This window comes from Pinus tabuliformis, chromosome Q (genome assembly GCF_031772625.1).
Source record: "Pinus tabuliformis cultivar Carrire ecotype Pingquan chromosome Q, CPIR1, whole genome shotgun sequence".
Classification (NCBI taxonomy): Eukaryota; Viridiplantae; Streptophyta; class Pinopsida; order Pinales; family Pinaceae; genus Pinus; species Pinus tabuliformis.
Window position 1 is genome coordinate 422653891 of NC_142296.1, and position 72089 is coordinate 422725979.

A 72089-nucleotide genomic window follows, 5' to 3' on the forward strand; every position below is an offset into this window, starting at 1 on the left:
GAGTTTTTCCTGTATAATCATTTATGTTTTTCATCATATGTTCAAGGTAACATAGAAGTTAGGGTAAGGCTAAGTTGAGGATTGACTTCCCTGAAAACCCATTGCAAAGTTATAATCATTACTGAGAATAACTAATTGAACAAGTTGTTTAAATTAGTACCTTTGCATCATTAAATTGTTGCCTTTTGTCATCTCTTGAATATATATGTGTTGGTTGTAGAAATTTCTCTACACACTTCTACTATATCTGATAAATTAAGTATTCAAGATGAATGTTTAATTATCAAATATCTTCTTCTTTCATATATCACAATCAATTGAAGAATTATATGTTGTTAAGATTGAATATCAACACTTTGAAAAATATTTGAAGCTTTTAGATTGTATAAGTGTGAATAGTTTGAATCATTGGTCATCCATTTAAAATAAATCCCTCACTTAAATTCTTTGGCACAGTTCCCAAGCCTAGAATTGTCTTCAAAGAGATAACAACATATTGGTGTCATTGTTAGGGAACAAAGTTTGAAGTTCATTTCCCTGGGACAATGATAAGACCTACCTCTTATTAGTGAGTAAGAGGCTAGTAGGCTAAAAAAATTCACCTAACGACTTTATAAATTGAATATGGATTCACGCAGGCATATCGGATCTCACTCTGATCCTCAACTTTTCACTCCATTATCAGATCCCGAGAGACTTGTGTAAATTCCTTCCTTTAGATGTAGACTTGAAACTTCTAGTTCTAATTCTCTCCCACCTAAAATAGTTTCATAGCCTAAGAAATTAGAATCAATTTCTATCCCCACTAAATTATCTTATTTACCACCTAAATTCTTTGAACTCCTTTCTAAGGGAGTACATTTGCAATATTCCTTGTTAGTTCATTAGTTTGAATCCTTTGAGCTTCCTCTCTCCCTTTCAAAATCATCTGATACAAAAGAAGGACTTTAACTATATTTGTGTGAGCTTAAACCGAAAGATGTTATTTCTTTTGTTATACACACTTATCCTTTTACTTTTAACAAACCTAAAGAGGAAATTAAAAACTACACAAATCTTTTAGCTTTTGAAAACCAAGGAAAAATTGTTCCTAAAGTTCAAAATTTAATTTCCCGTCCTTTGTTTCCAAAGAAGCCAATAGTTTCAGGCAAGTCATCTTCTAGTAAAACTTTATCTCCTAGACAACCAATTTTACCACAACAACAAATCGCTAGATTTAGATCAATTGTGACAACCCAATATGCAGCACTAGTACTACCACCAACAAATCAAATTCATGATTTTCATTAAGGATATTTGGAACATCTGCCTAGATTTAATGGAGAAACGAGACCAATAGTAGAAGACCATTTATCTTAATTTCTGGACTTTGCAGATAATATGAACATAAAACATGAAGATTTTTATATGATATTGTTTTTTCAATCATTAGAAGGAAATGTCAGGATTTGGTTAAGATAGTTACAAGAAAATTCTATTAATACATGGACATAATTAACTACTATCTTCATAAACCAGTGGGGAATAAAAAAGGATGTTGTTTATTATTTGACCAAAATTGAAGACCTAAAAACAAATCCTGGTGAACTTGTTGCAAAATTTATTAAAAGGTTTAATAAGATTTACAATAAGATGCCACCAGATTGTAAACCTCCAATTACCACAGCTAAAGTTAAATTTTCTAAAGCATTTGATGATGATTTTTCTTTAATGTTGAGAGAAATAAAATTGGAAAACTTAGTAGACATGCAAACCAATGAAATTGAAGAAGTAGAAGCTAACATAGCAGCATTAGGTAAATTGAAATCAAAGGCAGAAAAGTAGAAAGGAAATTGAAATCTAGAGAAGAAACTAGTTCATCATTAAAGAATAAAGAAGAACAACACAAAATTGGTGAAATTACTTCATTATTAAGAAATTTGTCTAATTAAATCTCAAGTATGGAAAATCAAACAAGATTAGCACAACAAAATGTAAATAGACCTTTAGGACAATATATAAGACCTTTCCAACCACAAATATTACAGAGAGAAAGACCAAATAGTGACCAACAAACTATCCAGCCTCCATTGATGATTGATGATCAAGGCCCTGAAGAAGTAATACTAGTTGTGACCAGTGACATCAATTATTTTGTTGATCATCCATATGAAAATGTTATTGTCCCTGTCAATCAAATTCATGCTCTTGTTTAAAATGAATAATCTTCCGAAGTTTCTAGATACCAAGCTTTTCCAAAATTTTGTATTGTTGAGTTAAATAAAAGATACGACTTAAGACCCAAAGAAGGCCTAGGTAGACCAGCTAAAAAGGTTACCTTTGATGTCCCATAAGATAAGGTTGCTTTAAATTCATCTGTTCAACCTCAAAGTCAACCATAAGACCAATCAACTATAGAAAAAATGGAGTCTCATGTTTTTAATGTAGAAATGGAATTAGAAATAGTCAAAATTCCAATAGCTTATTTGAACTTTCAAGAAATCCAGGTTACAAGTAGCGGGTTTCCAAATGGATGTAGTCTCCAAGAGTAAAAACTGAAGGAGATGTGATTAGCCTACAAGATGAGAAACCTTTTGTGGTTTTTGGTGCTAGTCTTGATATGATGGATGAAAGTGTTCCACCGTTATATGTCACTTTAAAAGTTCATGATTTTAGTTTGTAAAATTGTATGCTAGATTCTGGTTCCTCTCATATTTTAATGCCTAAAGTTATTATGGATCAGCTTCAGTTGCGAAACACTAGACCCTATAATGACATGTATACATCTGATTCAAAGAAAGTGCCATGTTTGGGGTTAATCAAATACCTAGTTGTTACCCTTGCCTATATTCTTGTAAAGAGTATAGTAATGGATATAGTAGTGACAATTATACCTCCTAAGTTTGGTATGTTACTATCAAGATCTTGTTGTGCTAAGATTGGAGGAAGCTTACAAATGGATATGTATTACACTACCATCCTTGTTAATGGAGGGAAACATCTAAGATTGTATAGAGAAGTGAGGTTTATAAATATTGTGTGTAATGCTAATAAAGCACTAAATCACCCTAGATATGCCATTGATCAATATTTATGGTGTTTTATCTTAGTTGTAAATGATGAGTGTAATTTACAAAATAGAATTGAAGACATTGTAAGTATTCCTCAGTATTCAAAGAATGATGTGTGGAAACTGTACCTTGATGGAGCCTTCTCCAAAGACAAGGATGAAGCCAAAAATGTTTTGATTTCACATGAAAATAAAAATATCACTTAATATTTCAAGTTATATTTTGAGGTCACTAACATGGAAAAATATGAAGCTTTAATATTGGGATTAGAGTTAGCCAAGAAAATGAAGGTGCAAAATTTGACAGTATTTGGTGATTCATAATTGATAGTGAACATGTTAGAAATTTGTGTCAAACAAAACATCCTAGATTAAAAGCTTACATAAATGAGGTATGGGACTATGTGGAGAATTACTTTCAATCTTTTAACATCTCAGCCATACCAAGAGAAGACAACATACATGCAGATTCCTTGGCAGTTTCTACAAGTACTTTCAAAATTCTAGATTCCCTACAACTATAGTATCAAATTGAAATTAAGTACAAACCTTCTATCCCTGATAACTTAAGACATTGGCAAGTTTTTTAGGATGATGAACAATTGAAATATTTTTTGAAACTATTGAGGAGTTTTCTTGCTCACATATTGAAGAAGAAAATAGTGCAGTGGTAAAAGAAAGTGTTGTTGATTTAGATGCAAATTTGAAACAAAAAATAGTTGATCATGATATAATACAATTTTCTAATAATTACATTCCTAAAGGACTAGTTCCTCTTGAGAAATTGTTTGATCATAATGATGTTTCAAGACTTTCAATGTCAAACTCACAGTAAGAAAATATACAGGACTACAATATTGGTACTACAGAAGAAGTAAGAAATATCAAAATCTCAGCAACTCTACCATAGGATATCAGAGATAAATATATCAAGTTGTTCAAAGAATACAAAGATGTATTTGCATGGTCATATGAAGATTTGAAAACTTATGATACAACTATTATTGAGCACAAAATTCCTTTGAAACCAAGAGCTAAACCATTTCAACAAAAATTGAGAAGAATCAATCCTATCTTGTTGCCAATTATTGAGAAAGAAGTAAAGAAATTTCTAGATGCAAAAATTATTGTTCCTTTAAGATATTCTGAATGGATAGCTAATCTGGTTCTTGTTAGGAAAAAGAATGGAGAAATCAGACTATGTGTTGACTTTAGAAATCTGAACAAGTTGTCGTTGAAGGATAACTATCCACTGCCAAAGATGGATCAATTTCTTCAGAGAGTAGCATGTTATAATAGAATTTCAATGTTAGATATTTTTGTGGATATAATCAGATACTAGTTAGTCAAGAAGACAAAGAAAAGAAACATTTCACTACACCATGGGGTACCTCCATGTATGCTAAAATGACTTTTGGTTTGGAAATGCAGGGGAAACATTTCAAAGAGCCATGGACTTGGAATTTGTGGGAGAAACAAATAAGTTCATGGTAATTTATCTTGATGATCTTACAATTTTTTCAGAATCAGATGCACAACACCTTAAACACTTAAGGAAATTTTTTGAAAGATGCAAGAAATTTGGAATTTCCCTTAATCCAAAAAAATCAGTATTTGCCATGAAGGAAGGGAAATTGTTAGGACATATCATTTCAAAGGAAGGAGTCACAATTGATCCTAAAAGAGTCTCAACAATCTAGTTAATCAACTTACCTAGAACAAAGAAATAAATTCAAGCATTTTTAGGGAAAATAATTTTTTTAAGAAGGTTCATACCTAATTATGCTGAGATTGTCAAAGATATTACTGATATGCTTAAGAAAAATCATGAAGTAAAATGGAATGCACAAGATAAATTTTCATTTTCTCAAATTAAGAAAGCAATTTCAAAAGCACCAGTGCTTTTGAATCCTAATTATTCAAAACTCTTTAGTATTTTCTCTTTTGCATCAGATACCAAAATAGCATCAGTTTTGTTGCAAAAAAATGAAGGCCATCATGAGTAGCGAATTGATTTCTTTAACAAAGTTATGAGAGATGAAGAATTGACGTATGCCATAATTGAAAAATGAGGCCATTATTTAGTTCAAGCTTTGAAATATTTTACAATTTATGTGTTGTATTATGCAATAATTGCTTATGTACCTAAAAATTCAGTAAGAATAGTGCTAACTCACACTGATATAGACGATAAAAAGTGGGAGATGGATTGCTAATATTTTGGAGTTTGATTTGGACATCAAACCAACAATGTTATTCAAGGGACAAGGTCTTGATAAGTTAATAACATAATCAAATTGTAAAGTTTTGGGCATCAATTCAATTATGCATGTTCCACGGGAGAAAAATCCACAAGAACTGATGCAGGAGCATGAGGTTTGAAGACAAAATACTTCGAATTTTATTCCAAAAATACAAAAAAAGTTTAGAAGCAAAGGAGTGAGTTCCTTTAGCTATCACTTTACAAAGATTTCTAGATAAGATTTGAGCTAGAATTCAAGGATTTGAATTACCTTGTAATTAATTCAAGTATTTAGGCTTAGTTGAGATTCTTGAGGAGAATATCACGCAGATTAGATATTATGTAGGAATAGGCAGATTTGATCCATTGGTTTAGGATATGATTTTTGCGTGTACATGTATTTGTGTAAGTTTTGAATTAGTAGAATGGGATTTTGGCTGAGGAGGATTAGAATGTAAAATTTGGAATTTCTCTGTATCTCTGTGAATCATATGCATGAATGGTCAAATCTCGGAGGTTTTAATTTCCTTCGAAATGTTTATGAGTTTTGTTGAGTTTTGTATAATCTTGTGTTGTCGCATCTAAATCTTCACTCACTGTGTATTTAAATAAACTTGGTGGAAGTGCTAAGTCTAGCGGAATGAGTAAACCTGACAAATTCATGAGAAACCCAGGAAAAGATCTGAATCATCTGATTGGACAAATCCAATAGATCTAATGGTCATTGTGTGCCAACAAGCGCATACGTTAATCAGAATAGTAGAGCTGTCTTCATAGGTGTAAGTAGTATCTCGCGCGGTTAAAAGGTGGTAAGTGGTATTCTACAATTTCACGCAATTACCCTTAGCGGGTGACACATAACACGAGAAACTAATTTTCTCGTGTGCCCTCGACCTAATATCAGTCGTGAAACAATCCACGCAAGATTACACGATAGCCGTTGGATCAATCAGGATTGATCGATGGTGGGGATCGGCCAAGCTAGTTTGTGAGCGGGTGACGCGGTAACCGTCAGATTGAGGAATGAGATTAAGGGTGGAGATTTAATTCACTAAAGGTTTGTGGAGTGACAGACACGATAAGGTTATGAACTGGGGTTTTAATTCCTTTTGGTTTTGTGGAAAAAATTAAAGTTTTGCCATATATCAGGTAAATCAAATAGTTATGCTATTTTAGCAGAATAGCTAAATTTGGAGGTTGATGACTATACCCCAAAAAAAGCTCGAGAAGAAGTTCAACTTAAGCTTGAAGAAATTGTTTCTAGTTTTTAACGATTATCCTTAACACCTGCAACCAGCTCACCATTAATGATATCAGAGCAGCCTACTGACACTGAGCAGGATCTCAAAGATCAGAAAAAGAAATCCATCATGGCTTTTAGAGCTGGAGGAAGATGCGATGGTGGTCAAAGAAGAGGAAGACCAGTTGCAAATGTTGAAGTGTTGGAAGCTATACAATAGATGTAAGCTAGATTAGAAGTAGTGGAAATGGTAAATCAAAGAGATGCAAGTGCTGGAGATGTCAGTGAGCCTGAAGAGGAACCTGCAGAAGAAGAGGAACCTACAGAAGAAGAGGAACCTGTAGAATTTACTCTTGAAATGAGATTCTTTAAAACAATGTTGGGATCCACATCTAAACCAAGACTTGAGGTTTTAATTTATACAAGAGGTTTCAACCCTGAGGAGTTGATAGACTGGATTAATTACATGGATGAATTCTTTGATTATGAAGAAATGGAAGAAGGAAAGAGAGTCAAATTTGCTGTCACAAAATTGAAAGGACATGCAACACTTTGGTGGGATGGATTGTAGCTAGAAAGAAGGAGACTCGGTAAGCAGCCAATTAAAAATTGGAACAGGATGGTGGCAAATTTGAGAGGTAAGTTTTTGCCAAGTGATTATCAACTTTCATTATTTAGACAGATGTAGAATCTTAGATAGAGTTCCTTGACAGTGAAAGAATACACAGAGGAATTTTACAAAGTGAGCATAAGAGCTGGACAAATTCAAGATATAGACGATAAGGTTGCAAGATATATAAATGGTCTCCGAATGGAGATCCAAAATGAGATAAGTGTGTTGTCTCCTAAAACAGTAGAAGAGGCTTATCAGATGGTATTGAAGGTTGAAGAAAAACTCATGAGGAAGAAATCTACTAGAAGTAGAGGTACTTTCTAAGGAAGAGGAATTCAAGGTGGTAGAGAAAGATTTATAACACCTAGAGATGGAGCTAGTAGCAACTGAAATCGACATACACCCACAGAAGGTGATGCAAGTGGCAAAAGGAGTTTTTCTAGAGGCAGAGGAGGTAGAGGCAGAGGAAGAGAAATAAGATGTTATAGATGTAACAAGCTACGACACAGAGCCTATGAGTGCCCAGAAAACACAGGGAAAAATCAGAGAAATATAATTGTTGCTCAGATTGAAGAGGAAGTAGCAAAGGTGGTAGAAGAACAAAATGTACTAGAGAAAGGGGAATCTTTGGTAGTTAACAAAGTTTTGTTAAAGCCAACAAAGGAAGTTGTTGAACCAGTGCAGAGAAAGACTTTGTTCAGGACTCTGTGCAAGGTTAAAGGAAAATGATGTCAAATGGTAATTGAGAGTGGCAGAACCGATAATTTGGTCTCTACAGAAGTGGTGGAAAAGTTGAAATTAAAGACAAAGAAACATCCAACACCTTACAAGGTGTTATGGCTTCAAAAAGGACATCAGTTGTTAGTGAAAGAACAATGTGAAGTGGAGTCGCATTTGGGCAGCTACAAAGACAAAATTTTGTGTGATGTGATGCCTCTGGATGTGTGTCACATATTGCTGGAAAGACCTTGGTAGTATGAAAGAGGAGCTATGCATGATGGGAAAAAGAACACATAAAAATTTGGTAGAGATGGTATTAATCATACATTGTTGCCTATGACAGAAGAATATGCATCAAGAAAATCTGATCCAAAGACTCTATTGCTGAGTGGAAAAGAATACTTGCAACAGATTAAAGAGAATGAGGTCAATTTTGCATTGATTTTGAAACCCAAGGTAATAATTACTTCCACTAAAATTTTTGATTTTCCAATTTAAATTCAAGAGATGTTGGAAAATTATTGTGATATCATTGTAGATGATTTGCCTAATGAGTTACTACCCATTATAAAATTCAATCATAATATGGATTTGATTCCAGGGGCGAATCTGCCAAATAAAGTATCTTAAAAGATGGCTCCCATAGAAAATGAAGAAATTAGAAAACAGGTTCAGGAATTGTTAGATAAAGGAATGATTAGAGAGAGTTTGAGTCCTTGTGTAGTGCCAATAGTGTCGAGTCCAAAGAAAGATGGAGGCTAGAAAATGTGCATTGATTCAAGAGAAATCAACAAAATAACAATTAGGTATAGATTTCCTTTACCTAGAATTGAAGATTTCATGGATTGTTTAAGTGGAGCAAGATATTTTACAAAGATGGATTAAAATGTGGGTATCATCAAATAAGGATTAGAGAAGGATATGAATGGAAAACTACTTTTAAAACAAATGAAGGACTGCATGAATGGATGGTAATTCCTTTTGGGTTGTCAAATGCTCCTAGTACATTTATGAGGCTTATGAATGAAGTGCTGAAAGAATTTATTGGTAAATTTGTAATAGTATATCTGGATGATATATTAGTTTGTAGCAGATCTAAAGAGGAACATATGAGACATATGAATTATGTCTTATACAAGCTACAACAAGAAAAATTTTAGCTAAATTTAAAGAAATGTTCATTGATGAAGGAAGAGTTGATATATTTGGGCTTTGTTGTTTTTGCTGAAGAAAAGAAAGATCACTGAAAAATCTATTTTAATTTTGCCTGATTTTAATAAACCTTTTCAAGTGAAATGTGATGCTAGTGGAGAAGCTATTGGCACTATTTTAGTTCAAGAGGATAGACCTGTAGCTTATTTCAGCGAAAAACTGAATGAATCAAAGAAGAAATATTCTTCTTATGATAAGGAATTTTATGCAGTTGCGCAGCCATTGGAAAAAGTGGAGACATTACTTGATGTCTAAGGAGTTTATACTTTATTAAGATAATCATGCATTGCAGTACATTATGCAACAAAAAAATCTTAGTTAGAAACATGAAAAATGGGTAGAATATCTTCAAAGTTTTAATTTTGTATTAAAAGATATAAATTGCCAATCAAACAAAGTAGCAAATGCTTTAAGCAGAAAAAGTATCCTAGTTCAGGAAGGTCAAATTCAAGTGTTGGGTTTTGATTTTCTTAAAGAATTATATGAGAAAGATTTAGATTTTAAAGAATCATTCGAAGGTTTTAAAAATCATGTTTTGTTCGACAGAAGTAACTGGTTGGATTTTTTCTTGCAAGAAGGATAGTTGTTTAAAAGAAATCAACTGTGCATACCAAATTGCTCCATGAGGGAAACTTTAATCAGGGAGAGACATAGTGGTGGACTTGGAGGACATTTTGGTGCAGAAAAGACTTATGAGAAATTGAATCAGTTTTATTTCTGGCCAAATATGAGATCTGAAATGGAGAAGTATGTAAAAAATTGTAAAATCTGTCAGTATTCAAAGGGAAGGAGCCAAAACATAGGTTTCTATGTTCCAGTAACTATTCCAGATAGACCTTGGGATATGGTAAGTATGGATTTTGTTTTGGTTTTACCACATAATCAAAGAGGAAATAATTCAATTTCTGTTGTGGTTGACAGATTTTCTAAAATGGCACATTTTATTCCATGTTACAAAACCAGTGATGCTACTCACGTTGCTAATCTGTTTTTTAAGGAGATTGTAAGGTTGCATGGGTTACCTAAGAGCATTGTTTCAGATAGAGATACCATATTTGTTGGTCATTTCTGGAGGACCTTATGGAAGAAACTTGGTACTAAACTGAGTTTCAGTTCAGCTTATCATCCTCAGACTAATGGATAGATTGAAGTTGTAAACAAAATCTTGGGTAATTTTCTGAGAATATTGCAGGTGAACATACAAAACAGTGGGATCAAATTTTGGCATAGGCTGAATATGCTTATAATGATTCTCCCAATAGGAGTATAGGGCAAAGTCCATTCCATATAGTTTATGGAATGCACCCAAGAGGAGTGTCTAAATTAAGAGACTTGGGAAGAGCTAAAATGAGAAGTGCTAAAGGAGAAGATTTTGCTTTAGAGATTCAAGAAATACATGAACATGTAAAACAAAAGTTACAGGATAAAAACATAAAGTACAAGAGCATAGCAGATTTGAAAAAGATAGAAGTTAATTTTGAGGTTGGAGATTTGGTTTTAGCACACCTAAGGAAGGAAAGATTTCCAAAAAGGGAGTATAACAAATTAAAATTTAAGAAAATTGGACCATGAAGAGTCTTGAGGAAATTTTCTGCAAATGCATATGAAATTGAATTACCCCCCGACATTGGAATATCTCCAATTTTCAATGTTGCTAATTTGTATTGGTACGAAAATAGAAATGCAGATGATATAATAGAAGATAAAGAAGAACAAGAGGTTGATTGGGTAAAAAAATTACCTACAATGAAGGCATTGCATCCAGAAAAGGTTTTAGATAAGAGATTGTTTAAAAAGACAAGAGGTTAGGAGTATTTTCAGTATTTTATCACGTGGAAGGATCAACCAGTTGCTGATGCTACCTAGATGACAGCTGCCATGCTACAAAAGTTGGGCAGCTCTATAGAAGAGCTCATGAACAGGAGCCCATGAAGATTTTTTTCCTCAGGAGTTTGATGTAGGATCATGAGGATTGAAGATAAAAGACTTCGAATTTATTCCAAAAATACAAAAAAAAATTACAAGCAAAGGAGTGGGATCCTCTAGTTGTGACTTTACAAAGCTTTCTAGATAGGTTTTGAGCTAGAATTCAAGGATTTGAATTATCTTGTAATTAATTCAAGTATTTAGGATTAGTTGAGATTCTTGAGGAGAATATCATGCATATTAGATATTATCTCGGAATAGGCAAATTCGATCCATTGGTTTAGGATCTAATTGTTGTACGTACGAATGGGATTTTGGCTAAGGACGATTGGAATGTAAAATTTGGAATTTCTCTGTATCTCTGTGAATCCTGTGCATGAATGGTCAAATCTCGGAGTTTTTAATTTCCTTTGAAATATTTTCGAGTTTTGTATAATCTTGTGTTGTCGCATCTAAATCTTCACTCACTGTGTATTTAAATAACCTTGGCGGAAGTACTAAGTCTAGTGGAACGAGGAAACCTAACAAATTCACGAGAAACCCAGGAAAAGATTTGAATCGTCCTATTAGATAGATCCAATAGATCTAATTGTCATCGCATGGCAACAGGCATAGACGTTAATCATAATAGTAGAGTGGTCTTCATAGGTGTAAGCAGTATCTCGCACAGTTAAAAGGTGGTAAGTGGTATTCTACAATTTCACGTGATAACACTTAGCAGGTGACATGTATCAGGAGAAAACTACTTTTCTTACGTGCCCTCGATTTGATATCAGTCGTGCAAGAATCCATGCGAGATTATGCGATAGCCATTGGATCAAGTGGGATTGATCAATGGTGGGGATTGACCAAGCTAGTTGGCGAGCGGGTGACATGGTAACTTTCAGATTGAGGAATGAGATCGACAACAGAGATTTAATGCGCTAAAGGTTTGTGGAATGTCGGACGCAATAAGGTTATGAACTGGGATTTTAATTCCTTTTGGTTATGTGGAAAAAATTAAAGTTTTGCCATATATCGAGTAAATTAAACAGTTCTGCTATTTTAGTAGAATATCTAAATTTGGAGGTTGATGACTATACCCCAAAGAAAACCCAAGAAGAAGTTCCACCTGAACTTGAAGAAATCATTTATAGTTTTGAACGATTATCCTCAACACCTGCAACCAGCCCACCAAGAACCTTCCTCAGTTTCAAAAGAGAAGAATACATAGGAACCTTCTTGCAACTCACCAGCTAGGGAAAATTTTAAGAACCCCCCCTAAATTTACATGTATAATAAATGGGCGAATCTCCATGGTATATAGGAAAAATGGAAGGCGATTTTATCAATAATATGATATATATATATATATATATATATATATATATATATATATATATATATATATATATATAATTTTTTGGCGAATCTCTCACAGGAATGGCAAATATTTTACTCAATTATAAAATCTTGTGTTTATTGAATACACAAATGAAACCATTGCATTTCTTTAAAATATATTTTGAAATCAAAATTACCGAAATTACATATCGATAACCTAGTGGGTGTAGGATAAAATTCACCCATGCCATTCATAGAAAGCATGAGAAAAAACCTAATACTATATATAAAACCAAGAAAAAATCAAATTCATCACTTCTAGGGACCTTGTAACCACCCTGCCAATGCACAAGTATGTTCCTGTTTGCAATTAGAAAAATTACCCAAATTACAATCTGTTTACTCCAGCATATGTTGGAAAGTTATAGAAGGATGACTAGTGCAATCAATCGATTCCTTTTAGCCCTGGATTTGTTTTAGTTTAAAACACAAGTATACAAATATACTTGTCCAATGTCTATGCTTTAACCATTCACCTTAAGATGTTTTTACAATATAATTTCCTATGTCTATTTAATATATTCATTATCATAAAAACGAACCTATATCCATCTTAACTCCACATCTACCACTCTTAGGGGGATGAAACCTATTTATCCCTCTGAGCACTTGGTAGACCCAAAATTAAGATGGATCTAAGATGATAGAATTTCCCCTTTAAATAGTTTATGCTCACATGAATACCATGGTATTACCATGGGTCAATACCATGGGTTATCATAAACCTGGAGCTTAAAAATTACTATTAGTAATTTATAAAAATTAATAAAATTAATAGTTGATTTTTATTTTATTTAACATACATTAAATTACAACATCCATTTTTACTCTTGATCGGATCAAATATTTTTTCACTCTATGCTAGTTTGCATATCATGATATTTGATACCTCTCGGGGGTTAGTAGATCCAGAGTAAAGATGGATCTATGTTGGTTTAATCCCCCCATTTAAATAGGCGTGAATACCATGGGTCAATACCATGTGCCATTTTTATTTTTATTAATACTAATATTAGGGTTAATAATGTTTTTTTGCATGGTATTAATAACAATCTAGTCCATGGTATTTGTCCCATAGTATTTTTCCCATAGGTTTCACCTAAATATAATGCATTTTTTGAGTGTTCGTAAATATAAGGTGACTTATGGAGTAAATATAAAAAAAATGTTTTATTTGTTTACCATACCTCTCGTTTATTTATATTTTTATTAATTTACCATACCTCTTTTACAAATATGGTATTTGGCCCATAGGATTCACTTAAATAAAACCTCTTTTTTGAGCCTTCATAAATAGAATGAGGGTTATGGACTAAATATAAAAAGAGGTTTTATTTATTTACCATACCTCCACTTTACTTATATTTTTATTTGTTTACACCCTTGCATGTATATAAGGTGACTTATGGAGTAAATATAAAAAATGTTTTATTTATTTACCATACCTCTCATTTATTTATATTTTTATTAATTTACCATACCTCTTTTATAAATATGGTATTTGGGCCTTTGGCCCATAGGATTCACTTAAATAAAACGTATTCTTGAAAATGGGCGAATGGATTCACTTAAATAAAACCTATTCTTGAAAATGGGCGAATGGAAGGTTGTAACTCCTAATTTCAAGGGCTAAATTTACCTTTTTTACCCTCTCCATTAAAATAAGGTGGGCTATTTGAGGTGATTTGTAAAAATGTACTATGATACAAAATATTCGCCCACTAAAAATTTAAAACCCCTTAATTTCGCCAAAGGGCGAACATTCGCCCCTAAAATTTTCTATGTCACCAGCCATACCACTTCCATTGCTTATTGATGAAAAATTTCTATTCTTAGATTGGTATAAGGATATTACACATTTTCTATGAGATTTTCAATATCCTCTTCAGTTCACTAAGAATCAATGCAAATACCTTAAGATTAAAGCAATGAGATACTATATAGTAAATGAAAATATATATTGGAAGGATCCATTGAATATTCTTTTGCTGTGTTTGACTGAATGTGAAACATAAGGTGTGATTGAACAATTTCATGAACGAATGTGTGAAGGCCATTATGCTTGGTAATCAACAACACAAGATATTGCGAGTGGGATTCTAGTGGACAAAGTTGTTTTCTCAAGTTGGTTTAAAGGTATGAAGTTGCATTCCTTGTCAACTTTTTGCAGGAAAACAAAGATTAATTTCCCTTCCTCTCGTTCTAGTTTCAGTTGAAGCTCCTTTCTTACAATGGGGCCTATATTTTATTGGTGAAATAGTTCCTTCTTCCAGCAATCAACAAAGGTAGATTATTACAGCAACTGATTACTTCATAAAATGGGTGGAGGTTATTCCTGTGAGAAACGCAACTAATTTTGTGGTCATGAATTTTATTGAAGAGTTTTCTTTGTCCAAATTTGGATGTCTAAGATAAATAGTTACAAATGATTCTCAAGCTTTTAGTTCCATTAAAATGTTTGATTTTTTTTATCAAAAATATCAAATTTCATTACGTCACTCTACACCTTATTATCCACAAGGGAATGGATTAACAGAGTCATCAAACAAAAGTCTGATTAAAGTCATTAAGAAGGTTTTAGCATATCATAAAATAAATTGGGACAATCATTTGAAGTATGCAGTTTGGGAAAATAGAGTTTCACCCAAGAGATCCACTGGTAAATCTCCTTTCCAACTTGTTTATGGAACATAAGCTATTTTCCCTACTCAATTAGCATTTCCAGTCATGAAACTTTTGTAGGATTCTTATGAGGAAACTGATGATTTCTCAAAAAGGATCAATCAAATTATTGAACTCAATCAAGACAAAGAAGAAGTCCAACATAAACTCCTACAATATCAAGATAAGATGAAAAGTTTGTTTGATAGAAAGGCCAAAGAAAGAGATTTCAGACAGGGAGACACAATTGTAAGATGGGATGCAAGAAGAGAAGTAAAATGAAAGCATGGAAAGTTTGAAAATCTTTGGTTGGGAACTTTTAGTATTACAGAAGTCACAGGAAATAATTCCTTCATTCTTCAAAATTTGAGAATATTTCCCATTTCCAACCATTGGGAAATATTTAGAGCATTACATCCAATACTGAGTGAGTTTATGTTATCATCATTCTAAATAATCGGTTTGATTTATTTTTCTAGAGAAAATGTGATTCTTCGACAACAATGACTCCATAGTCCAATGATAAGGCACATGGATTTGCAGGTTCTCTAGATCCTGCAGGGGTAAGTAATCCCCATATGGAGCCGATGTTGTAACTTATTTTACCTAGGCAATTTATTCTTAAATTGTATAGTATTTAAACTTTTTTTTTAATTATTACACTTTGTAAATAAAGTCAACATATTATTTATAAATTCCAATTTAAATACATTTTGGCAAAACTGAACTTAGCTTTATTTGTTATTTTAATAGATTCGACCGATGGTTATCTCTCGAGAAAGTTTCAATGATCGTAAACCTCCCCGCATTAATCAATGCACCAAAAACAATTTCGAAAACCCCTGCATTTCCAATGTTTAATGAAGGGGGGGTGGGGGGGTTCCACATTGTACTTTTATCCAAACCACCAGATATTATGTGTCAGGCGCATAGGAATTGCCAAAATCTCCTTCTCATAAATCAATTACCACCAGAACCACCCGCAAACCACTTCTACCTCTGCTATCACTCCTGCCATTTTGTCCCCTCACCACCATTTCTATTAACTTAACCTCAACCCTTTTTTCCCAAATATTGAATGATATGATCGTTAAATTAATAAATCCTTCCCACCAACAACTCGATAGTCATTTATTGATGTGGCAAGCCATTTTGTTAACGACTATTCAAACTTCTTATGATAAACCCAAATTTCCCCCGGTCAACCGTTTAATTTTTTTTTTCAAACATCTCGCTATTATCTATAGAATTGTTCAATGCTAGCAAGCTTTCAAATTATATAGTCAACCACTTCTGTTATTTAACAGAGCACTAGGTACTTTAATTTTTTTTTTCTCTTTTTATTTTTGAGATGGCTAGTCGAAAGGGTAAATCCAAGATTTCTTTTGAAATCCCAATGCTTCCCCCCATGCCTAATCTAGATGAATTCCCCCTAGTAGATACCTAGTTTAAAATTATAGAAACCAAGTGTGAATTCAACCTATATGAGCTACACAATTGGGCATTTCATAGGTTTGAAGATTCCAGTGACGAATTCAATTTCTGGGAGTCCATGTTACCCTAATTCATTTTCCCTCAAACTCATCATTTTCCTGAATTCATTACCTAGTGTGAAAATTGTTACCTGCCAAATCAAAGATCCATAGTTTCCTGAAAGTATGATTTTTTTTTCCATAACTCTAGAGTCCATTTGCTAAGCCTTGTAGATAAATCCTCAAAGTTCCCTTCACCCATTTTTAGTTGATTCCCTGATGGAAATTTACTAGAAACTCACTTTTCAACAACAAGCCAATATTTTTGAGTCATTTTTTCCTGAAGGTTCATAATTTCCTCGAAATAATCCACCATATTATTCAACAATATTTCCAGAAATGTCCAGACATGTTATTTCTATGGTTTTTTATCTATTGGGATATCAAAGTGATCAATTGGTTAATGAAGTCATTTTAGGGTTATGTCAGTGTTTTCATTTGGTAAAAAACTCTCTGTCCTTTTCAATTTTAGCTAATTTATTTAAGATATCATCCATGAACAATTCCTAAAATTTAGTGCAGAGGGATCTTTAAAGCATCAATCAATATTGGTGTATTTATTTTTATATCATCAGTCTGAAAGATTCAAAATTACACTTTAAAAGGTTGATTCATAGGAAATTTCATATTTTGTCATCCAATGGACTTCATAGAAGAAATTTAGAAGAATATTATTTTAGTGACTTTGTAGATCAGTTTTTATATTTATCACTGTGTCTCCTTAGCAGTGATGCAGTTCCAAGAATATCTATAGAAATTAAAATAATTTTACATCTTAGTGAATAGTTAAAGGTGGGACATTGGTACCTATATCTTAATTTTATAGAAACCAGAGTTTATGGTTGTGAATTTCCACTATATAAACTACTGATTTTTGTGCCCATGAGTATTTTTTCTCTAGAGTTCATAAGGCATAGGATGAATATGGATGAAATTCATTTTCTATCTAGGAAAAAAAATCCAAATTCAAGTTAAAAGCTCAAATTCAAGAGGTTGAAGAGCATATTTCTAGTCAAATAACCTTAAAGACTTCAAGACAGAAATAAAAAGAGTTAAAGAGACCAAGTGAGAGTATGTCTCCTACTGGTTTAGGTTCTAAACCAATAGGATTTAAAGTTTTAAAAGGAGAAAGATAATGAATACAGATGAAGAATAATCATAAGTAAAAAATCTAGATGTATCTACTACAATCATGTTATTAAGCGAGCCTATGTTTTATCTGCACCAAGCTAAAGAAACAATTCCTAATTCATATGCTTCCCCTTCTTCGGGTCAACAAAGTATTTTTGTTAGATTCATAGGAAAGAAGAATATGAATGAAGCACTAAATACTACTACCTATTCTAAGTTTTGGAAACAATCTTTACTACCCAATTTCTTTCTACACTAGACCTCGACATAGGGCAATTTCAATTGGAATTTCTTTAGCCAAAGGTTCCAGTTACTAAAAGTGCACACAATTAAAAAACTTCAGTATTTTATTTTTATACAAAGAAGATCCACCCCATAGATAAAATTGATCTACACAAACAAGATGGAGAAATGATATATTTCTCTCTAATAAGTTCTACCATGACAACTTCAAAGATGCAAGCTTCTCTAAACAATATTAATTCTCATTTTAAACTAGAAAATATGTCCTCATTAGCTAAAAATACAAAGATAAAGGGTTTAGAATATCTTGTAATAAAATTAGGATTATATCCTAGTGATCTTAATGTTGCTGAAGAAATTATTAAGAAACACAAACATTCAAGCATAAGAAGCCAACTGAAATTACCAACAACAAAAAATCCTCAAGCTTACGAAGTGGAGAAATTAGAGAAAGAAAAAGAAAATATTTTGCGTATAATTGTTGAGTAGAACATTCAAATTCAAAATATGAAAGAAGATATGGGAAAGCTCTTAAAAGTGAAAGAACAACCCATTAGTGCAGATATTTCTACAACAGAAATAGGCTCGGTCATCCAAGAAGCCATTGAACAGTTGCCAAAATATATGGGATATTTGTCATTAAAGAATGTTGAAATCGAGAAATTAAAGGCATCACTATAAAAAATGGAAGAAAATAAAATTAAGGTAGATAATGCATACATCTCAAAAGTAAAAAAGGTTTTCAAGCTTATTAAATAGCTTGAAAAATATATGGATGAATCAATGAGTGCACAAACATTATTAGAAGCCAAGTAGAAAATCTAGATTGATATCAATGCAACCATTTTAGACTTGTGGACTTCTATTGGAATTATTCTTGTACAAGAACAATTTGTACTCAAAGAAAAATCATCCATAGCAAAGATGAAATAAGAACTCGACCACAAACCTAGAGAGGCAACAAGAATGATCAAAGTGTTAAATTAAAAACCTAAATATGACCTTAAAGCCATGGGGATTGAAGACATGATAACGCATTCCTAGAAGTCATAAAAGTGTTAACAAAAGGAATTTGATGTTGCACCTGGAAAACAAATGCCAAAACTTAGAAACTCAAATCAAAAAGTTCCATAGAAATTTTTCTATCCTTTAGCAAAAAGGACTCCCATCCTTAAGAGATTCTCGTGGTCAATTGATTCCACAGGAAAATTACCAGTACAAGTTACATGACATAGCAAAAGATAACTTAAAGTTTGCTAAAGTAAAAGGAATTATTGGTGGCAAAGCTTTTCTTGAAGGTATAGAAAATGATTTATTTATTTCACATGAGGTTCATCATCTTTTTATCACTAAGCCAACTTTTGAAAAATACATTGAGGTGGATGAAGCTTACAAGAGGGTAATCAAGTTTTCATGTCCAGATGATGAGAAGTGGGATAAGTTCCTTGAAATTAAAATACAGGAACAAAATCAACAGATTCAAATTTCAAGGTAGCAGTTACAAATAGCATCGTCAAATAGTTTTTTGTTTCCACATAATCAGTTCCAAAATTCCTATTTTGAGGTGTATAAATTAGAAATATTCAAATTATTTTGGATATTTTTTTATTTTTTTTTGTAAAATATTGTATTAAGTTAGATATTTTTGAATTACACTCTATCTATACATTGTAATTCAAAGTAAGAAGGGTTGATCCTTGGATAGAACCAAGAAACATGATTGTACTTTTCTAGGAATTTCGAAGATAATCAAAGGCTTATGACTTTATTTTTAACATCATTTGTGATCATGTGAGTTTTTCCAGTATAATCATTTATGTTTTTAATCATATGTTCAAGGTAATATAGAAGTTACAGTAAGGCTAAGGTGAGGATTGACTTCCCCGAAAACCCACTGCAAAGGTATAATCATTATGGAGAATAACTATTGAATAAGTTGTTTAAATTAGTAACTCTGCATCATTAAATTGTTTCCTTCTGTCATCTCTTGAATACATGTGTTGGCTGTAGAAATTTCTCTACACGCTTTTACTATATCTGATAAATTAAGTATTGAAGATGAATTCTTAATTATCAAATGTCTTCTTCCTTCATCTATCACAATCAATTGAAGAATTATATGTTGTTAAGATTGAAGATAGACACTTTGAAAAATATTTGAAGCTTTTAGATTGTATAAGTGTGAATGGTTTGAATCATTAGTCATCCATTTAAAATAAATCCTTCACTTATATTCTTTGTCACAATTCTCGAGCCTAGAACAATTTTCAAAGAGATAACATGCGACATATCATCATAGCAAGTAGGGTACTGATAACGATGAGGGATGCAAGCCAGCATCATGCAACAAAAGATACATTAGATGAGGCTATGGATGATGATGATCAGGGTGATGATCATGATCATGATGTCGAGGGTGGTTATCATGATGCTTCTCATCGTACCACCCTATCAGATCATGGTCGTTAGGGTGTTAGTGATACTTCTGGTAGTACAACTCCTTGTCAGTTTCTTGAAGATGAGATGCTAGAGCTAGAGGATGTGCCTTATGCTTCTCTTGATAGAGCTGACCAACCACCTCCTCCTCCACCTCAACTTAGTTTGAAAAGCATTGATTATGTAGTAGTTGACCATCCATCGTATTCTACTATAGACCATGCTAACACTACATATGTTTTATCAAATATTTGATTGCAGTTATTTAACTTGATGTAGTTATTTGACTTGTTTGTATATATATATATATATATATATATATATATATATATATATATATATATATATATATATAGTTCATGTCTATGTACTTCATATATATATTGGTGTTGATGTGTATATTGTTATGTCATGTTAGATACCTTCACTTAATGTGCTTGCAGATAGATGTGTATGTGCATGATAACATTTGTTTGACATGAGATTTATATTAATTTGAGGATGTGTGTGGTGATAATGTTAGATTAAATGTTTGTGTTTTCTTAGATGTGATCACGATGATGATGCCCTATTAGATTATTAGATTTGTGTGCTAGCTAATGACGTTTATATGAGTTAGAGGTGTATATTATTAGATGATGGTAGTCTATTCGAATGTGTATCTTAGATGATGTTTATGATTTTTTAATGGTTATCATCATGATGTTTATTTTAATGAAATAATATTTATTATAGATTATGTATTGGTGAACTTATATCACACTTTTATATATGAAATTGCATGCAAAATGACTTAAAAAAAAATGCAAAGATATTTTTATAAATTACAAAGTTTAGCATGGTTGAAACTGTGATTGTAAAATTACATTTAATTACTTTTATTATTAATATTTTGTAAAATATTACATATCAAATTCATATTAAACATTGAAAATTTTACAAATATCCCTTATACATTGAATTAGAAAGCAACTATTAAGGGAATAAGAATTCTCTCAATCTTTCTCACTAAAGCAAAAATATAAGAAAATTTTCAATTTAAATTACTTTATTTCTCTCTATATAAAGCATCTATAAAATTATGTTATTTAATATGAACATTGAAATATTTTACTTATGATTGTCAACAAAATAATTTTTGTTAAATAATGAATCCATACAGGTGAGTATAGTTTTATATAGAGGAGGAATGACTTATTATAGAGTTTTGTGAACCCAACGTTTCGGACTACCAAGTGAGTCCATCATCAGGGGATGCATCATTAGATATTATCCAGATACTAATAATGTGCCCATGGGCTATATTTAGGGTATATATATAGGTTATTAAAGAAAAGGTATAATCTTTCTCTAATTTCTTATATCTTTTCTTTAATAACCTATATATATATATATATATATATATATATATATATATATATATATATATATATATATATATATATATATATATATATATAGCTCATGGATACATCATTAATATCTAGAAAATATCTATTGATGTGTCCCCTGATGATGGACTCACTTGGTAGTCCGAAACATTGGGTTCACAAAACTCTATAACAGGTCGTTTCTCCTCTATCTAAAAATAATTTTTGTTATAAATATATTTTTGTTTTAAATATCACATGTAAATGGAACATAGAATGAATTACACATAATGCAATATCAATAATGCTATTTCTTTTTATGTGAAAAAATTACATTTCTTCCTTGTAGTAAAATACAAATTATACTTTTTTATTCATTACATTTCTTCTTCATAATAAAAGCTATATATATATTTTTTACTTTCCATTACTTTATATCTCTATATATAGTTATATAAGATTCATGTGTAAATTGAAGTATTGTAATTATGGCCGACATTAATTTCTTTTGTAATTACTATTTGTTAATTTAAACTATCACTTTACTATTTTTAAATGTAACGTTATGTGATAGCATCTTTCCCATATTGAGTTGTAGAGCACCTTTCAATGCAATAGATTTAGATTTTTTATAAAATTTTATTTATTGCTAAATTTATGAGATTTTCAAGAAATTTATATTTAATATTTATAACAATTCTTACCTAATTAAATTAGAAATTTCTCTTTCTAAAGATGAGGATAAAGAAATGTAACATGATAAGGCTTCATGTGAAGTTACTTATAGTTGGAGATTTTATCTATTGGACGTTCTGTCTTAAAGAGGCGAGTGATTTTTTTTCTAGTAATAAAGATGTAACATTTTGATGCTATTTTGGTTCTTCATTTGCTATTCTACTGGTTTAAATCTAACTATTTTTAATAATAAATATGAGTTAAATACAAAAATGATAATAAATAGATTTAAACTTTTGACAAATAATATATTTGATTATTTCTTCATGAACAACTTTAAAAATATTATTTTTTTCCACATACTTATCACAAGATAGTTACTAAAATTTATGGTTTTTCACGTTTTTCCTAGCTAATTTTTCATCATTTTCACAATGGTAAAGACATGCCTACTTTAAATAATTTAGTTATAAATACATAAAAAATAGATATTATTTCACATAATGTAAATAGGAAACAAAAATGCATCACCAAGTCTATTTGAAATTGAAACAAATGCCTCTTAGTCACCATTACAAATTCGATGTGCTTGATATGTTCCTATTTGAGAAGGGTTATGATCTTGAACCATTCTATCCTAGATAATGTACACAATTGGAAATACTTTGTTTTAAGTATTGTAAAAATGTTTCCACTGCAAAAAACATGTAAAAGTGTTTGTGAATCTTACCAATTATATTATTAATGTCAATAAGATGAATAAAATTATAATATAATTAGCGAAATAATGATATTAAAAACATACAACAATAGTATAAATGATGAAATACTACAAGTACATATCACTCTCGATTTTCATCAGCCTAATTGTCTTCCTCACTTGGCCTAATAACACTGTTGTTCACAAAAATATGTTTTGATTTAGGGTCATTTACATTATTCCAATCAAAGGTGTCCCACCACTTGTACCTAAAAATAACACATTAGAATGAAGAGAATTCCACTTGAATGATATCTTGTATCTTTCCAACATAACCTAATGTCCTTTGCATTAGGTTTTGATCGCAGTGGCTAGCACAATTAGATTCATCGAACTCGCCTTCCACTACATAATATTGTGCCATGCATCCATCATCAACATCCTCTGTGTGAAAATGATGTCCATATGCCCACATAGATGGGAACAAATGCACCTGTAAAAAATGAAAAAATCACAGTGTCATGTGTCTAGTAACCTGAACATAATATATATCTATATATATATAGATATATATGTTACAATTTAAAGGTGTAGTATGAAGTTAAAATTATACAGAAAGAGAATATAATTACCAATTTGGTGCACCAAATCCCTATGTTTAGCACATCCTCTTCAACAAGCGAGTAATGACCAAATGCACCGTATTTCTCTTTAACTTGATTAACAACCTAACTATTAGGGCATCTCATTGGCATATTTTCTTTTAAATGATAAAGATAAGGCACACTTAACCATTAAACCATTTGAATTCTTTCCCATCACTGTCCCATTTCCTCATCTTCTCTTCGTACAATGTGAACCACGGCTGTGTCGCTTCCATAGTATAAAGAATGAATTTGTTGATGGCTTCAATTGCTGAATTTGTTGATGATCAAATTAAACCAACATATATATATGTGTGTGTGTGTGTGTTCATATGAGATCAAAATATTCATTTATATGAAGTTCAATGTGAATAGTTACTATGTAGTAATTGAAAAATGATAAGATTGCACTTATTCTTTATCATGCACCTCTTTTCATTCGTTTTGAGAAGATCCCCTTCTCTTTTTTCTCAATCCCTTTCGTCATCCCAAATTGCCACACTTGGTGTGTTGTTGATTTGCTTGATGTACTCAATGGCATAATAGAAATACTCATATGATATATACCCTTCTGCCATAGACCCCTTGGGTTTTTCTCTTTGTCGAAAAAAAACTTTCAATTTCTTCATGTACCTTCTAAGAAGAACATCCAACGATAAGAAACGACCCCAAATAATTCAACCTCATCTACTAGGCGAATTAGAAGATGAACCTGCAAGTCCATGAAACTCATCAGCAACCACTTCTCAAACATACAAACAATATTAGCTATTTCTTGACGCCACTGTGGAATTATAGCCATATCAATCTCATTTGATGTGATCCAACATAAAAATGTAGATATTCTATTTATGGCACATCTTAGGTCTTGGGGGAAGTGATGGTTCACACACCCATGCATGAGCAGAGGATAATGACACTACACAGTAAATAATATTATGCAAAAATTAGCTATAAAATATCCCATTACATAATATATATGTATATGTGTGTGTGTTTGACATAGGTACTCTTATAAGGTTCAAATGGTCATGTGATTTGAACCATAACAAACGATCTTTCATAGTGAAGTAGCACTATAGTGAAGAATCATATAAAGAAGGCACACTCACACTCATTATAACTTCCATTGGCAAAGAAAGATCATAATTCTATAAAATCCATGGGACATCACCTCTTTTGAAAGACTAAGAGGGACCAACATATTCTCTAGTTTGTTGTCTCAACCAATGTTTCTTTTTAGTTTTTGAAGAAATAAGATACCTCCTAACAATCAATGTATCACTTTCTTTCGATGATATGTGACTCCATAAAGAAGATGAAATATTTTCAAACATATGCAAGAGATTTAGTAAGTGGGAAATCTTAAGATGTTCCCAATATGGGAGTTCACAAAAGACAGATTTCCTTTCATCCCAATGGGCAATTTTTTAATACAAGTTTCAATGAAGTATGGATCATCGAACATAGGCTCCATATTGGAATTGAAAATTTTTGCAAACTCCTTCTCCTTCTCTCTCTCATATGCTCTAAGCCATTTAGTTGGTGTCATTATTGCAAGACTTTGAGATCTCTTTGGTTTACCATTGAAAGTAGATGTTTCTCTTCTATAAGGGTGTTCTTTTGGGAGGAATACCCTGGAATTAAGGTACGTGTCATGCCCACATTTTTAACATATCTCTTTGTTTGCATATCCTCATCTATATATAATACAATCATTCAAACATGCATGATATGATATGTACTCAACACCCAACATTTTCAACAATTGCTTTGCCTCTTCACAACTATTCAACAACACATTATCACTTAGAAGAACCTTATCTTTGAATATCCTATAGTGGTGTGGAATACAATTGAATAATGCCTATATTTAACATTCATAAAATCAACCATTTTTAAATTTGTTTGTGTGACAAAATATTAGGAACTTAATCAAACGTGCAGGTCAATAACCTCAATATTATTGAGAAACATGCATTCGACAAGCCAAACTTTCCTTTAACATTCTATAAAAACATCATTGTCCCCAGTTGAGTAGACTTTGACTTGCCGTCAGGTCTAAAGAGAGGGGTGGTGGAAGCATATTTTAGGCTTTCAAATAAGTTATTGTAGGAATTTATAGGGTAAGTTTCTCAGATATAACACCAAAGGACACCATTCACAAATAGATCACAGATCAGTATATCAATATTCTTGACATGGTTAAAACTCTCAAAGAGGGAAATAGTCCATGGCCTGAGCCAACGTGGCCACTTCAAGAAATTTATTTATGTAAAAGAAAGAAAATTTACATAAGCTTCTCTCATGAACGGTCACCTTACAAATGACCCTCCATGCTCTTTAAATAGAGATCATGGACCAATCAGGTGTTAAGCCACGAATCAAGTGTTATTAATACCGAGGAGAGAATGAACTGTGAGATCACTACATGTCTAGAACATATCGTGATCGTCAGATTGTAAGTTACAAAAGGTACATCTAAAGAAACACAGTTTACTTAGCTATACACTAGACCAAGTTATACTTAACTATTTCCCATGTGTCAGAATATCCTAACATTCCCCCCTAAGAACAACTTGGGATAGGATTGAAAGATGTACAAATATGACACAATAGGAGAAGGAAGGAGGAGTTAGAGCTTATCCCCCTTTAGTGACAACTTCCTGAACTCCAACCAGAAATCAAAGTTTAGTAAACTTCACCTCTGTGAGAGTCTTTGTAAAGATGTATGCAACTTGATCATCGGTTGAGCAATATTTCACTTCAAGAACATGGTCATGAATGAGCTTTCAAATGAAGTGCATGTGTAGTTCAATGTGTTTTCTATGCTGATGTTGGACTGGATCTTTTCATAGTTGAATGGCACTTTGATTATCACACCAAAGCATAGTCGGATGCTGTTGTTGAAAGCCAAACTCTGACAGGATCTGACGAAGCCACAGGGCTTCCTTACTAGCTTCTTTGGTGCCACGATACTCTGCTTCTTCTAAAGAAAAAGAAATGTCACTTTCTTTCTTGCAAGCCCATGTAATAGGTCCAGAACCAAGAGTGAAGACATAACTTGCAGTAGACTTCCAATCATCAGGGTCACCATCCCAATCGGAATCAGTGAAACGAACCAATAGAGGAGAGTCTTCTGCATTATAATGAATCCTAAACTGATATGTACCTCGAACATAACGAAGTATTCTTTTAGTTGCTTTCCAATGGCTTTCATGTGGGTTTTGCATAAACTGAGCAATAAGGCCAACAAAAAAGGATAGGTCAAGACGGGTATGGGTCAGATACAAAATGTTTCCTACATGCTGATGGTATAAGGTAGCATCAACTTTAGGGGAAGTACAAGTGAGTAAAAGTTTGGCTCCAGACTAAAAGGGAGAAGGGGTTGACTTATAGTCTTCCATGTGAAAGTGGCCTAGAAGATCACAAGCATACTTGGATTGGGAAAGGGAAATACCTTCCTTGGATTGCAAGACTTGAAGACCAAGAAAATAATACAAGTGTCCTAAATTTTTCATTTCAAACTGCTTTTTAAGGCTGGACTTCACATGGTTTATAAGGTTGGGATCACTACCAATAAGGATAAGATCATCAACATAAAGAACAATAATGATAAGAGACTTACCCACTTTTTTGGTGTAGATAGTATTGTCAAAATGGCACCTAGATTGCTAGTATCTAAAAGAAATCTATCCATCTTGGCATACCAAGCCCGAGGGATTTGCTTGAGACCATAAAGTGATTTCTTAAGCCGGCATACAAGGCTGGAGTCTTTTTGTATAAAGCCAGGAGATTGTTCCATATAGATTTCTTCATGCAAGTCCCCATGTAAGAAGGCAAATTTCTAGTTGATTCTTTATTGACAATTAATTTCTATCCAAAACTCTAGTTAATTTTTTATTTTTATTTATCTTTTATCTATTAATTACCAAATAAAAAAACCACTAATCAACCACTATGAGATTATTATTATTGACTATTGATGGAATAGTAATGATGTATAATTTGTTCAGTTATTAACACTGGAATTAATTCTTCCATTTTCATTTAACTTTTATCCATTGGTTATAGAATAAACAACAACTATGAAATTTGACTATTAATAAACTCGTAAAACAATATACCTTTTCTCAATTATTAAAACTCTAACTATTTTTTTTATTTAGTCTTTATCCCTTGATTATTGAATAATACTTAGTGATTTATTTACATTTAATTTATACCCTGGATTATCGACTAATCAACATCTAAAATATAGTAGATTAAATATATTAAAAAGTTGTTACAAATTCATAAAAATGATTTATATAAATAATAAATAGAAAATTATGTATCTACTTCATTTTTTTTTAATGATACCTTCACCTATCACAACCCTATTTTTATTAACTCATAAATATATTTCAATCTTATCTAGCAAAAATAACATTTGTTTCATAAATATCAAAACAAAATTATCTACATTATGTTCAGACTAGAAGTTCACCTGTTATGTATGTTAACTGCAATTTGTTTCATAAATAACAAAACAAAATTATCTACATTATGTTCAGACTAGGAGTTCATGTGTCATGTTAATGCAATTAATAGGTAGAATCAAATTAAATGTTAGAATATGAAAATGTTGTGTTGTCCGCAATGTTTCTCGACCAATTTATAATGAAAATCTTGTAGCTAATTATTGCAACCATTATCATATTGCAAGGCTTCTTTGACGTTGACCGCTAGAGTGAAGATGCAAAGCTGGTTTGAAATGGCAGTGAAGCTTCATCAGGTTCTTAAGCTCCGAGAAGTTGTAATCAGAAAATTTGGATTCTAGAAATATTAGAGGTTACGACTTATTGCATAAAAAGGAAACTCGTAGTTGTAATTTTCATATTCTACCAGGTGGATCACCAGTTCCGAGTGTAATATTGATTTTGTTTTGTTGGCATATCATATGGAACCTCAAAGGTGCCATGAAAGCACAAGGTGCCTACTTGGGAGCTCCTAGAAAACAGGGAAAAACATATGCCAGGTATATGCAAGAGGCCAAGTGGACGTATTTTTGTTCTTCGTAGAGCCAGATGAAAATGATTTGAAGGAGAAGATGTCAGATAGGTATATTTGGGATCCAGCGAAGACTATTAAACAACAAACAACTAAACTTTGCATACAGGGCTCCCCATTTTTCTGTGCCATGGGGAAGATATCTTTTCTAGATAGTATTTGTCGTGTGGTTTAAATATAGTTTAATTAAATTAAAAAATAATAAATATAAAAATAAAACAACTAGTAAATTATTGTATTGTTGAATGTCATAACGAAAAATTAAGAAATATGATTAACTAATATTGTTTATATTAACATATATACACTTTAATATATATAATATATATGTGTGTTTTATTTTTTATTAATATATATAATTATTTATAATTAAATTTATTAACGACTTTAAATTGAAAATATGGAGAAAAAAATTATAATTCATCAAACTCGAATAGAAAAAAGAAAAAAATAATAAAAATAAGAAAGTTAAATAAAAATGAAATAAAATAAAAATGAAAAATTAGTAACTAACAGAAATGGAAGTTACTAAACAACCTATAATAATACTTCAACCAATCACCTTACAAATAAATAAATTTAAATAATAATAAAAAATAACAAAAATTGAATTTGTAATGTTAAACTATGCACTAGCAGTATAATCTTTCGATCAAAGACCAACTAATATGTAGACAAAGCAAAAACTGAATGCGTAATACCATGCTTAACAGGTATAATAAAGATAGAAAAAACCACTATATGTTATAGGCTAATTACAATAAAGTTAAATTAAAAAATGTTAAAAAAATTATTATTATTTAATTCTAGTTACAAGGAATTAAATATTGACTGTTAAATTCAAAATATTAATATTTTATTTTATTTTCTACATCTAATGTATATTGATAAATAGTTTTTCAGTATTATATATATATGTATATATTGTAAATTAGACGATTCTATTAACTTAAACAGTGAATATTTACATACCATAGCCTTGAACTTATGTTGGTCTCACTCCAATCGAGTTTGTTGACCGTAACTATCAAGCTTACACAAAAAAACCTACAATTTGTGTTTTGGAGTTGTCTTTAGTGCAACTTTTTGGAAGCTTTTCCAGTGGATTTTTTCGGTCTAATTTCTTTAAAATTTGGCAAGAAATTATTGAAATCACAAGTTTCATAGTAATCCCTGCATAATCTAACCGCCATAAGGGTTTTTGAGGGTGGTGAATCCATATATATAGTAAAAAAAGCAGTTTAAATAACACAAATATTGATTTCACCTCAATTTTTTCCGCTAGCACCGGAAAATCCAAAAAATCCCACTAAAGACAACTCCATTTGTTTTTCTAGAGATAGCCATACACAAACAATGCATATTAGCAAAAAAAAAAGCTCCTAACACTAGTAGGACACCAAATAACATATTTATCATTAAAATCTACAGGGGCTAGGTTATCCAATGTTCTTCTAGGGTGTGGTTGCAAGGAAGTGGCAGTAGATTGAGGCTGCAATGTCCATAGGTCCTTCTCTCAAATCTCTTGTAACTGATCCCTTAATTCCAAGTCCTCCAAGTCAAACCACTCATGTACCATCTCAGTCAATAAAACATAATTTAAAGTTAATAATTGTCTAGAATAAAGTGTTTAAAATCATTTTATAATAAATAATATATATATATATATATATATATATATATATATATATATATATAATGTATTTGGAGTAGAATAAATTGTGATAGGGTGTTTTGTTAAGACATTTTTATGGCGAATAGATCACTAGTCCATGGGAACAAATCTAGCTATGTTAAGAGATGGTGTGGACGAGGCCAAGTTTGATTTCCATGTGATTTTGACCCTTAGATGCCCCTTGGTTGTGGCTACTCAAGCAACAAGTTAGACCAACCAATAATCTCAAGACTCACATTAACTAACCCAAAAAAAATATCCTTATTTTTTCACCATCTTATTTATGAAATATTGATAAATACAATATTTAATATGATAAGTTTTTACCATGTTTTGTTTCAAACAAATTAATTTTTGATATTTTATAAGCGATATTTTGTTTTGTGTTTTGACGGTAAGAAATAAAAAGTATGTTATAGTTTATATATTTGTGAATTATTTAGTTTTCGATTAATTTAAAAAAAAATTAATATTATTTTATTTAAAATTGAAAAAGTATTTATTTAAATTTTGTTATAGATAAAGTATATATTAAAATTATAAAACAATCAACTTACTTCGAAATAAACTATCCTATAATACCAACTCATATGGCATGGATGGCAATACTTCTAGCATGCATATATTGGTGTCAATATATATGGCACTCATGAACCAAGATTATTGTGTGCCAAAACATATGGAAAGCATGCAACATTAGTTTGGGAACCCAATTAAAGAAAACCTGCACCATGGGGTCATAGAGAGGCTCATGAAAAGAATTATGGATATTTAGTTTATTTAAGATGTAGAGTTTATATGTAGAATAAACACTTAAAGGTTACTCAAAAGTTTCATTAAATTTAGGTAGAAAGTTAAAAGAAAAGATTTTAGGTTGAAATTTAAAAAGTGAATTTAGTAAATGAAACTTTATTAAATTTAGTGGAAGAAGGAGAAATTAATTTAGATTAAAGATTAGGTATCTAAATAGACTGTAAATTGTTTCAAGAGGGAAACCAAAATGTTAGTAGTTTATGTGTGATGACATCCCTTAGGCAAGGGCATAGAGAATTTCTTATTGGATTGGATTTTGATTTTGAAGTTATATTAGGAACTAGTTTGATGAAAACAAATAAAACAAATTGAATATAATGAGCGCAGTCATTGTGGACTTTGGTGGGTTTTTGCCTTTGGCAAGTGGTAACTCTAATGTTGGGCGTCTGTTTGGAAGGAAGGTAAGTCCAAGAGCATTCATTGTTTAGTGCTCATTCCATGACACTTGATCTTCTTCATACTCAAGTTATGTAATAGAGGTAAGAGAAATCACTGGTTGGAGATTCAAGCTTACTGGAGAAAAAGCTAGGATATTTAAAACTTGGTTGAGCAAATCAAGTAATTGGTTAATCCTCAAGGAAATGTGTGGGTAATTAGTTCACAAAATTTCGGAAAATCCTATTCAAGTTTACTGGAGCAAAAGCTAGGATATTAAAAACTTGGTTGAGAAAATCAAGTAATTAGTTAATCCTCAAGGAAATGTGTGGGTAATTAGTTCACAAAAAGTCAGAAAATTAGCTTGGATTATATTTAAAACTTAGTTGAGCAAATCAAGTAATTAGTTAATCCTCAAGGAAATGTGTGGGTAATTAGTTCACAAAATGTCAGAAAATCCTATTCAAGTTTATTGGAGCAAAAGCTAGGATATTAAAAACTTGGTTGAGAAAATCAAGTAATTAGTTAATCCTCAAGGAAATGTGTGGGTAATTAGTTCACAAAAAGTCAGAAAATCATCTTGGATTAATATGATTAGGAAGCACATTAAATGGAAGGTTACCTAACTCATTGAAGTTTTGGTGATCAATGCTTAAAATGTTAATAAATTTATTTTCATTAAATAATATAACGTTGATATTTGTCTATCAAATATTTGATTTTCAAATTATTTTTGTATGTGTAGTTTAATTAATAAATGATATGGACCTTTGACATATATTGTTTTTGGTCAAGTTTATCGAAATTCTAGTAGAGATTTTTTAGAATAGTAAGTTTAAATTATTTAATTTATGAAGTTTGAGTGTTTCATGAGTTATTTTAAGTTGCTTAATTTATTTATGCATTCAAAATTACAATTTAAATAACAAAAAATCACAATATTGATTGAAATTATATTACCAAATTCTAATAAAATAAAACCACTTCATCTATTAATTACACTATACTATTTTTATAACCTTAATAATTTATGTAGCTATACCATCACATTCCTTCTTTCGTAGTAGAAATGCATTTTCAAGCTACCACACTGAGGATGCAATGGTTGTATTGTTGCTTCCTTTGTTTTAGAATGCAAAATGCTTGCAAAGATGCAATTGAAATATGCAATGAGTAGAATGGTGGTGAGAGTGATTGATGTGGATATGCACTATTCATCAATTGATTAAACAATATAACAATGCTATCATCCAACTCATTTAATAATATAAATAATTCTATGATCACAAATCTTAATTGGCGTGCATATACACAATTAAGAAAAACCTATAGTATATTTTAATTAATTGGAAAAATTTACATAAAATGTTTTCTCTAAACACCCTTTACAATGTAAAATGAACATATATATATATATATATATATATATATATATATATATGGGTGAAAATGTGAAGTTGGGTTACACTTTCGTGAACATTGCACACGAAAAATTCATAACAATAATTTTTCGGCCAAACTAAACAAATTTTCGGTCTAATTTTTTACAATTTTTCAGTAGAACATTTATTATAACATTTGGCCAAAAAATTGTCTGTTTCTATTAACACCAATTATTTAACGATTTTTTATTTATTTTATTTTATTTTATTTAACTAATTAATTAATTAATTTTTATTTATTTTATTTTCTTATTTATTTATTTTTATTTATTTTTATTTTTATTTTTTTCCTGGAGGGGCAAAAGCTAGCGATAAGAGTTTTTGGCCGAAAAAAACTTTTCAGCTGAACAACAATTCTTTTTCGGCCTAAAAAATGTTTATGTATATGACGATCATGATTCCATTGTAGACTTTTCTACGGTTTTTGGTTTGTTGTGTTCATTGTTGGTTTATGATGGTTGTTGGTTTATGTTGGTTGTTGGTTGGTCTGTCGGTGCATTGGAGGAATTGATTTGCAATTATTAAGGTAAGTAAAATAACCCCAGGGTTTGTATCTTCAATTTGCAAGGAAAATAACAATATCTTTGTATCTGTATCTCATCATCAATTTGCAAGGAAAATAAATGTATGTTTGTATCTTTGTAAGATTGATTCATCTGATATGATTTGAACACTGCAAGTCCAAATGTTTGGTGAATGGCTACTTTTAAATTAGAATCACTATTTTTAAAGTATTTTTTTTTCATTTTTATTTGTGTCAAACTTTAGTTCTGTAACTTGGAATCAGAACTCGGTCCTGTAACATTCCTTATTGTTCTTTTGTCACAATTCATTTAGTCCTGTAGTGGCATCATAATTTGGTCCATCAATAATAAAACAAATTTTATACGTCGGTCCTTCGGCCTTGTGGTGTCAACATAGATATAACTCAATCCTTTATTAATATTATAACAGAGATATATTTTGGTCTTGCGATGGCAGCCTAGACTTCAGTCTTACGGTGGTGATAAACCAGACTTGTGGTGGTAAACTTTGGTCTTGTAACGGCTACTCCATTCATGTCATACTTGTCATGACATACTTCAATTTTGTGGTAGTCCAATCATACTTCATTCCTCTAACAGTCTATGTAACAATCTTCTTCATTCTTTGGTCCTGAGATCCTAATCATACTTTCACCTGAGGTGAATTTCTTATATTTTGGTCCAGTGGCATCCTTACCTTGCTTCTAACATACTTTATTTGTCTCACAGTTTAGTTATGTAGTGGCATCATAACTCGATGCTATAACATTCCTTATTGTGCTTCTGTCATATTTTATTTGTGTCAAACTTTAGTCAGTCTTGTAGTGGCATCATAATTTGGTCTACCAATCATATAACAGAGATATACTTCATTCCTTCAGTCCTATGGTAGAAACATAGATATAGCTTGGTCCTTTAATAATATTATAATAGATATACGATTTGGTCCTTTGGTCGCACCCCAAGCTTCAGTCCTATGGTGGTGATAACCTAAACTTATGGTGGTAAACTTTGGTCCTACAACAACCTACTCTGTTCATGTCATACTTCAGTTTTGGGGTAGTCCAATCATACTCTATTCCCGTAGTAGTCTATGTAACAGTCTTCTTCATGCTTTGGTCCTGAGATCCTAATCACATTTTGATATGAGGCAACTTTCTTATATTTCGGTCCAATGGAATCCTTACCCTGCTTCTGACATAATTTATTTGCGACACACTTTAGTTTTTTAGTGGCATCATAACTCAGTCATGTAACATTCCTTATTTTGCTTCTGTCATTATATTTTATTTGTGTCACACTTCAGTCAGTCCTGTAGTGGCATCATAATTCAGTCCATTAATAATATAACAGAGGTATACTTTGGTCCTTTAGTCTTGGGGTGGGAACATATATATAACTTCGCCCTTTAATAATCTTATAAAAAATATATATTTTGGTCCTGTGGTGGAAGCCCAGACTTCAGTCCTATGGTGGTGATAGCCCAGACTTGTGGTGGTAAAATTTGGTCCTGCAATGACAATTCAACCTTTTGCATCAATGAATTATCCTTGACTATAATTCACCAAAATTCTGTCTCTGAAATTATCGAACTTATATCTCTGCACTTTGGCTCAAGTTTATATGCATATTTATAGTTGTCTCTGTTGGCAAAAATACTGAGAGGGGGGGTGGATCAATATTTTCAAATCATTAAACTTTTCAAATTCATATCTTGATTTCTATACACGACTTTGCTGAAGGGAACACATGTGTACACAATTGTTATTAATACATCTAGTGTATATCCAGTAAACTTTACTTTTTAGTTAATTCATCTTATGTTTATCTTGAGCTAGTGCATCAGTACCTCATTAAACATTAAATAGACATTAATCATGTGTAGTAAGAACAAAATAAACCATCACACATAAGCAACACACATGAACACCTGGATTTAAAGTGGAAACCCAATGTGGGAAAAAACCATATGTTGTTGTTGTCTCCCTCTTCCTTTTAATATAAAGAAAATTTTTCACAATATTGTACTGGTGCAAACTCATTCTAGTACACAGGAAATCACCTACAGAAGGCTACAACCTTCGCTTGTTCTCCATATCCTACTGGAAGGGAGCTCCAACCCCTTGAATCTTGTACTGGTGTAAACGCATACAAGTACATAGGCACCCACCTACAGAAGGCTACAACTTTCACTCTTTTTCTAGCTCCTACTAGAAGGGAGGTCCAACCCCCTGATCTTGTTTAATAGCTTCTACTGGAAGGAAGCTTCAAATCCTTCATTAAAAGATCCAACCCTCAACACCTCCGGGGACCACATTTAATAAATTTTCATATTGGATCCACCTACTTGAACACATCACAACTTGTAGGCCATGTTTAATCAAATTTTCAGGCTGGACCCACTATCAACATTTAAGCTCAAAACCAATCATCAAAATTGAATCTTATCACTGTTACTGAATCATCAATCTCTGACCCTATTGAATCAACTGAAACCCAAATCAGTCAACTTAAACAACAAAAATAGTTAGAACATTTTAACCGAAATACCAATCAACATACTGCACATCACAGAAACTAGATTTTGTTACTGCAAACCTTGATAAACCATATGTCAAAATATGTACACTACTTTACAGTAGCAGACCTGCGTATGTACGCGCTTTCCATGAAGAATAACCACATAAAGATCTTAAATCACTGAATCATGAAAGTGAATCACTATCCTTTCCGGAATAAGTATTGAATCATATACAAATTCACTGCATCATTTTGAAAAAACCCCAAAACTTTCACTGATCTTCATTCACAAGCAACAAGTAACTTCAACATTCTTAAATCAGTCAATTCATAATCAAAACATCACTATTGAAGCCCAGATCATCAAGAAGACTTCATTGGAAGACAACTGAAAAACACACCAAGAGTGATTAAACTAATCAAACATCCTCTCCATCAAAACCGTACTTTATGTACGTGCTTTCCTCAAAGCATATCTGCGTATATGCGCACTTTTCATAATACAAACCCAGGTGTATGTGACTTACTAGTATCACACTCGCATGTATACGTGCCTTGCATGCTATAAAACTCACATATAGATTTGCAATTTCCGATCCAGACCTTCGCTACAACGTAAAACTTCAAACATACCCAGATATCGGCATACACAGAAAAATCACGTGTTAACATGCTATCAACACAAATCAAATCACCTCATAATCAAGATTTTCATCTCAAATCTATTGGATCTTATTCATCATTAAATTCTAGTGTGCATACTTATAGATCAAGCAAAACATCAATATCCCATTACATGCATATTTGCTTCAGATCTAACTATTCACAAGATTTTCATCACTTACAAACTCACTATCACTTTGATCTTCATCCCCTTATATAGCTTAGCCCTTATCCAAAACCACAGGTCAAAACCATACTCCAGCTGATGGTTTTCTTAGAAGGAATAAAAAAATGTGTTGTTGGGCTCAATACCATAAGGAAATACCATGTTAAGTACCCTTGGTATTTATAATCATGGAAAATTTTAGGGAATTTTCACCCTTGGGCTAAATTAAGGGGTTTTATATTTTTATTGGGCGAATATTTTGTATCATAGTACATTGTTACAAATCACCTCAAATTTATTTTATAAAAAAATTAGTATGGAGGTTAGCCCACCTTATTTTAAGGGAGAGGGTAAAAAAACTAAGTTTAGCCCTTGAAATTAGGAGTTACAATCTTCCATTCGCCTTCATTTTCAAGAAAATGTATTTATGATAGTTATAAATAAAAATATAAATACAGTGGAGGTATGGTAAATAAATAAAATTACAAATAAACTAGAGGTATGGTAAATAAATAAAACATCTTTTTATATTTAGTCCATAACCCTCTTTCTATTTAAGAAGGATAAAAAAAACGAGGTTTCATTTAAGTGAATCCTATGGGCCAAATACCATATTTATAAAAGAGATATGGTAAATTAATAAAAATACAAATAAACGAGAGGTATGGTAAATAAATAAAACATTTTTTTTATATTTACTCCATATGTCACCTTATATTTATAAACACGCAAGTGTGTAAATAAATAAAAATATAAATAAAGTGGAGGTATGGTAAATAAATAAAACCTCTTTTTATACTTCAAAGGTATGGTAAATAAATAAAAATATAAATAAACTATAGGTATGGTAAATAAATAAAACCTCTTTCTATATTTAGTCCATAACCCTATTTCTATTTAAGAAGACTCAAAAAAGAGGTTTTATTTAATTGAGTCCTATGGGAAAAATACCACATTTATAAAAGAGGTATGGTAAATTAATAAAAATATAAATAAACGAGAGGTATGATAAATAAATAAAACTTTTTTTATATTTACTCCATAAGCCATCTTATATTTATGAACACTCAAAAATTGTGTTATATTTAGGTGAAGCCTATGGGCCAAATACCATGGGCCAAATTATTATTAATACCATGCAAAAAGACATTATTAACCCTAAATTGGTATTAACAAAAATAAAGATGGCACATGGTATTCACATGGAGTGCCCCCTATTTAAAGGGGGGAATTAAACTAGCATAGATCCATCTTTACTCTGGATCAAATATCGTGATATGCAAACTAACATAGAGTGAAAAAATATTTGATCCTTCTCGGGGCTTTGTAGATCAAGAGTAAAAATGGATCTTGTAATTTAATGTCACTTAAACATTTTAACTTGGTTAAAAAAAATAAAAAAATAAAATTATTAATTTTATTAATTTTTATAAATTACTAGTAGTAGTTTTTAAGCTCCAGGTTTATGATAACCCATGGTATTGACCCATGGTAATACCATGGTATTCATGTGAGCATAGACTATTTAAAGGGGAAATTCTATCATCTTAGATCCATCTTAATTCCGGGTCTACCAAGTGCTCGGAGGGATAAATAGATCTCATCCCTCTAAGAGTGGTAGATGTGGAGTTAAGATGGATATAGGTTGGTTTTTATGATAATGAAGATATTAAATAGACTTAGGAAATTATATTGTAAAATTTTTTTTAATGTGAATGGTTAAAGCTACATTTAGTCACTTCACAAAATTTAGTAAAAAATACTAATATCTCCATTAATATTGGTTTTCCTAATTTAACAAAAAAAAAATCAAAACAATGAAATCTTAACTCTTTCCGCATCATCCTCGCAGAAGAGAGATAGTTGCTGCATAGATTTCCCAGCATTTTTCAAACATTCTCAATATGATATCTTCATGAAAAATTTAAGGTACTGTTCTTGGATTAGTTGTTTGAAAAATATGCTCTTTTGTACAACCTTTCATCTTCTCTGCTATTCTTAGTTTGTCGTAATGATCTGTAGGGGTTGGGTCACTGCACCATATTGTCCTAAAAAGCGGAGATTATGCACCAAAAAGGAAATTAATCCACATGTTACAACGCTATTAAAAATGGTATGAAGGTAGTGAATTATGCTAATAATAAATTTAGATTGGGAGAGACGTAACTAAATTTTATTATTTAATTGAAGATTTCCAATTAAAATAATAATAAATCTACATTTATATATTTATATATTTATATATTGATTGGAAGGCTTCTGACAATGGTCACTTCTTTCCATTAGATCCCCTTCAGGCCTTTGGGATACCTATTACTTCATTATATTATATAGTTGGGGCTTGCTACTTGTTGGCATGTTGGGGTAAACAAACTTGATGTGTTTTTTTTTCTTAATCTCGCAGTTGGAGTCTATGGAATAAGAAAGAAATTTGATAGCTTGGTGATGGGACCCAGCCCACGCTCCAACGTAACCTTGGTTGTCAACCTGTCCGTGATTAATGATGTTGGTGGATTCGGTTTGTTGGTGTGGCGGTTGATTGCAGATATGAGTATCGGATATTTTTATTGGAGTTGGCAGTCATTAATGGGGGCTCGTAAATGCTAACCTACTGGTACCGAGCCTTGGGCTTTGTCCTCCCGTTTGGTCTTTTACACAAAACTTTAGTGCTTCCCGGTCATTGTATGGGCTCTGCTCTGCTATGGAAACTCTGCGAGGGTTCCTGTCAAAGTGTTTGGTCTCGTCCCGACTCTTATGGCAAACTCTGTTTTTGGGTGTGGCTGTGAATGAATGTTGGTCTTCCAAACTTGCTTGTGCTATTGGGAATGAATTTTCCTTGTTGCATGAATTTGTCTTAGCTCTGGAGGTTAGTCTGCTTGAATTCTTTTACACAGTGAATTATTTGTTTATTCTGTTGTTGCTTGGACTCGATGCCTGGTCTCTCAGGCCATTGGTTGTTCTTTCCTGTTGTTGACAGTACTCCTTGCTACTGTTATCGTACTAAAGTCGTTTTAAGTTCTGGTTTCGTTGTGCATAGGTGACGGCACAATGACTCTCTCGAGTACAACTCAGGTGACTTGTCCCTCCGTGTTTTATATTCACCCTCTTCTGGTTTAGTAGCTGACCAACGCCTGCTCCTCTTATCTTAGGCTTCTTTTGGTTTTCTACGGCTCTGTTTCATGAGATTCTTGGTCCGGTCATGCCCAGGTATGCTATGCTTTCCATTTGCTTTTAGTATATCTCTGTTCAGGTACCACTGTGCAATGCACACTAACTGTGGCTCGTTCTGTCTGCACAGGTCGAGGGTTCGACCTAGGGTGCGAAGATTTATCACAATCCAGTCTCCAAGCTCTACAACTCTCTGCTGGTAGGCTCTGTCTTCCACAGTTTGTTAATTTATAGTTAGGGTTTCTTTTTGATTCTGTGGTGTTTGCTCCTCACTGTCCAGTTGCTGCGTACAAGTTGGGTCGTTCTCACGACTTAGGCCTGTGTCTGGTTCCAAGTTTCGGTTTAGTTACAGTTCTAGTCTAGCTGTCTAGTTGGGGTTCGAGGGTTTCCTTGACTTCAAACCCTGGACTAGGGTTTGTTCATTCTATCGGACGTTGTGTACTCGATTTGTTTTGGACAATGTAATACTTAATTTGCATTGAACAACAGCAATGTATATATATATTATCTGTCTCTGTTTGTTTAAGAAAAGGTGTGATGGTTTGTCTAGAATTACCTCTGTTGTAGTTCGTTTCTCCGGTGCCTTGATTCTGTATTCTCCTTTCGATCGATTCACTGTATGTCTCTCTTCTGGTCGTGAATTTAATTTGCTTGCCCGTTCGCTCTGGTTGTGGGAATTACATGTGTGTTACAGTGTTGCTTTCTGTTAAGAGAGGAAAAGAAACACAACCTACAGTAGTAGGCCTGTACTCTGTCTGTTATCACTGAATTCAACTAGTCAATGGATAAAACACAATGGCACAGCACGTAGGCAATGATACAGATGGATGATAGGAAAAATTTTCATTTTGTCTCTTTTATTACTCGTATCTGGAAATGTTGAACCTTTTACATGTTTTCCATTGTTACATTTATACGCTTTTGTTTACAATTAATGAAACTGTAGTTACTTTCGGTTGTAGGCAGTATAGTTACATAACTACTAAATTCTCGGTTCTGTTTACATGACAAGATTTACATTTAGACATATTTGTCTTTTCTTTTTAAGATGGCAGAACAATTATTAATCTGTTGTTTATTAAAGTCAGATACGTAATAACCCTAACCGACCAACTACCTTTTGACTAATACAGAAATTAAGAAAAAAAGAAAAACGAAATCCTACCTCCTACTTTAACAAACTAAACATGAAATACAAACCAAATGCTAACTCAACTTTCCAACCTGGTAGAGACCAACACCCGGTCATGGTGCCTTAGCTAGATGCACCTGCATCAGGCTCTTGGGGCAAAAAGAAATCATGGCTCTGGTCCATGAGCTTCTCGATTCAAGAACTTGTCTGCTCAATCTGCCTAGCATCAAGCCACAAACTGTCCTCAATAGGATGGTTCTTCCACTTGACCAGGTATTGCAGATACTCCTTCCGCTGAGTTCGTTTGGCCACCCGAGTGTCGAGAATGCTCTCGATCTCATGAGGCTGAACGTAAGGCATCTGTCTCATCCAAGCTTCTCCTCCATCCTGGGTATTTCGTGTGGGCCGTGTAGTTCTATCTTCATCTCCTTCTTCTGGGTTAGCGGTGTAAGGGAACAGGTCTGCTACATTGAAGATGGGTGAAATTCCTATCCCTGGTGGCAGCTGTAACTCGTAGGCATTTGCTGAAAATTTCCAGAGGATTTTGCAGGGTCCTATCTTCTTACACTTTAGCTTATTGTATGCACCTCTGGGAAAGCGTTCCTTGTGCAAATGCATGAGGACTTCATCTCCTACGTTAAATTGTACTTACCTTCTCTTCAAATATGCTTGTTGTTTATACTTTAGGCTGTTGTCCTGCAATTTAATTTTTACCTGCTCATGCAAATCCCTCATCACGTTAGCGAAATCTTCTCCATCTGCACTTCGCCTTTCTTGCAGTCCAAGATCCCGCAACTCATGCACTCCACGAGGATGCATGCCGTACAGAATCTGAAATGGACTGTAGCCTGTGCTACGATTAGGCGAGTCGTTATAAGCAAACTCTGCTTGTGCAAGCACTCGATCCCACATCCGCAAATTATCTCCAACCAAACTTTGCAGCAGGTTTCCCAGACTCCTGTTTACCACCTCTATTTGTTCGTCGGATTGCGGGTGATAAGCAGAGCTGTAACTCAACTGTGTATCCATTTTCTTCCATAGGGTATGCCAAAAGTTCCCTGTAAACTTCACATCCCTGTCTGAAAGGATAGACTTAGGAAACCCATGTAACCTGACAATCTCTGTGAAAAACAAGTGGGCCACGTGAGTGGCATCACTGGTTTTTCTGCAAGGGATAAAATGCACCATCTTCGAGAATCTTTCCACTACTACCATCACCGAGTCGCAACGTTGCTGTGTCTTAGGTAGACCCAAGACAAAATCCAAGTTGACTGAGTTCCACGATCTACCTGGAACAGGCAATGGTGTGTGCAGTCTTGTGTTCTGACCGTGACCCTTCGCCAAATGGCACACTTTACATCTGGTCACAAATCGTTGTACATCCCTTCGCATCTTTAGCCAAAAGTAGAAATGACTGCGCTGCTCGAGTGTCTTGTCCATGCTGAAATGTTTGGCCAGACCTCCACTATGCTTCTCCCGAATAATATTCTCTCTCATCGAGCAGTCAGGTATGCATATTTGTCCTCCCTTAAACAACAGTTTCTCTTGTAAGTTGTAGTCCAACCATGGACTGTTATCTCTCACCAAGGGATTCTGACATGCCTCATAGGCTTCCTTAAAATCTGGATCAATCTGGTATAAATCTTTTAAGTGCTCAAAACCCAGCACTTGCACAGTACTCTCCTGCAGAAGTAAAGCTCTCCTACTCAGTGCATCTACCACCTTGTTGGCCTGCCTGCTGATATGTTTCAACACGATGTTGAAACTCTACAAATACTCCACCCATTTGGCATGTTTGTTGTTCAGCTTGTGCTGTTGCGTTACATACTATAGTGCAGAATTATCTAAAAACAATACAAATTCGTTTCCCAGCAGGTAATGCCTCCAGTGTTTTAATTCTTGTATAACAGCATAGAAATCCTTGTCATAAGATGAATATTTATGTCTGCATTCATTTAGATTCTCGTTGAAGAATGCCACAGGCTTATCCTCCTGGCTGAGTACAGCTCCAATAGCCATACCGCTAGCATCACAGCGAACCTGAAAAGGCTTCTTGAAGTCTGGCATTCTCAAGATTGGCCTCTCTGTGATCTTCCTCTTCAATAGCTAGAAACTTCTCTCCACTGCATCCGTCCATCAAAAAGGCTGACTAGCCTTTTTAATGGTGTCCAACATAAGTGCACAAATTTCACTAAAATTCCTTTTGAATTTCCGGTAAAAACTCACTAGTCCATGAAAGCTACGTACCTCAAATAAATTTTTCGGAGATGGCCAATTAACTATCGTGCAATCGTCTTCGGATCCATATTCAGTTCGTTTTTTGTTATTACAAAGCCCAAATAAATCAGTTCCTTCTGCAGAAAAGTACATTTCTTCAAATTTATTAGAAGTTTATTCATCTGTAATTTTTCTAGCACTTTCCGAATATGTTGAAGGTGCTCCTCCCCTGTCCTGCTGAAAATTTGTATGTGGTCCAGGTACACTATCACAAATTTTCCAATGTACTACTTCAGCATCTCATTCATTAACCTCATAAATGTACTGGGCGCATTGCTCAGTCCAAATGGCATGACCAACCATTCATATAGTCCCTCATTCGTCTTAAAGGCTGTCTTCCATTCGTCCCCCTCTCGTATCTAGATCTGATGATACCCGCTCTTCAAGTCTATCTTAGAAAAATATGTTGCCCTGCTTAAACAATCCATCATGTCATCCATCTGTGGTAGTGGAAACCTATACCGGATGGTGATTTTGTTAATAGCCCTCGAGTCTATGCACATCCGCCACTCTCCTCCCTTCTTGGGAGCGAGAACCGTTGGAACTGTGCAAGGGCTCAAACTCTCCCTTAGAACTCCTCCGTGTACTCCCTCACCATCATTCCTTTCTGTTTCAGATTTTGCACTTGCCTGTGTAGTGCAATCTGATAGTCTTTCGACAGAAATCTGCCCTTCAACTTGGCCACCATCCTTGACTAGGTTTTAATCGGCAACTTGTTCAATCTCTTTCTCTCCGTTTGGACACTGTCCCACCACAGGGCTGCGTGTCCCTTCAATTTCATCACAGCGAACTTAACTCTGTGGTCTTCACTGACTTCCTCACACTCGAAATACTTATCCATCTCGCTGATCCAATCCAATAGAACCTCTATGGACAGGCTGCCGTCATAGGTTGGGAGTTTTGGTTTGGGTTTACTGCTTGCCACTAAAACATACCTCAACAATCTCACTTCTGGGGTCTCGCCTTCCGGTCCATCTGTTGCTACTTCAGCTTCCTCTTCACTGTCTTCACCTATCTCTGGGTCTCTTCTTCTCCCTGCCTCTACCGCCTCCAAATGGGCAGTAAGAATCTTGATCTCCTCTCTCAGTCCTTCCTCTGCTATCCTTCGAGCACCTCTGCCATGACCTCGCCTTCCTCTCTCCATTTCTCTAACTGACCTTAAAAAAAAACTACTCTGATACCACTATGATGGGACCCAGCCCATGCTCCAACGTAACCTTGGTTGTCAACCTGTTCGGATTAATGATGTTGGTGGATTCGGTTTGTTGGTTTGGCGGTTGATTGCAGATATGAGTATCAGATATTTTTATTGGAGTTGGCAGTCATTAATGGGGGCTCGTAAATGCTAACCTATCGGTACCCAGCCTCGGGCTTTGTCCTCCCGTTTGGTCTTTTACACAAAACTTTAGTGCTTCACAGTCATTGTATGGGCTCTGCTCTGCTATGGAAACTCTATGAGGGTTCCTATCAAAGTGTTTGGTCTCATCCCAACTCTTATGACAAACTCTATTTTTGGGTGTGGCTGTGAATGAATGTTAGTCTTCCGAACTTGCTTGTGCTATTGGCAATGAATTTTCCCTGTTGCATGAATTTGTCTCAGCTCTGGAGGTTAGTCTGCTCGAATTGTTTTACACAGTGAATTATTTTTTTATTCTGTTGTTGCTTGGACTCGATGCCTGGTCTCTCAGGCCACCGGTTGTTCTTTCCTGTTGTTGACAGTACTCCTTGCTACTGTTATGGTACTAAAGTCGTTTTAAGTTCTGGTTTCGTTGTGCACAGGTGACGACACAATGACTCTCTCAGCTACAACTCAAGTGACTTGTCCCTCATTGTTGTATATTCACCCTCTTCTGGTTTAGTAGCTGACCAACTCCTTCTCCTCTTATCTCAAGCTTCTTTTGGTTTTCTGTGGCTCTGTTTCGTGAGATTTTTGGTCCGATCGTGCCCAGGTATGCTATGCTTTCCCTTTGCTTTTAGTATATCTCTGTTCGGGTACCATTGTACAATGCACGCTAACTGTGGCTCGTTTTGTCTACACAGGTTGAGGGTTCGACCTGGGGTGTGAAGATTTATCACAATCCAGTCTCCAAGCTATACAACTCTCTGCTGGTAGGCTTTGTCTTCCACAGTTTGTTAATTTACAGTTATGGTTTCTTTTTGATTTTGTGGTGTTTGCTCCTCACTGTCTAGCTGCTGCGTACAAGTTGGGTCGTTCTCACGACTTAGGCCTATGTCTGGTTCCAAGTTTTGGTTTAGTTATAGTTCTGGTCTGGCTGTCTGGTTGGGGTTCGAGGGTTTCCTTGACTTCAAACCCTAGACTAGGGTTTGTTCATTCTATTGGACGTTGTGTACTCGATTTGTTTTGGACAATGTAATACTTAATTTGCATTGAACAATAGCAATGTATATATATATTATCTGTCTCTATTTTTTTAAGAAAAGGTGTGATGGTTTGTCCAGAATTACCTCTGTTGTAATTCATTTCTCCGGTGCCTTGATTCTGTATTCTCCTTTTGATCGATTCACTGTATGTCTCTCTTCTGGTTGTGAATTTAATTCACTTGCCTGTTTGCTCTGGTTGTGGGAATTACATGCATGTTACAGTGTTTCTTTCTGTTAAGAGAGTAAAAGAAACACAACCTATAGTAGTAGGCATGTACTCTATCTGTTATCACTGAATTCAACTAGTCAATGGATAAAACACAATGGCACAGCACGTAGGTAATGATACAGATGGACGATAGGAAAAATTTGTGTTCTGTCTCTTTTATTACTCGTATCTGGAAATGCTGAACCTTTTACATGTTTTCCATTGTTACATTTATACGTTTTTGTTTACAGTTAATGAAACTGTAGTTACTTTCGGTTGTAGGCAGTATAGTTACATAACTACTAAATACTCGATTCTGTTTACATGACAAGATTTACATTTAGACATATTTGTCTTTTCTTTTTAAGATGGCATAACAATTATTAATATGTTGTTTATTAAAGTCAGATACGTAATAACCCTAACTGACCAACTACCTTTTGACTAATATAGAAATTAAGAAAAAAGAAACGAAATCCTACCTCCTACTCTGATAAACTAAACATGAAAGACAAACCAAATGCTAACTCAACTTTCCAACCTGGCAGAGACCAACACCTGGTCATGGTGCCTTAGCTGGATTCTTCTAAATCACTTGGCAAAAGTGGTAGCTTGACAAAAGTGGTAGAGAAAACATTAATCTCTCCTACCATGACAAACATGGCCACTTAAACTTGCAACATTGTTTGTAGGAAGTGAAAATTATGTTTCTTTTTTCCAAACATGTATGTTAGTATATTATAGTTTAATAAATATGTTTTATTATTATCATATATGGTTTCATACTTTAACAAAACATTCACCAAGACTTCACAATGTTTTATTATTCAGTGAATGATTTTCCAAGATCTTACAAGATTTTATACTTAAGTGAAATATTTGCCATGACCTTACAAGATAATATAATCTGGTGAGAGATTCACCAATATATATATGTGTGTGTGTGTGTGTGTGTGTGTGTGTGTGTGTGTATTATATTAGTGATAAAATTGCCTCCCATTTTTCCTATGTATCATGGGGATTCACCCATTTATTATACATATAAATTTAGGGTGGTTCTTAAAATTTTCCCTATTTATAATGCCATGGTGTGGAAACTACACATGCCTTTGCTTCTTCATACTGGCCTGTGTAAACATTTTTTCTTAACAGAACCCGTGTATACTTCTTGCAATTTCAAATTTGTCATTCCTCTACCTCTGAACTGTTATGCCTTTGTCAAAACACTCTATCACATCTGTAGACACATCCTGATAACATTTTTATCAAGTTGGTTTCCATCAAACAACAACTCATCAAGTAGGTTTCCATCAAGGATGACTCATTAGGTAGGTTTCCATCAAGGACAACACATAATTCATAATGCCAACAATCTCCCCCATTGGAGTTGATGGAAACCACTTTGGTGTTTGGTCACCACAACCTATAGATACGTGTAAATCACATCAATCCAAGCAGCAAGCTTTGAAAACACCAAGTTATTTTCAAACACCAAGTTACTCTCCCCCTTTGACATCAAGGGAAAAGGGCTGATCATTACTCAATGAAGGTTTCTCGCTGTAGATATGAACTACTGAGTATGAACACTGAATACTGACCATGCTCCCCCTGAGCACATGCTAAAATTTCTGAAGGATGTACAATGAAGTACATGACTCTATGACTCATATGACTTGTTCTATTACCAAGGAATAAAACTTAAATCAATCACCTAATCACATTGGGTTTACATATTTAAATGCAATATTATATCAACTTCCCAAGCACAGTAGGGTTACAAATTACATCACATGTCCAAAAGGACTTTACCATAATAGTGCATATATGACTGAATTTTACAATCAGTACATCATAGGTATTTATATGACATTTACATTAAATGATAGATATTACATGTATAAATAAGACAAAGAACTCAATAAGACCATGATAATCATCATCAACTATCATACACCATATATGATCTACACCATAAGCATATGTCAACAGCACCAAGAACAACAACCTATACATTTCTATCATCAATTCGTAAGATAATACAATGTAGTTTTAGTACCATCAACCTGTGGCCAAGTATGCAGCATAGATATCTGCTATCAATTCAACCTTGTGACCTCATCAAGGCTAACTTGCTCTTTTCCCTTAGTAGTAAAATCCTTAATCTATTTTCATCAAAACATAGCTTTTCATTCATCAACTAAGCATATGCCAGGTCTCCAAGTAGTGATAAACATATCTTCACAAAACCATTCACATCATATCATGTACGTGTGTAAGCACCATAGTCATCATCCATGACAACAACATCATCAACAAATAATCATAGGAAGAACTGCATGCCCTTTCCACAACAACCCCCAACATGTATCATTACTAGGGACTTTTCTAACATCCCACATTTGATAAGAAACTCATGCATCAATCAACATATGTGAGTACCGACATATCATCATAAAGCAATATTAGGACAATTATCATCATTCCTTGACATCATCAATATGAGACTATGTATGACATATCTCCAAATAGCCATCTCTTCATGAAACCTACAGTAACACCATTCTCTTGGACCATTTTCTTCATGCAAGAATAACCAACATGCAACTTAAGTAATCATTCATAAGATCCTTATCTGTAATTCATCCATCATAGGGATAGAAGTATGTATATAGCTTCTCATCAATGAGAAAATAAAACCATGAGCTCACCATCATTTGTCAAACTTTGTTAGTAACTCATCAAAATAAACAATCCTCAAACAATATACCATGTGAGAGCCAAGCACTATAGGAATCATCATCCATAACTACACCATATGCACATCATGCATGATAAAAACATAACATGATGCATCATTTAAATACTTCAGCAACATAAGCATCATCACCATTGATAAGCATCATTATGTATCAAGGACTTCTAAAGCAAACATAATGCTAACAATGCATTTTAGCAAAAGCTCCTCCTAAACCCGTGCCAACTATTCACTGTCATATCTGATCATATCATCTCATATATCAGTAAGAATCATCAAATAATCTTCATCAACCAGTCATCCATCAAGTCATAAAAAATTTATACAAGCCAAAATCACTTTCAAATAGCATCAACAGATTGTAATTATCAACCATCAGAACAGAAAAACCAATCAATAATTGACTGAAGCATATTAGACCCTTTTCCTGAGTCTGTCCCACTGTTTCTTCCTCATACCAAGATATATGTGACTGTTTAGTTCAGAAATCATGTATACACACGAATTTTATTTATAAGATCTACATACAGAAAGTGAAATACTGAAATTTCACACCTTCAACTCCCCCCGAGTTTGTTATGTTTGTACTTGTTTACTGTTACTACACCAGAATCATTGTTAGTAGTATAATAAACATGAAAAAAAAACAACCATGGGAGTCATCATCAAGACAAAACATGTATTACTCCCCCTAAGATTACACGTCACTGATTTTGAGGACTTGATAATCATCTCTTGTTTTCATGAGGTCAAGTACCTCTCACCACTTCTGCAGTCACTGTTAGAAGTATCCATTCAAGACTAATGGATTGCAAAGGGCACCATCTTCTTTTACCCCGAGTCTTAATCTTTCTCATATCTATGAGAATTTCATTCTTAAAATACATATAATTTGTTTTGATTTCTATATCCTCTTGCTATGACTTTTCCAGTTACTTCATTCATAACCTTACATCTGGTTGTTGTAAACACAATTATATTTCCCTTATCTTCCATTTGATCTACACTTAGAATATTCTTCTTTAGTCCTTGAACTAATAAAGCATCAACTACTTCTCTAGTTTTATTAATTCTAGCTTTACCTTGTCCCAATACGTTTGCTAAAACATTAGTTCCAAGAATAACATTACCATGTTGGTTTTTTATGAGAGACTCCATTTTACTCTTATCTCAAGTCATGTGATGAGAACATCCACTATCTATGTACCATTCATATTCATCTTCAAATGAGATGAGAGGAATACCACACCTTATCTATTCCTCTTTTTCCTACCATTTATGAGAATTTTTGGTGGATCCATCCTTTTCAGGTCTTCTAACATTAATGTTCTTATTTGGTTTCTTACCATGTTATCTGTGACGATCCATTGACTTGTTCCTTCATTCTTTTTCTACATGCCCAAACTTGTTACGCTCATAACATTTTATATGTTTCATAGTCCTTATATTGCAATCAATGGCTTTGCGACCAAACATATTGCAAGAAAAACAATATCCCTTAAAGTACCTAGAAGTTGACGATCTTTATGTGAGGTGGCTATTATCTCCAAAAATTCTACTTCTGCAATTGGCTGCAACATGTCCATAATTATGACATATAGAATATTCAAAATTATTTATCAGAGGAGAAAATCGATTAATAGTTCTATAGTTAGGAGTAAATGATTTCCTTTGAAGATTTTATTTCCTTGGTTGTTGATGAGGTTGACTTCTTATCTCTTTGTTGAGCATTTCAGATTTTTCTTTGCCTCAACTTGTGAACTAGATTCTCCTTCAATAGTTTCATGAAAACCAAGACCAAATTTGATGGCAAGAGACCTTTGATTACTAATAATATTATCCAAAATCTTATTACTATCTTGAAATCGCAAATTTTTATCCTTTTCTTCTAACTTACCTTTTAGAATATTTACCTCAACCTCATATTTCTTTTCCTTTTCTAGATAATGCTTCTTCATAATTTCTTCAACCTTTCTTCCTTCCTCCATTTGTTGTTTTAATTTGAGAATCTCTTCCTTCAACCCATTTTCTTGTTCTTCAAATGATTGTAGTTCTTCATTTCGCTTATCTGATTTTTTAAGATATACTTTTAGAGAGACGACCTCAGCTTCAAGACCTTCATGATATTGGTTAGATACCTTATCAGCATAATCATTTTTATCATAAGCCTGCAACTTATCATTAAGATTAACAATTTTTTTAAAGAAAGATCAAGTTTTGTTCTAAGACCAAAAAATTCTTCTAACTTGTATTCTTTTGAATCAACAACTCCATCTATCATTTTGGACACATTGTTAGATATAATAGTACCTGATAAATATTCCTTTGTGACTTCTTCATGTATTGCTTGTAGCTTATCCCACACTTGCTTTGTAGTAGCATAATGCATAACATTATTCAATATTGAATCATATATGTGACAAAAGATGTTACTCAAAGCCTTACTATTCTTTTGCACTTCCTTTTCTAATGGAGGAAAATTGGTGTAACCATTGCACACTAGATACTAGACATCAAGATTCATTAGATTATACTTCATCTTTTCTTTCAGTTTTTTATAGTTATATTTTCTTAGCATAGGCACATCTGCATTGTCCATTGATTCTAACTTGCCTTGATCCACTACTTCAAGAGGCATCATTTTGAATATGTTTTCTTTTTAGAGTGCTTACTTTCATTTTTTCCCATAAGTGCAAGCTCAATGGTTTCACTATCATCATCACTATCATTGTTGCATAGATAAGAAAATGGATCACATTTCGAACAAAAATCTATACATGATGATTCTTCATCTTCTTCATTCTTGATCAATAGAAATCGGGGTGCTCCCGAACTTGAATATTTGCTGACATCTATAACTGTCACTGTTTCTGATATATCTTTGTCAATTTTTTCTTATCTTCTTCTTTCCCATCATCTTTACGGATCTTCTTCAAGTGATCAAGCTTCTTCTTAAGGACCTGCTCTGATACGAATTCTTGGAAAAAATACTGAGATGGGGGGGTGAATTAGTATTTTCAAATCATTAAACTTTTCAAATTCATATCTTGATTTATGTATGCAACTTTACTGAAGGGATCCCACATATGTACGCGATTGTGTTGTGGTCACCAACAACCCCCCTCTTTGATTGGTATTAGCAATAACACCAAGCAAATGGGGACCCTTAACAAAAAAATCCAAAAAAAACTTTTTTATCAAAACTCTGTATTTTGACTCCCTAAAGCTATATCGCATCGCGAGAAGAGAACGAGACGTTTTCCTATGCGCATAATGAGCTGCGAAGAAGCGACGCGAAATTCATCGCATCGCTTATATTGTGAAGCTCTCTTAAATAAAAAGCTTAAGGAATCGCCGACGGCCGATATGCGACGTCGCATATCGCAACATCGCATAAGCAGCACACAATGATTATAATTAAGCGCGATCTGCGATATTTGCGATCTGCGATATTGCGATCTGCGATATTTGCGATCTGCGATATTGCGATCTGCGATGAATGCGATCATCAAATCCTGCGATAACACATCTTAAACGATGCAATCCTCGACACTGCGATGCGAGTCGTAGAAATCACTCATCGCAAAGGTTCCTCGGCACAACGTTCAAGGAAAGCTGTCTGCAGACCAAAATTGGGCGCGCACCTTAAAAAGAAATTAATGATTGTACACCAAAGTATCCGAGAAGGATTGTGTTGTGTTTTTCGAAGAGTCAGTCCATTATGAGTGTCATGATTATGCATTCATTAGAGCTTAAAGCTTTCATGTCAATCTTTTCGTTGTTACTCTTTTCCTTTGCGTAAACTGTAAGACAGCAACTAATATAAATTAATGTGCAGGAAACATCTAAGGAAAGGGGGAAAGCATCAATACTCGGAGAACAGAGAAGAAATGCCTTCGCAAACGGATGCCGCATGCAGCAGGACCGCGGATTCCAGAGTATCACTCAACAGAGACTGATGGAAATAGACTATCCAAGACTCAGAGTCAAAGGCGCAAAAAAGCAGCATGTTTTCAAAAGGTCCTGAAGCTTAGACTGGGTAAAGCAAAAAGAAAAACGCTAAAGGAGGAAAACGCACCAGAAAAGCCTGGAACAAAGAATGGAAACAATTTTCAATACAGAAAATTGTTTAGAGAGCAAAGTCCCTAACTTGCTCAGTCATTCACCAGGCCAGAAACCGAAATAGCAACAGCACAATCAGTTTGAGAGAAATTTGGGATATTACCAAGTATACACACAGTGAATACACCAAGCTAGAGGAAAATATCTTCCAGTTTGTCAGAAGGTGGTGCCAGCTCTTGTTGTTTCTATTTTCGTAACTCAAACGAAAGGAGAAGACAACCAACCGACTCTTCCCAGGCGAATGTTGCATTGCTTACAGCACTAAGGACCAAATACAAAAACGGTTAGAAATTAGATTCAATTTTTAGAAATAATTTGCTTTAGTAGAAGGGCGGTCATTTGAAACCGTGTCCTAAATTTATGTAATTAAGATTAATTAGTTAGCAGTATTTAAACCCTTCTCAGGCATTTGGAGAAGGGTCCGGAAATTTGTCAAAAACTTGTCCTCAGAACATGCACTTTTGCACCCTCGGAGGGGGTTTTTGGTGAATGGATGGATCGAGATTTATCAATGTTTGCATTTAATGTCTGCTACTGATGTTGCACTTTTGTACTCTTAGTAGATGTTAGAACAAGTAGAGATAAATCGTTATTGCTTGAAGCTTATGAGTAGAACCAGTCATAAATGGTACTTTTATCTCTTGATCTGTTTCTGTTCATATTCTTAAAGTGATATGCAGTTTTCAGTTGTTTATACGTTAATGCATGAATGTGTGGGTTACCATTTGGCACTTCTGTACGGTGGAGTCATTTATTTGTGCTTGATATTATGAACAACTTATTATGCGATATGCTGTTCACAACTGTTTTGCCTAACTTTTTATGCAGAATGGTTTATCTTAATTGATTTCTATTCTTATGATAGCTGAATGATCTTTATTACCAGTTATTGTTCGAAATATTTTTAGATCGCATAATAGAAGAAATACACCCCGGGTTAGTGTAGATTAGATGTGTTGTTTTTCCTTTATCAGATTACAATAGCATAGAGTTAGCTTAGAAGTTTGAATTAAATTAGCTTAAAATACTCCTAGATCAGCATCATTCAACTCTACACACACACACACCCCTTAGATTGGGAAACTGGTCCCATTATCCCCAGTCGGACCCGCTATACCAAATGGATAAGGAGCTGCCAACCAAGGTCCGGACCGGGTGGGTATCCCCCTTGTTGTCGACCCGATTTTCGGGGCCTCAATAGATTGTTATTAAGACAACTAGCGTATGTCCAATAAACTTTAATTTTCAGTTAATTCATCTTTTGTTTATCTTGAGCCAGTGCAATATTACTTCATTAAACATTAAATAGATGTTAACCATGTGTAGTAAGAAAAAAATAAACCATCACACATAAGCAACACATATGAACTCTAGGATTTAAGGTGGAAACCCAATGTGGGAAAAAATCACCTGTTGTTATCATCTATGTCCTCTTTTTAATATAAAGAAAATCTTTTACGATCTTATAATGGCACATAATCATACCAGTACATAGGCACCCACTTGAAGAAGGCTACAACCTTTGCTCATTCTCCAGCTCCTACTGGAAGGCAGCTCCATCCCCCTGAATCTTGTGTGGTGTAAACTCATACCAATACGTAGGAACCTACATGCAGAAGGTGACAACCTTCGCTTGTTTTCTAGATGGTAGCTCCAACCCCCTGATTTTCTTTACTAGCTACCACTGGAAGGAAGATTCAACTCCGTGATTAAAGGCTCCAACCCTCAACACCTCTGGGGACCACGTTTCATAAATTTTCATACTGGATCCACCTACTTCAACACATCACAACTTGTAGGTCACATTTCATTAAATTTTTAGACTGGACCTACTACGAACATTTAAGATCACAGCCAATCATCAAAAATCAGCCTTATCACTGTACTCAATAATCAATCTCTGACCCAACTGAATCAAATGAATAAACTGAAACCAAAATCAATCAACTTAAACAACTAGAATAGTTAGAAAACTATAACCAGAATACCAATCAACATACTACACATCACATAAACTAGATTTTGTTAATGCAAACCTTGATGAAGCATATGTCAAAATATGTATGCTACGTTACAGTAGTAAACCCGTGTACATATATTAGAGCAATGAATCCTAAAAGTGAACCATTGTCATTCTGAAATAAGTAATGAATCATATACATATTCATTTAATCATTCTGAAGCAAGCACAAAACCTTCACTCATCTTCATTCAAAATAAATAAGTAACTTTAACATTCTTCAATCAATCAATTCATAATCAAAACATAAGTGTTTAAGCCCAGATCATCAAGAATACTTCATTGAAAGACAACAGAAAAATACAAGAAGACTGATTAAAATGATCATACATCCTTTCCATCAACACCGTACTTTCTATATGTTCTTTCCTCAAATAATATCTACGTGTATATGCGATTTTTGGGAGACAAACCTGTGTGTATGCGACTTACCAGTATCACACTCGCATGTGTACGAACCTTGCAGACTATAAAACTCACGTACAGATCTACAATTTCTGATTCAGAAATTCGCTGCAACACAGAACTTCAGACATACCCAGATCTTGACATACATAGAAAAGTCACGCATTAATACATTATCAACATAGATCATATCACCTCATAATCAAAATTGTCATCTCATATCTGTTGGATATGATTCACCATCAAATTCCTGGATGCATACTTAGTTATAGATCAAACAAACATCAATAGCCCATTACATTCATATTTTCTTCAAATATACCTATTCATAAGATATTCATCACTTGCACACTTACTGTAACTTTGATCTTCACCCCCTTATATAAATTAGCCCTTATCCAATACCACAGGTCAAAACCATACTCCAGCTAAGGGTTTTCTTAGACGAGATCAAAACATCTATTGTTGGTCTCAATACCATAGGGAAATACCATGGTAAATACCCTCGATATTTAGAATACCATGGTGCAGAAACTAGTCGCGCATTTCCTTCTTCATGCTCACATTTGTATGCGGTTTTGCTTAATAGAGCCCACATATACTTCATGCAATTTCAACTTTCTCATTCCTCTGCCTCTGAACTGCTATGCCTTTGTCAAAAAACTTTGTCGTAGACACATCTTGTTGACATCTGTATCAAGTTGGTTTCCATCAAAGAACAACTCATCAAGTAGGTTTCCATCAAGGACAACTCATAAGGTAGTTGCCATCAAGGACAACACATAACATAATTCATATTTCCAACAATCTCCCACTGAAAATAATATGACATGAGTTTATTTAAGAAGTCAGCATGTAGAATATAAATTTGTAGGCCGACAACAAGGTGACTTGATGGAGGAAGCATTTGACATAAAAAAATATATTTGACTTGGACTTTAAAAATCCTAAAAGCCTAATTGTATGTTTGTCTTTGTGTGAATAATATTCAATTGTTTATTTTAATATGAGGCTTGCTGACGTAAAAATAGACCTTTACCAAATTTTTAAATTCAAAATATTGTAGATCCAGTCTATCAAACATGATATGCAAACACTGTAGATCTTGTATATTAAACATGATATGTAAACACTGTAAGGGAATTACTCACAACTTCCATTAACATCAGAACTTCTCGTTATGTCATATTAGTAAAAAGATTCTACATGCTTTCCCTCGGCTCATCTAAGGATATAGCCTCCTTTTTATCTTTTTCCTTCATTTCAAACACATATTTGATTCATATCTTTAATATAAATTAATTAATAGTTCAATTAATAACTTCTGTATATACTAATTTCTTTACAACAAAGTAATAGAAATGTTTTTTTTGATTGGAAAAAATAAATTATGTTTTTATACATCAAATTAAATACATATAATACATCTGATAAATACATTAAACAAAATCCATAGTGTGCACTGTGGAGAAAAAATACAAGGACAAACATTTTTTCCCTTAAAAAAAAGCTGAATTTTGTTGGACAAATCTGCCTTTCAACTTGTATCATTAGAGGCTTGACACCATATTCTTACCTTTCAATTACTCAATTTAGACTGACAACAATGATACCAGATTCTAAACCAACATTTAAAACAATGGAAGTTTCAAATATTTCCATTAAATAATAAACTACTCACCAATTTACAAATCATTTTAACTTTCCTGAAAAAAACACTTATTCTTCATTCCCAAAAATAAAAATACACTATCTTATTAAAAATGTTGAAGTTTAATCAATACAAGATCCATGATATTATCATAAGACATATTTCTCCTTTTGAAAGCTCATTTCATCATTAAAAATCTGTAAAAAAAAATTCCACTTTGAGAAAACTAGGATCATTTCATCATTACAAATTTGTAATTTTCTTTCCTAAATTCTAATGAAAGGATGCTCATTTTATCATTACAAATTGTAATTTTTTCCCTTAACTTCTGAGAAAAACATCCATTGGAATAGTTTAATCCTGGATTTCATAGTCAATCACTCCTATGAGATTTTCCCCTAAGATTGGTAGGATAAAACCTCATGCAAATCAACTGATCTAGAACTCATGGATTCATCAACACAAATTGTCATGGATTCTCAACACATTGTTAATGAAAAAATTATTAAACCATGTTCATCAATTGACTCTCTAATGGGGAGAGATACATGTCAAGCCATGATTTTGTAACAACCTGTTCATCATTTGAATACATTGGTAAACAAAAAATATGTTGATCCCATTATTGTTGTAACACAAAAAACAACCCTCCATTGAATTTATTGGAAACTTTTTTGTTAATTTTACTCATTTCATGGTTCTTATTTTATAAATTTTGTTTTTGCCTCCAAACCAAAAATGAAAAATGCCATGGCGTCTACAACTCCAGATGACTATAATTATACTCCCCTTTGTCATCTCCTATAATTGTTCCCCTTGTCTTGGTCTGAGATGTTAAAAGAATAAATGCCACTATTTCCTTACTTCAGAGGAATTGTGTGGTGATCATGATGTTAATGGAGGAAAAATGTCGTTGTCAAACCATGGGAAAGATGTCACTGCAATGACAAAAGGGTAGATGAAGGTTGGCTTGACCATTTTCAAGAAGAGACACCTATCGACGTAGCTAGAAAATCAAATATGAATCAACATGTACAAATTAGAATATGATATGAATCTAAGGAAACCTTGGGAAATAAGTCCTAATGATCCATTTTGAATACCAAACTCACTCGATGCACCCACATGAGTCCACATAATGATTCCTTCCTCATCATGTTTTGACCTCATCATATATTGCTTTGTTAGTTGTAATCATCATATTGAAGTGTCAGATATAAAATTCTAGGCTAAATCCTTTTTGTAATATTCCATCATTCAATCATAATAAATATTTATTTTTCATCATCCTCCCATAAACTAAGGCATTTGCAATAAATAAATATGTTATTAATTTTATTGCATTTGTTTTTTTACATGGATCAGAAAACCCATTAAACATAGTTGAAAAATGGACATTCTGCATAGAAGTTTCTTGTTATCCCTATCTAGGGAAAACAATGATTACCTATGTGCTATGTAATAACCAAAAAAATCCTCCAAAGGAAAATGAATGTACCTCGAAGGACAAAAAACAATTAAGCATATTATATTGCATTGATAGAAGGATTGGGAACAACTAGGGAGTATGGATCCAATGGAATTATAGTCTTCACCAATTCTGAACTTATGTGCAACCAGATGAAAGGCGTATACCAAGTCAAAAAGGAGAGGTTAAAACAACTACATGGAGAAGCAAAAAATATTATTAGTCAATTTCAATCATTTAGCATAAGACATTGTGCAAATGTTAATAGGATGTCTAATGATCTATTGTATGGAGAAATGTCAATTCAATATATTTGTGTGAAAGATGAATTGGTGTTACGAAGCTCTCCATCAAAATTTATTGATGGACATTGTAAGATATATTTGATATGTGTGTGTGTGTTTTTAGTTATAAATGTGTTTTTTTTAATGACCATGTGTTTTTTCAATACTATACTAAGTTTTCCCCCACTATGTAAGCACAACCTGGTGAACTAAACATGTTTTAGAAAAAAATGTATTTAATTCTCAAAATGTGCATTTAATCATTTGTGTTTCTAGTATTGAGTATATTTCAAATGAAGAATTTACACCAAATAATTTTGAAGAAACCCTTGGATAGTTAAATTAATTTTCCGAGTTCCTGATTTTTTTAAATAACAATTTTAAATATTTTTAAATGCATGAGGTAACCTCAAGTGTATATATATATATATATATATATATATATATATATATATATATATATATATATATATATATATATATATATATATATATATATATATATATATTTCATGGATCGAGGGCATGGGTCATCACATGAGCATTTTCCACTTGATTCTTTGAGGCGAGCATCAATTGAGTCTCATGCATCGACAAGAGGGTGAATTTCTACGCATGTTGATGGATTTGAGCATGGATGGAAGAGATTATCAAATGAATCAGGGGAGGTCCATCATTCATTACATCATGATAGTGCTATATATATGTTTATGTGAAATATTTTAAATAATATTTGAATATAATCATATTTACATAGATATGAAATTGTTTTTTTTTTTCAATTTACCTTTATTAACTTATAATAAATTTGATCTTTTTTAGTAGCATCCACTAGGTCGAAGAGAGTATCAAATCAATCAATGAAGGTCCATCATTCACATCATCATGGTATGGTATATTTATGTTTATGTTCATTTAATTAAATGATAAATAGGAAGAATAATATGTACATACTGTTAGGTTCCTATACCAATAGGAGTCATAGTTTTGAATGGCTGAGATTAAATCTATAATAAGTACATAAATTTTCTTTTTAAAAATGTTTTCCATATTTTCAGAAAAAAATAAAAAAAAAATAAAAAAAAAATAAAAAAAATGAAAAATGATGTAAAGAGGGTATGCCCTAAAAGAAAAATCAAAGGGCAAAAAGAATAAAAAAAGGTTAGAAAAAAATGAAAAAATGAACCCCAAGAAAAAGACCATGAAAGTGAGCAAGTCCAAATGCCAATCCTAGTTACCTTGGAAGTAAAATAAAAGATCATGTGCAACTTGTACTTTATGCAACAATCCATGATAGTCAAAGTGTTTAAACTTGGCTAGTTCATGTTTTCAATTTCATGTTGTTAGATAGAGAATAAAAATATGACCAAGCTGTTTAATCTTGGCAGATAATTAGATTAGGTAGACTAAATAAGAGAAGCTCAACTGTTTAATCTGAGCCCTTGGATGTAATAAGGTTAGACATAGTTAGATTACTATTGTAAAAGAAAAGAAAAATGTTTTGATAAGGGTTTTCCAACTTAAGTGCACCCTAATAAAGAGAAGTAAGAATGGTAGGATGAGTAGATGGGTAAGTGGAAGAAAGGTTGCAGAAATTATGATGATTGGTTAGACTAAAAGCAGATTAATCATCCTCATCATGAAAGTTCCAAATGTAAGTGGGGAATTGAGCATGCATAAAGTTTACAAAGTCAATTAATTAACTTCCCTCATTCATTTCACCTTTTACTTAACTAATTTCCCACAACAAGTTTTAAGTACCCAAAGTCTTAAGTCAAAGGGGCTCAGAGCATTTCTCTGACTTCTGGAGGGACCGGACCCTCGGCCCAACGACTTATAGGTCCTAAGTACTAAAAGTCCCCTCATGAACATTCACCCCCTTCAATTCACTCATACTCCCCAATAAATCCCTTTTCCTAAGAAAAACATCATATTCTTAAAGAAAAGTCATTTTACCCTAATAAACCCCTTTCTCTAAGGATAAGACCTTGTTATCCTAGAAAAAGTGATCATCCCCCATGAAAAACCCCTTTTTTTCTCAAAAACTCAAAAACACTTCAAGCCTAAGTATAATGTGTTTACAAAAATCAAATAAAGTAGATACATCATACTATAGCGCTTTCATTTCCATATTAATTTCTAACTCTATAATTATTAATTCTCGAAAGTAAGCACCCTTCCCCTATAGTTATATAATTAAAACCCTTATATTAACACCCCGCCCCGAAAAGTTTGAAACATAAACTTTATAATAGACCCTATGTTGATAAAACCAATTAATTAATCGATCTACAGTTAATTAACATTCGACTTCTGCCAATGAAATCACCCCCGATGCCCTTAATCCACCATAATCCATTGATTAACTTAATCCTGCCACTCTTAAACCTTTGCTGAGCCCCTCCATTAAACTTCACGTCAAAGCTCCACCCCAATCACCGTACAATCTGCTCCCCATTAACCCAACGGCAGATGATCATATCAGGCGGCCTCCAACATCCGACCTTTACCCGCCCGATATGGGTGGTTTCCCTTGGGCCCTCGGTGCTACGTGGCACCCGATGAGTGGAATCGGGCGACCTCCACTCAAAACCGCCCATGAATCATAAGCGGTGTGATGGCCCTTTCAATACCGCTTCCCCACCATTTCAATAAACCACCCGTCCATTCATTTAATTGACTTTCATGCCATATTTCGAAATTCTGCCGGTTAAACCTTATAACGTAAAAACCTGTGTTTTCATGGTTTTCGCCCGTTTTACTGTGTAAACCTATGAAACCCTCCAGCATCTCCCTGAACCTATGCAACAAGATTTCACCATCTGTTTTCAGTCCAAAACTCCATTGCGACCCCTTTCCCAGTCATCCCTGTGCCAGAGAGCCATCAAGCGCCCTTCATGAAGACCTGTATTCTCTTAAATAATATTGAATTTTTTCAAGTTATCAAACTAAGATCAGAGCTTGGATAAACAATTCTGATACTAGTCACAGAATTGGTTTATTCCAAGAATCAACAGAAAATCTCATTTAGAACTTGTGCTCAGAGGATGAACACAATTGTACAAGGAAACAGAGAAGAAGACACCTACACAGAGCATTGACAGTCAGAACAGAGCAACCAAACAGAGAATACAGTTACAAGGCAGATGAATAAAATAGGCATGGACTTAACCTATACCCACTACCTGATGCTAATATACACAAGAACAAAAGAAATTACTGATTGAAATACATAGTAAACAGTAAAATATACAGTGAAGGTAAAAGGACACAGTAAAGAATAGTCAAAGTGTATCAGGGTTAAAGAGCATCAGATTGAAGACCAAATCAAGTAAATTATCTAGCATGAAGATAAACAACAGGGAAGATAGTTACAGAGCATACAGATTCATGTCAAAGTGAAGACAGATGAAAAAACAGAGCGGTAAAAATAAACAGTAAAAGTAAATAGTTAAAGTAAACATGAAGGAAATAAAGGTTAAACAAAGATGAAAACACTTTCACCAGAAACAATGAAGTTTATCCTTCAAAAATCTAAAAGGTAAACAAGGAATGATATCTCAGAATTAGCTTAAATGCTCTCCGTTTTAACTATTTACTTTCTATATGTTTTCTACTAAAGTGTCTTGGTCTGGGAATTCTTAATTGCTCCTTTACTTCCGTAGTTTCCCCCCCTTGGGTCCATAGTAAAGGATTCTTCATTTCCCTTTGTTCTGGTTAGGACTACCTCTTCCATTTGAACCTACAGATTTGCTTTTAGCTGTGCTAGCCTACCCTGTGAACTCTTACTTTAGTGATTGATCAGATCTAGTTAAGCCACTCTTTGATTGACTCCATAGCTCAAAGACCTGAATACTTGTTCTGCCCATCCGTTTTCTTAATTCCACCACCCAATCAAAATAAAACATCATGAGCACTAATAACTAGCCTAAAATCCCACCCAAAAAAAATTTAAATTATAAAGAGAGAGCCCTCTCTCAACTTATGTTGGTTAGAACCTCAGTCTAAAAGATTAGGTTTGTAGTTACCTCAGAAATTTCTTTCTTTAACCTTGAGAAAATTTTGAGTGATAACACATACATAAATCAAATAGAATCTTGTCGATTTAACTTAATTAATTTATTATAATTCCTATTTCTTTTTAGAAGCCTCTCTCACTATGTCGTCATGTGAGGGTGGTCAACATTCTCTCTGTGGTCGATATTCTCTCGATGGTCAACAAGCTCAATCAACTCATGTAATTGGGCATGATGGTGCTCAACCATCTCTGGGTGGTCATCAATATCACTCGAATCATCATGATCCTTATCATTTTGGTAAATTATATATATATATATATATATATATATATATATATATATATATATATATATATATATATAGATATATATATATATATATATATATATATATATATATATATATATATATATATTATAATTTTTGTAACAAATTTGTACATGTAAATGAATTGTATGTACATATAAATGTACATGTATATCTTTCATGTGTATAAATATGTTTGAACATGTTTTTATATTTATGTAATTATATTGATGCCGGGGGTGAAAATGTTGATCGAAGTAAACGTAGGCAAAGCAAGGAAATTCAATAATAAGACCATATGCCAAATACTACCTATCCATATGATAATATTGATGATATTCCTTGTGAAACAAATGTCCAAAAATGTATGTTACAAAGGTGCATAGATCATTATTCAAAATTGAAGAAATATCTTGCAAGTTTGGAGCTCTCTATAGAGATTCAACAAAGCTTAGAAATAGTTGTGCACTCTCTAAGCTCATTTCTTGATATTTACAAAAAGCTTGGGCCAACAACTGATTTCTTTATAGATATGATGAGGCGTAAAAAGGAAGAAATGATGGGTCCCAATAAATGGGCCAAGGTAAGTAGAAGGGTTACAAAAGCACATGCAAAATCTATGTTTAATTTCAAAGAAGGGCCTAAAAGAAAGATGATCAAGGTGCAATATTTCAAGCACCTTAATATAGCCCACCATTTGTATGATAGGTTCCTTGCATCGTATTGAACGCTTCCATATAATGACGAGGTTCCACATTATTTAAAAAAATTATTTTATGCAGAATTATTTTTGGTTATGAGACCTAATCATACTGACCTTCCATCTAAATTTTATGGTACCGGGAGAGGTGAGACATAAAAACGTAAGGGTGAATTAAGGGATACTGAATTTCATCGCCCTCTACCACCTTTGGTACCTCAACCTCCTCAACTGGTAACTTTGCAGTCAGAGACAGATGCCACTTCTCAAATTGGTCGAGAAGCAAGGGATGCCATTATAGACAACATCTAGACTGCATTGACTGGAATTTATGTCAGTCTAAATCGACAAAGAGAACGAGATGGTCCACGTGCTAATTTTGTATAAAAATATATATGAGGAGATAGATAATACAAATATTGAAGAGGTTAAATCATATGCAAAGGGTTGTCATGATGGTTGGTAAGACCTAATTGGTCATGTGGAAGAGGGCATGGGATCGGTATGTGTTAATGGTTAAGGTGGATATTTTAATGTAATGTAATGTATGTGTTAATGTTGATTCACATATATTTTGTTAATTTTTTCAAATATAATCTAACACGAATTTATCATATGTTCACCATTTGTAGTTAACTCGTTTGTTCAATGAAAATTTTGATAATATCATGGTCTGAGGTTCAAGTTCCAATCAAGATATGTTTAGAGATGTTGTTTTTTCTTGTTGAAGGGTTCATGTTGATACTATTATTCTACTTTTATATTAATACTGTGAAGACATTTTTAAAAAAAAATATTTACATATATAATTAAATGTTAACAGATTTTGATTCCATCCGATGTTTTCAACATATCACCACCCTCTTCCTCCCTATGAGGAGATGTGTCAAATATTTTCTTGTCACAAGTATTGAATATTTCACCTTTTTTTTGTTATAAATTGAAGAAAGTTTCATTAAAAAATGAGATCTCTATCTTACAGTTTTAAAATTTTCAAATTTTAGGTTTGTGGAGATGGTTTCTGTTCGCTAGGGACTTTAGCGATGGATTCAACAATGGGGATAGGATTGTCTAAACAATTTGAAGAAGTTGTTTAATTTTTTTTTTAATATTGTGATTTTATGCATTTTTATGTGCAATTTAAAATTTTTAATATATACATGTACATGTATTTTACATGACATCCATGAAAGTGAAATGCAGGGGGAACACCACAAGGTATTGCATGGAGTTTCAAACTTGAGTCGGTTACAGGGATTGAATTGTCTAGACAATTTAAAGAAGTTAATAACTGATTTTTTTAATATTGCAAGTTTATGCATCTTCATGTGCAATTTAAATTTTTTAGTATATACATATACATGTATTGTACATGTTATCCATGAGGGTGCAATGCATGGTGAACACCACGAGGGCGCAATGGAGGGGGAACACCATGAGATATTGCATGGAATTTGAAACTACTTAAAATTTTGTTTTGATGATTAGATTCCAATTTAATTTTAAAACATTAAAATTTGATTTTAAAGTACATAATATTATGTATATATGCAATTACACGTGTTGTGAAGGGCACCCATGATTCTGATGAGAGCACGAGGATGTTGATAGATCATATATTTTAGCGAGATTCTCTTTGATGCAAATTTTCATTTTACAGTCTTTTTATTATATTTACTTTTATCATGATATAAATTTTGGACATATTTTAAATAAAACGCTTTATTATGATTTAATACATGTTAATTTTGGAGTTTATGTACATTTTGCATGATGATTCTTATAATTGTGCATTATAAAACATGGTACAATTTTCATGATGCATGGTTTGATGCTTAATGGTTTTACATATTTAAGTTCATGCATATGAAGCAATGAAAGTAAATTTGTATTTAGTTGGTACATTTTTCATGATGATTCTTAAAATGTTAGTAGATGATTCTTAGGTTTTCTTCAAAATTGTTTTGTCAAGTTATTTAATGAATAGTAAAATTGCAAATTACAAAACATAGTACATTTTTCATTTGAATAGTAAAATTACAAATTACAAAACATGGTACATTTTGCAATTGAATGAATCTTATAATGGTATAGATGTCTAAAACAATCATAACTTAAAATTGCATTATAAAATATGGTATACATTTTGCATTCATGAATAGATAATCGTCTTGTATAAAAGAGATACTATGGATGTGGGTTGATAGTTAACTTTTAATATAAAGTTGTTCATGCAAACATACTATAAAATTGCAATATAAAACATGGTACAATTTGTGTGACGCATGATTTGATGCTTATAGGTTTTCGGCATATTCAAGTTCATGAATATGAAGCAATGAAATTAAATTTGCATTTAGTTGGTACATTTTGCATGACGATTCTTATAATATTAGTAGATGATTCTTAGGTTTTGTTCAAAGTTGTTTTGTCAAGTTATTTAATGAATAGTAAAATTACAAATTATAAAACATGGTACATTTTTCATTTGAATAAATCTTATAATGGTGTAGATGTCTAAAACAATCATAACTTAAAATTTCAATATAAAACATGGTATACACTTTGCATTCATGAATAGATCATCATCTTGTACAAAAGAGATACTATGGATGTTGGTTGATAGTCAGCTTTTAAGATAAAGTTATTCATGAAAATATATTATAAAATTGCATTATAAAACATGGTACAATTTGCATGATGCATGGTTTGATGCTTAATGGTTTTACATATTTAAGTTAATGAATATGAAGTAATGAAAGTAAATTTGCATTTTGTCGGTACATTTTGAATGATGATTCTTACAATATTAATAGAATATTCTTAGGTTTTGTTCAAAGTTGTTTTGTGAAGTTATTTAAAGAATAGTAAAATTGTAAATTGCAAAACATGGTAAATTTTGCATTTGAATGAATCTTATAATGGTGTAGATGTCTAAAACGACCATAACTTAAAATTTCATTATAAAATATGGTATACATTTTTCATTCATGAATAAATCATCATATTGTATAGAAGAGATAATATGAATGTGGGTTGATATTTAACTTTTAATATAAAGTTCATGAAAACATACTATAAAGATGAATTATTAAACATGGTACAATTTGCATGATGCATGGTTTGATGCTTAAAGGTTTTACAAATTTAAGTTCATAAATATGAATCAATGAAAGTAAATTTACATTTAGTTGGTATTTTTTGCATGATGATTCTTATAATGTTAGTATCTATGATTCTTAGGTTTTGTTCAAAGTTGTTTTGTCAAGTTATTTATGAATACTAAAATTGCAAATGACAAAACATGGTACATTTTGCATTTGAATGAATCTTATAATGGTGTAGATGTCTAAAACAATCATAACTTAAAATTGAATTATAAAATATGGTATACATTTATGAATAGATCATATTCTTGTATAGAAGAGCTACTATGGATGTGGTTTGCTAGTTAATTTTTAATATAAAGTTGTTCATGCAAACATACTATAAAATTGTGTTATAAAACATGGTACAATTTGCATGATGCATGGTTTGATGCTTAAAGGTTTTACATATTTAAGTTCATGAATATGAAGCAATCAAAGTAAATTTGCATTTAGTTGGTACATTTTGCATGATGATTCTTATAATGTTACTATTTATGATTCTTAGGTTTTCTTCAAAGTTGTTTTGTCAAGTTATTTAATGAATATTAAAATTGCAAATTACAAAACATTGTACATTTGCATCTGAATGAATATTATAATGGTGTATATGTCTAAAACAATCATAACTTAAAATTGGATTTTAAAATATGGTATAAATTTTGCATTCAGGAATAGATCATCATCTTGTATAGAAGGGCCACTATGGATGTGGGTTGATACTTAAATCTTAATATAAAGTTGCTACCTAACTTTTGATACCCTTTGTAATAGTTACAGTTTCCCCATAACATATTTTCAAGTGATGTATATTTAAAATTAAATGATAAGTAGAATGCATGGGTCATTTTGAATTTCATTATTACCCACAAAAGTTCTCATGCATCAACCCTAGCTTGCTTGTTCTAGTTAACTTCCAACTTTTTGTTTGATGTAAGGTTTCAAGTTATAGTCTGTGAGTTTAATCAATAATAAACATTATTTAAAACATGTTACATTTTGCATGATGCATGGCTTAATGCTTAAAGGTTTTAAATTTAAGTTCATGAATATGAAGAAATGCTTGAAAATTCGCAAAATTACAAAACATGATACATTTTGCATGAACGTGAATCTTACAGTGGTGTAGATGTCTAAAACAATCATATAACTTAAAATTGTATTAAATACTATGTGTGGAGCATGAATTGTTATTTTTAATAGGTTTTGTATGCACTTCATGTATATACAAACAAAATAAAATGATTTTTTAAAATAATGATTTCTTTTCTTAATAATGCATTTTTTATTATGGTAATATGATTTTAATAAAGTAGACAATGTTACTAAAATAACAATAAAAATATTTGAAAAGATAAAATCATGGTCCATAAAAAAGAAAAATGCAATGAAAACATGATAGTTGTACAATCGACAACAAACAAGAAAATTGTGAGATCCTACATCCTTACATTATAGTGGTATTTGGGATCTTTGAATTTCTTTTTAACTTAACAACAAAGGCACCATATTAATGAAAACAATTTTGTAATACTTAGTACTAGCTAGAATGGACAACTTAAGAGTGGAAAAAAAGAAAGGCTAACAATATAATTGAACTCTTTCTCAAAGATGAATACAAGGAGAAAATATTGTTGGGTGGTTCAATTAAAAAAATTCTAATCGAATGCCATCCTCAATGATCCATTCATGGTCAACTTTTGGCATTATCCATTTTTTAACTTTTGATTTTTCTTGATTGAACTTCTATCAACTTTATGTGTGTTTCACACACTAAGTGACTATATCGTCAACTTATGGCATCAAGTTGATAGCCTTGAAAGTAAACACTACTCTCAGTTTGATGAGTTTCTTGGAAAATAAAATTTTAGTATAATATACCCTCTTTCATATATAAAACCATTATCATGATAGTCTTCCAATAACTTCATCTTTTGTTCAGTGCACCACATCAAATAATACTTGACAATCTTCTATGGTGTTAATGGGTGAAACTATAGCCAAAACATCTCATTCACAATAAAAAAGTGTAAATTCAGATCATAATTAACAAGAAATTATTTATCAACATGTACTTGATTTTATTATCTATTTAGATCTATATTTTAACTATTATCTAGATACTTATACACAATTATTTTAAATACATTAAAAATATATATATCCTTTGAAAGCAATTGAAATGTTACCTTCTCTAACAAGATCAGAAACTCCATCCCCTTCAAATGACACCATAGTCTCCTCTGAATCCATCTATTTGAAGCTTGTGACCAACACTTTCCCCTTTGTATTAATTTTTGTATGTTTCCAAGCTTTTACATACATATTATTTTCACAAACATCATTGAATTGTGTGTCTTCTATGAAAACGGGACAAAAACAAGATTATTTTCTTTTATCAAATGAAAATTCATTTCGATACTCTTTTGTATTAATTGAATACAATTTTTGAGTCCATTTTACTATTTCAACTTCATATGTAATTGATCTATCAACATCTCGGACTTCAACATGCCAAAAAAGCTATAGTAAATTCAAACAAGAATTTAAATATGTTATTTAAAATACAATTTATATATGAAATATAATCAACGATCAGTTATTTAAAGTATACAATTTATAAATGTTTAAAATTAGATAATTAATAAAAAATTATCATATTTTAAAATTATATACAGGTTAATGTATATGTACATACCTGTCTACCTCCCTAGATGGGTTAGTTTCACGGCTTAGTGCAACAATGCACCATTAAAAAACTTGTTTAGCTAAGACAATTCGATTTGCAGAGTGTTCGATTTGATATCTTCGAAGTGCTCATTTTATACATGCCCCTGCACTGTCATGTTCTCCTTTTCCATGACCAGTCTCAAAGAAATTCTAACAATGTTTAATGTTGGTTTTCATATGAAGATGACACAACCAAAAGAATGATCATGAAGATTTGAATTGACCTGCACATCCATTTGACCATATCCAATTTTCATTGAATTTTATCCACGACCTTTTAATGAATCATAAATCTTATCAAAGTAATGTTGTAAAAAATGTGTATTGTGTGTATGATCATTGTTGGTATAAAACTGATATTATTTAATAACGTGTTGATTCTCACTGGTTATTTCTATATGATCAAATTGTATTCAGCATGTCTATATATGTTGACACCTAATCTTCATGATTGGGTGAATTTTGTGTAAATAATTAAATTAGGAATGTGAACAGTCATCGGGAGATGAACTGAACAGTCACTCCCTATTGTATATAACAATGACCTACCTATGGAATAATACGAATCAGTTTTACTGCCTATTGGAGTTACTACCTGGCCTGACATGGTATCAGAGCCAGCTCCTTGTTTTAGCTATTATGCTCCTGTAACTCCTCTGTCCTAGCCTCTGCCTCTGCCTCTGCCTTATTCCCCTCAGTCCTGAAATAACCTGCCTCTGCCAGCACTGCACATCTGTCCATACTGTCCAGACAGAAGCGTTGTACGTTAAATTTTTTTATAGCACTGTCATTACTTTGATTCCTTAGCAATCGATGTTTCCTTGAATCTGCGTTGAATGTTGAGTGGTGTATGTTGAATGAATCTGCGTTGAATGCGGTATTGAATCATAGTAACGCTGTCCATATCTGTTGAATCATATTAACGCTGTCCCATATCAGTTGAATGCGGTATATGATATCAGTTGAATGCGGAAGGGTCTAGACGTTTTAAGGATGGATTGCTCGAAAGTTTTTTGAAGCTAAACGAAGGGAAGCTGCAGCCATTTTTTATTCAAAAGAATACTCGTAAGTGGCTTATGCGGAGAGCATACATTCGCCTCCATTCAGCAGCCATTGCTATACAGGCTGGAGTTCGTGCATCTTTTGCACGTCAAGCATATTTTATGAAAAAAAAACAATTGCTGCAGTTAAAATTCAGGTATATTTTCGATGTGCTAGAGTGGTCCTGGTGTGACATGCAGTTAAATTTGTAGATGAAACTTGAAGCTTGTATCGACATTTGAATGGTAACATTTGAATGCGGAAGGGTAACTGTCGGTATCGATTGGTATATTTAAATCATATTGAATGGACAACACATTTAAATCATATATATGGTATCGATTGGACAGCGCATTTTTAGTGTATCTTTAAAATATCTTTAACGCTGTCCCATATTTTTTAAAACACATTGTCCAGCACTTTAACGCTGCCATATTTTTTATTACTAGCTTCAAGGTCTAGAGAATCAAAGGAATTTATGGTGTTTTCCTTTCAGTGAGCTTTGAAATTGTGATGCCGTTGCTGCTCCAACTTTGTAGAGCTCGCGGTTGATGCCGTTGCTGCTCCAACTTTGTAGAGCTCGTGGTGAATGATTGATTATTGACTGTGATATGAATTAAACAACCAAAATTGTTTCCCACAGAAATTTTTGAGTACAATTTCACTGTATATCAGCAGAAGTATTTTTTCTATCAGCAGAAGTATTTTTTTACAGAATGCATTCAATCATCTCTATGGTAGGAATAGTTCTCACTGGCAAGGAGAACTATCCTGAATGGTCTCGGATGATAAAACACACCCTCATCTTCAATGAGTTGTGGAAAGGAGTGTGTTTCAGAGAAGGAGACAATGACCCAGTACAGCCTACATCAGACAAAGAGCTCATCATTTGGGAAAACAAGAACAACAAAGCCTATGCATTAATCGCAACATCTATAAATGAAGAGGTGAGTCGCCATATTTCATCATATTCAACTTCCTTTGAAGCTTTACAAAAGTTGAAAGAACTCTATGACTCACATTCTACACTTGAAGTCGTCCAACTCATGATTAAACTCTTCGCTCTTGAACTGCAAAATAATGATCCTCTTGCTCTTGCATCTGAAGTAAAGTCTATAATGCATGATATCAAATCCACTAAGGTTGAGTTGGATATCCCTCTTATTGCTTTTCTCAAGGCACTTTATCCTACTTACTCCAATTATCTTGAATCTTTACAAGAAAATGGAAATCTTAAAGATATAACCTTTGACTCTCTTGTGAAAAA